The 72,089-nt window shown below is 46.0% G+C and overlaps 1 protein-coding gene across 4 annotated transcripts; it reads left to right on the top strand.

The window, feature by feature from the left end:
• Nucleotides 1-11,604: 11,604 nt before the first annotated feature.
• USP35 (ubiquitin specific peptidase 35) lies at nt 11,605-70,801 on the top strand. 4 transcript variants are annotated; one of them, XM_068266728.1, is made up of 15 exons: nt 11,605-11,668; nt 13,467-13,686; nt 21,959-22,352; nt 22,806-22,833; nt 25,075-25,127; nt 26,125-26,868; nt 29,098-29,233; nt 32,904-33,033; nt 34,532-34,633; nt 40,343-40,501; nt 42,121-42,314; nt 50,031-50,124; nt 53,462-53,568; nt 60,057-61,287; nt 67,198-70,801. In XM_068266728.1, the coding sequence occupies exons 6-15, from the start codon at nt 26,187-26,189 to the stop codon at nt 67,363-67,365; spliced, it is 3,003 nt and encodes a 1,000-aa protein (XP_068122829.1). In that variant the 5' UTR covers nt 11,605-11,668; nt 13,467-13,686; nt 21,959-22,352; nt 22,806-22,833; nt 25,075-25,127; nt 26,125-26,186; the 3' UTR covers nt 67,366-70,801. The 4 variants fall into 4 exon arrangements, with proteins under 4 accessions (XP_068122829.1, XP_068122830.1, XP_068122828.1 ...); XM_068266729.1 differs by lacking the exon at nt 21,959-22,352; XM_068266727.1 differs by lacking the exon at nt 22,806-22,833.
• The last annotated feature ends 1,288 nt before the right edge of the window (nt 70,802-72,089 follow it).

Raw genomic sequence — 72,089 nt, 5'->3', positions numbered from 1 at the left:
CAATGCAAAGTCTATGCGGACGTTCACATGCGTACGGCTTGGTGTACAGAGGCGCCAGAGTAGAATAAAAATGTTTAAAAACCGTCTAAAAGAGGGGGATGTTCAGGTGGACTTACCTCCCTCAAAAATATAGAACTCAATTGAGTCACAATATATCAATACAAAAAAACGTTTTATTTAACTCCACTTAGTGCAACGCGTTTCGCAGGTGTGGTCCTGCTTCATCAGGCAAACAGGAGTATAACTCAATGGGTCTAGATGCAGAAGTGAGCGCCTCTGTCAGAGGCGCTCACTTCTGCATCTAGACCCATTGAGTTATACTCCATTGAGTTATACTCCTGCGAAACGCGTTGCACTAAGTGGAGTTAAATAAAACGTTTTTTTGTATTGATATATTGTGACTCAATTGAGTTCTATATTTTTGAGGGAGGTAAGTCCACCTGAACATCCCCCTCTTTTAGACGGTTTTTAAACATTTTTATTCTACTCTGGCGCCTCTGTACACCAAGCCTTGCTGAAATCTTGATTCCACCCTCGGTGGAGGGGTGCTACCCCGTTTCCTATCTACAGAGAGCGACATCTTAATAACCTGAGTGGGGTCAGGTTCTAATACTCCCCACCTGCATTTGAAGTGGTTGCCTATGGGTAACCCATGTTTGTGAGTATATCTTAATATTTTGCTTTAAACCACAACCAACTTAACAATACTACACCATATTGGGCTCTCGATTTCTCTTTGTTCTTCCATTCACATGCGTACGTTACGTACAGTACGGAGCCGGACCGGATCCGGACTCTGGACACTTTTCCAACATGCGCTATTTTTTGGTCCGGCTCATCCGGCCCACGCACCCGGACCGGAGCCTGACTGCAACATCCGGATATAGAAAACCAATGGGAAACGGAAGCACAGAACACACTGGAGACAACACCGGACGTTCTACCCCACTTCCTATGCGTATCATAGTGGCCTATTCGGATGGGAACACATGGGCCCAGCATATCTGGAGTGGAGCAGCAGTGACACACGTGCTAGAGCTGTTTGGCAGTATGTCGGGAGGTGGAGGTGAGGCCTACAGCGGAGGACCTGATTGTACAGGTGCACCAGGTGCACCTTCTGCAGACCCCAACAAATTGTAAGGTATTTTGTTGTTGTTTTCCCCCCCCCCCCCCCCCCACTGATCCGGATGGCAGCCTGAAGCAGTCCTGATGCAAACGGACCGGATCCGGATCGGATCCAGATCGGAACCGTACGATCAAATCCTGGTCCGTTTGCATGCCAAAACGCAAGTGTGAACGGGGCCTTATGCACCACTGGACAATAAATATATACAATGATACAAGAATGACAGGCATAACAAGGTTATACAACACTAGTAAAAAGGCCCGTCTGTTAAAAAATGGACACTAGGCCACATTTGCTACCCCCCGCAAACATGTCCCACTCGACACCCCACCACTGTCCGAAGTATATGGGCAGAGGGAGATGTTGCTTGATTGGCAGTTGGAAAAAGCTGTTATTTCCCACAATGCAATGAGGTGCACAGACAGCAAACTGTCAGGCAGGGGTCACACTTGTCGGCTTTCGTGCGCGTTTTCTGCACAGAAAAACTGTTTTCAACTGAGAACTCATGTTAATCAATGAGCTAGGTCACACTTGAATGTAGATTTCGCGCGCAGAAAAAAAACCTGACATCTTGCGCAATTTGTCAGTTTTCTCTATAAATTACATTAGCTGTTGTAAGGTAGAGGTCACACTTGTCTTTCAGTTTTCTGAAAAGTGTATAAACTGAAAGACAAGTATGACCCCTGCCTCTAGTCTGGAAGCATGAACACACGCACGCACACACACACACACACACACGGACAGGATGCAGAGACACATGGGTTTTATTATGTAGGATAGAACAAAATTGTACAGGGCAAACGGTACAAGATACATGGACTGGATAGGTAGGCCCATGTAAAGTACAGGCTGTCATAGGATAGGAGCACATGATCATGTAGACCAGTGCTGTCCAACTGGCGGCCCGCGGGCTGCATCTGGCCCGCCAGGCCTCCTGCTGCGGCCCCCCCTGCCGCCTGCTCCATGCTGTGGCAGCGCAACTTTTTTTTTTCTTTTAAACCCTTTCCCCCATGCTGCGGCCTATAAATATTTAAAGCCTCCCCCCTCTTTGTCCCCCGTGCTGCCGCCTCTAACACCCCTCAGATCGGCGGCGGCAGAAGATAGGAACCAGTCACACCAGCGCATGGCAGCCGCACGGGGGACTTTAAGTGCTGGACGTGACCGATGATGTCACGTCCTCCATTCAAATTCACCGCGCGGCTGCTATGTGCAGGTCTGACTGGCTCCGAGCTCCTGCCCGCCGCTGCCGATCTGAGGTGAATTAGAGGCGGTAGCACGGGGGACAAAGAGGGGGGAGATTGTACATATTTATATGCCGCAGCATGGTGGAAAGGGTTTTAAAAACAGGCGGCAGCACGGGGGCAACGAGGGGGGGCGGGGGTGTGTAAATATTTTAGCTCTGCGGCCAATCTGAATGCATTTTGTGGGCAAATCTGCGGCCAATCTGAGTGCATTTTGTGGGCACAGCAGTTGTACCAATCTGAGTGCATTTTGTGGGCACAGCAGTTGTGCCAATCAGTGCATTTTGTGGGCACATCTGAGTGCATTTTGTGGGCACAACTGCGGCCAATCAGTGCATTTTGTGGGCACAACTGCGGCAATCAGTGCATTTTGTGGGCAAATCTGCGGCCACTCTGACTGCATTTTGTGGGCACAGCTGCAGCAAATCTGAGTGCATTTTGTGGGCACAACTGCGGCCAATCTGAGTGCATTTTGTGGGCAAATCTGCAGCCACTCTGACTGCATTTTGTGGGCACAACTGCGGCCAATCGGAGTGCATTTTGTGGGCACATCTGCGGCCAATCTGAATGCATTTTGTGGGCACATCTGCGGCCAATCTGAATGTATTTTGTGGGTAAATCTGCAGCCAATCTGAGTGTATTTTGTGGGTAACTCTGCAGCCAATCCGAGTGTATTTTGTGGGTACATCTGCAGCCAATCTGAGTGTATTTTGTGGGTAAATCTGCAGCCAATCTGAATGTATTTCGTGGGTAAATCTGCAGCCAATCTGAATATATTTTGTGGGTAAATCTGCAGCCAATCTGAATGTATTTTGTGGGTAAATTTGCAGCCAATCTGAATGTATTTTGCGGGTGAATCTGCAGCCAATCTGAATGTATTTTGTGGGTGAATCTGCAGCCAATCTGAATGTATTGTGTGGGTAAATCTGCAGCCAATCTGAATGTATTTTGTGGGTAAATCTGCAGCCAAACTGAATATATTTTGTGAGTAAATCTGCAGCCAATCTGAATGTATTTTGTGGGTAAATCTGCAGGCAATCTTTGTGTATTTTGTGGGTAAATCTGCAGCCAATCTGAATGTCTTTTGTGGGTAAATCTACAGCCAATCTTTGTGTATTTTGTGGGTAAATCTGCAGCCAATCTGAATGTATTTTGTGGGTAAATCTGCAGCCAATCTAAATGTATTTTGTGGGTAAATCTGCAGCCAATCTTTGTGCATTTTGTGGGTAAATCTGCAGCCAATCTTTGTGCATTTTGTGGGTAAATCTGCAGCCAATCTTTGTGTATTTTGTGGGTAAATCTGCAGCCAATCTTTGTGTATTTTGTGGGTAAATCTGCAGCCAATCTAAATGTATTTTGTGGGTAAATCTGCAGCCAATCTTTGTGCATTTTGTGGGTAAATCTGCAGCCAATCTTTGTGCATTTTGTGGGTAAATCTGCAGCCAATCTTTGTGTATTTTGTGGGTAAATCTGCAGCCAATCTTTGTGCATTTTGTGGGTAAATCTGCAGCCAATCTTTGTGCATTTTGTGGGTAAATCTGCAGCCAATCTGAGTGCATTTTGTGGAGAATCTGCTATCACTCCATTGGCATTTTGTGGTGAAATCCGGGGGAGGGGGGGGGGGGGCTAGGCACATTAGGCAACGTGTTTGGCGGTGTGTTCGGGACGCAAGCCAACCCGATCGCACACCATCTGTGTTGCCGTGCGTTTCACTGTTGATCCCATTTATTAGTGAATGGGATCAGTGATGTGCTTTGCCAAAAATGCATGTTGCAGTGCAATAGCGCATCCCACTGCTGCACAGTGCACACAGTCTAAATGCCAGAAATGCTCTCTATGCTCTTCTGATGTCACACCATAGGCGTTGCCGACATGCGCACAGCAGCGCATATAGTGTGAACGAGACCTCATTTACTATTTTATTTATTTATTGTATTTATAAAGCGCCAACATATTACGCAGCACTGCCGCTGACTATACTATAGCATCCTTGTGGGGTCCTTCTATTTTTGTACATGCATATCAGTTTCTTGATCTGTTATACAGGATACCTATATTTATTTGTTTAAATTTATGGTATATGATTGATAGTTGGGTGGTGCTGACCTGAATCCTTATCGAATTGGAATGACGTCATTGATGACAAGCAGGCATTGGGCGGAGCCGGGGTGGGACAGTGTTACCAGCTCTGCTCAGTGGTGTAGCTAAGGAGCTGTGGGCCCCGATGCAAGTTTTACAATGGGGCCCCCCAAGTACTCTATACATAGCAATTGATACGGTGCACCAAAACCTGCCAATGACAACCACAGTGTCAGAGGTGCCAGAAGGGGATGGGGAACAGTTTAAGTATTACCACTGTTCAAAGTATCTATAGAAGTGATTATTATGAGCACAGGACCAATAGAGGGCTTATATTGTAGTTGAGGGAGGGCCCTTTGGAGCCCCTCTGGCCCAAGGGCCCCGATGCGGTCACAACCTCTGCACCCCCTATTGCTACGCCCCTGGCTCTGCCTCTTCCTTAGGAAAACGTCTTCGACTTAACTGACCACTAATTACCGGAGACTGTACAGGACAAACTGGTGACAAAAGAGGAAACATATAGATCGGTATGTTTAAATGAAAGTGACATACGGTACCTATATAGTTGTGGTTTTTTTATTATTTAAAATTATTGCTTCAGGTTTCTTTTAAAGGTGTGACTTTTTTTCCCCCAAAAACGTTGGAAGGTATGTTATTAATGATTAGGGGGCAATTGGAAATGAACTTGGCATGTTTATAATAAAGTTCTAAAGCTACTGCTGAGAATCTCCACTAGGTGGAGCTAGCTCGGCACAGTAAAATCCACAGTGTGATCTCAGCCAGCCGTTATGTGCCATTTCCGGGAGACAGGACAATAAAAATTGATGTTCCTAAATGATGGAACGCGTGGTGATGAACTGACTGTCCCTTTCCCCTCAGTGGTGGAGAATGACCTTCACTAATGACTAAATTGTGGTTTGCTGCTGGTATAAGGAGCGTTCAGTGCTTTATCTCCATTGATAGACTATATATTGATCTGTATACAGGGACTGCGTTTCTTCTTTCAAATTATGCAGTATGCGCATATAAAATATTTTTTTTCTAAACAAAATGGTAAATTAATCGTGTCTGTGGGATTTTTTTTTTTTATTTTTTTTTTACTTTTTACATGTTAACATTCAGAAAATAATTTATTATATATTTTAATCCAAACCTCTGGCACAATTTTTTGGCACTGACCTTGTTTTATTAACCTTTAATGTAACCTTGATTAGCTAGTTTGAAACAAAATGTAAATTCAGTCTGCAGGCAAAAAAAAAGAGTGTATGTGTTTTTAAAAACATGAAAATAGTATGCTATATAAAGTGAAAATAATACCGTATGTGTGGAAAAGTTGTCACTAGATAGAATTATTACTAAAGTAATGCTGGGTACACACGATGCGATTTCCTGCTTGGTTGACTGATTATTTCTGACATGTCCGATCGGCTCTCGATCGATAGAGTGGTCGATTTTCTAATGCTAAGTGTGCAAAATCGACCGCTCTATCAATCGAGAGCCGATTGGGCATGACAGAAATAATCGATCAATCCCGTAGATCGAGCTGGAAATCGCAAAAGCTATCATTCATAAAGCATTCATGCATGCGGTAATGCTGAAAACAGCTGACTTTACCGAGCACTTAGCAAAATGTCAATTCATAAAAGCTGTTACCGCATGGAAAGCTCAAATTACTGAGCAGTGAGGGAAATTACCGCCTTATGCTGTGATTATCTCAACACATGTCACTAAATGTTAATTCATACAGATTAGAGCAGGCGGTATCAGGATGGAGAATACCGCTTGCTTTGAAAATGTGATAAGCGTGCGGATAACAGCAAAGTTAATGGGGACAGATCTCCCAGGCAGCAGCGGTGATAGCAGTACAAAAAAGGCTTTCCAGAATACCCCATGCTGTGTTTTTTAACCTCTTGGGTAACAATTTTCATATGTTTTTTACATCAGAAAGCCTGCATGGGTAACATTTCCTGAAGTTCTTCTACGCTGCAGCAATTAAATAGATTGTTTAGAAAGACTAATAGACAGATTCAGCACAGATTCTGGGCAAACAGAGGCAGTTTAAAAAAATTGCACATCTAAAGGGAAGTTGGGGATGCCTCTTTTATTGTAACGCTGTCTCTGCAGGAGAAAATGTAACAACTCGTGCAGCTTCTCATGTTACCGCCAGCCTTAGTTCGGGAAAATACCGAACGTCTATCGCAGCTGTAAACATTTTTATGAATTAGCACACAGAAGTGTAAAATACTGAATGCGGTATTTTCCCGTCCAGATTTTTTTACCGAACTCACTTTTACGAATGATAGCCTATGTGTGTACCCAGCATAAGAAATAAAGTTCCCTGGGGGGTACTTAAGGAAGCCTTTGCATCCTAATGAGGCTTTCCCCTTCTTCCTCAGGCATCTGAATCAAGTGCTGGGACCCCCGAAGATCTTCTTGTTGGCCTGCGCACGAGTGCAGTAGCGACACTCTGCTTGGGCTTCGCGGGAAAAAAGCCGAGCCCGATCCGATTTGTTCTGCTGCGCAGCGCTAGCCGTCTACACAGTAGAGCGGACCCAATATTTCTTCCGGAGCCAGAGTGGAGAGCCTCTACTGCGGATGTGCACTTCAGCTCCTGTAAATATTATTGTGCGAGACTGCTAATCTGCAGCACTTTACAGTGCATAGTCACTGATTGTCTTCTGAGGAACTCATGGTGAAATCTTGGGGTGGTCAAATTATTATTCAGAGTTTTCTGCCATGCTGCCCCTACCCATTGCCACACCCAATCGAGACAGCTCCGACCCTGGAGGCATTAAAAACTGAAAAGCCACCGGTTTAGTCTGGCATTTATGATCACATAACTTTTTCCCATGTAACACATCACAAACCATAACTATGTACTGATCTGAGACAAGCTTAAGTCCTACGGGAGAAAAGCTCTTTACACCTGTTTCTGTTGGTATAAATACTGCCCAAGAAAACATTTATTCCAGAAATGACTTCATAAAACTCCTGTGATTCCAGGACTTTTCTCCAGCAGATGTCAAGGTTGGCCAATACCTCTCAGCACAAGAGTCAGCGAATACAAATGCTGCTAATGGGGCTGCTAATTAGGTTAATATGCAGTGAATTAATAATAAACTAATAGGAAAGTAACAGTGGGTCTGCAGTGAATTAGATCTTCCACAGACTGTCCTGTTAAACAGTTTTGCAGGAGCAGCAATGATTTTAACCACAATGAAGGCCCCTTTCCACTGAAAACTGCAAACGCTAATCAAAAAATCCCTCTTTGGACCCTACAGCCCTCTCTAATTACTGTCCAGTCTCACTTCTTCCCTTTGCTTCCAAACTGCTGGAATGCCACATCTGTTCAGAACTGTCTGACGTTCTCTCTGCTAACTCCATGTTGGACCCCTTCCAGTCTGGCTTCCGTCCTCAGCATTCCAAAGTAGGTAATAGGCAGTCCACTCCACAGGTTTGGCCTGCACAGATAGCCATGAGGCTATGCTGCAGATTTGCATCTCTGTTTTTTATTTTTCTTGATGTTTCACTTTATGTAGTGACACTGGTCGCACCTTGCACTTTTATATTTGCCCCTGATGAAGGCCCTCCTTTAAAGGGTGAAACATGATGGGTTATGGTGCGGTGATGTGTGTGTGTAGCATGTGGTTGTTATATCAGTCTGCAAAAAAGAGGTAGACCATAATACTGTAGTAATGAGATTTTTGCGGAGACAGGCATTTTAATCAAATCTATTAAAATTAGGTTTTAATATGTTTTAGATTGGTAAAATCATGTTCGCCCTCAGCATTCCACAGAAACAGTCCTCACTAAGTTTGCTATTGACCTCCTAGTTGCAAAATCCAAAGGCAGATTTTCTGTACTAATAGTTCCCTATCTTTCCTCTGCCTTTGGCACTGTTGATCATCCTCTGCTTCAACAGAGCCTCTTGTCACTGGGGAGCAAGGGCCTAGCACATTCCTGGTTCCGCTCTTTCCTGTCCAGATGTTCTTTCATTGTTTCCTATTCCAAAACCAACACCTCTCCACACCCACTGTCTGTTGGGGTACCACACGGCTCTGTCTTTGGACCTCTTCTGTTATCCATTTACACTCATGGCCTGGGACAATTAATAAGCTTGTTTGGTTTTCAATAGCACCTCTATACTCATTACACCCAAATCTATTTTTCAGCCCCCGACCATTCCACAATATTCTCTCAAGTCCCTTACTGTCTATCTGCCTGTCTGTCTGCGGTGTCTACATTCATGACATCCCAATTTCCTTAAACTTAACAGGATTCTTCCACCTCCTATAGTCACTCGCCATCAATGTAGAAAAAAAAAACAATAACCTTAAAGAGACTCCGTAACAAAAATTGCATCCTGTTTTTTATCATCCTACAAGTTCCAAAAGCTATTCTAATGTGTTCTGGCTTACTGCAGCACTTTGTACTATCACAGTCTCTGTAATAAATCAACTTATCTCTCTCTTGTCAGACTTGTCAGCCTGTGTCTGGAAGGCTGCCAAGTTCTTCAGTGTTGTGGTTCTGTGATGCATCTTCCCCCTCCAGGCCCCTCTCTGCACACTGCCTGTGTGTTATTTAGATTAGTGCAGCTTCTCTCTTCTCTCTTATCTTTTACAAGCTGGATACATCCTCCTCTGAGCTGGCTGGGCTTTCACATACTGATTAATTACATATGGGCAGAGCTGTCTGCACTCTGCAGTAAGAAACAGCCTGACACTTCAGTGGAAGATAGCTGCAGGGGGAAAGAAACACACAAATGATCTCTTGAGATTCAAAAGGAAGGCTGTATACAGCCTGCTTGTGTATGGATGTATTTTCTATGTGTGGACATACTGTACATCAACCTACTTCCTGTTTTGGTGGCCATTTTGTTTGTTTATAAACAAACTTTTTAAAACTGTTTTTAACCACTTTTAATGCGGCGAGGAGCGGCGAAATTGTGACAGAGGGTAATAGGAGATGTCCCCTAACGCACTGGTATGTTTACTTTTGAGCGATTTTAACAATACAGATTCTCTTTAAAGAGGAACTCCAGTGAACATTTTACTGTTGGCAGGTGATGTAGCAGCTGCATGGTTTTTGGCAATGCAACAAGGTTCACAGACAGGAAACTGCCAAAAGTACAAACTTTTCTTGTGGGAGGGGTTACTTATGGGAGGGGTTTCACCACAATATCAGTCATACAGCACCCCCTGATGGTCTGTTTGTGAAAAGGAATATATTTCTCATGTAAAAGGGGGTATCAGCTACTGATTGGGATAAAGTTCAATTTTTGGTCGGAGTTTCTCTTTAAGTTGCTGTCTGCGGGTTATTCTGGACGCTGAGCCTTCATTTAGACCACATATTAATGCATGAACTACTTCCTATTACCTCCATCTCAAAAAACATTTCTAGAATTCATCCCTTCCTTTCACAGGAGGCTACCAAAATGCATGTAAATGCTCTAATCATATCCCATCTTGATTATTGTAACACCCTACGCTGTGCTCTACAAAAAAACACACTGGCACATCTCCAGTCACTACTGAGTTCTGCTGCCCATCTTATTCACCTCTACCCCCGCTCCTCTGATGCTGCCCCTCTTTGCCAATCTCTCCATTGGTTACAAATTACCCAAAGGGCCCAGTTTAGACTCCTCGTGCTATCATACAAAGCTCTACATAAGTTGTCACATCCATACATTTACTCATTAATCTACAGATACTATCCCACCCGGAACCTTCACTCCTCCCAGGAGACTATTGTCCTCTAGCTTGGTCACCTCCTCTCACTCCATCCAGGACTTTTCACAAGCCTCACCTCTACTTTGGAACTCTTTCTCAAAGCCTGTCCACAATGCTCCAAGCCTGGAAACCTTCAAATGTACTCTCATAGCACACCTGTTCAGACAAGTCTATAATTTGCTGTAGGTCACAGTGGAGGCTCGATGCCTCATCCGCTAACCCTTGTGTCTTCTTCCCTAGTGTCTGCAACCCACTATCCTCTAAATTGTAAGCTCTGGAGGGCAGGGACTGCTGTAATTTATCATGTCACAAACACATGCATTAACTGTGCATGTATTAGAATTCTGGATGTCCTCATTATACAGTGTCCTGTACTTCTCTTGTATCTATGTTCCCTGATATTGTTTTGTATTATGTACAAGCGCTACAGAAGAAAAATAGAATAATCATTTTTCCAAATGTTAATGGGTTTCCAATTGGGTGATATATAGTATATCAAATGATTTATTAAGTGTTGCCCTGTAAGATGCTTTTCCTATTAAGATGCTGACAATGTTAGGTTAATTTTATACAAATGTATGCATCTTGGAAATGGACAAAACCAATTTTTTGTTTCTTCAATTCAGATTGCAGCCAATTTCCAAAACTGGGCCATGAGCCCAAATTGCTCTTCTCTGCAAGCCTGGCCATCTGCCTGCACAGAGTACGAACCCTTGTTACTCATTTTCTACTTCTGAACTAGTGATTGGGGTAGTCATTGACATTTCCACCTCATGCTTATATAGTGAGGAATACTAGGAAATGGCTGTGTTTTATACCCGTGAACTCCACCAAACATTTGATACCAATGTGCCTCCATGCTGTTATGACTTTTTCCATGTCAATTCTCAGCAAGCTATACGTTTCTAAACCCTCTTTGAGACAGATGACTGAGCTGTGCTTTTTCACAGTAGTTCAGCTTCCCACCTGCTGCCCCCGAGCTCCATTTGAGTGCAGTTAAAATGCAGATTAATGGTAGCGCTTGTACCACCATGTGTGGTCACCTCTTGACACATTGTACCGTTACCCAGCGGCAAAGAAACTGCGACATGCTGCGTCTGAGCACGGCTGCGGCCGTGCACACATGTAACTTCACGGGAGTTTCACCTGTTCAGCCCCTGTAACGAGTGCTAACAAGTGCCCAGTCAGGGCAGGAGAGCAGCTGACAGACAGCGAATTCACTGCCCGTCTGATAGAGGCCTAAAGCAGACTGTTTAGCCAAAGTTTCATGACTCTTCTAATCTGTTGTGTGTGCTTTGTATTTGTTTTATTTTTTAGTACAGAGAGACCAGGTATGTTCCTCTAACTAGCTGAATTGAACAGGAATAATAGTTGCCTGTTTTCCACAACTGCATAAACTGAGTGACTTTTTTTTCTCTTCGACACTGCCAGTCTTTGTGAAATCTGTTCCGATCAGCATGGAGCCGTCAAGCATTTGAATTCATATACATAAGGTAGGCAATCTGAATTCATATATGCTTCTCATTCTAAAAATATGTAAAGCTCAACTTAAAGGGGCACTATGGCGAAACATTTTAAAATTTAAAATATGTGCAAACATATACAAATAAGAAGTACATTTTTTACACAGTAAAATAAGCCATAAATTACTTTTCTCCTATGTTGCTGTCACTTACAGCAGGTAGTAGAAATCTGACAGAAGCGACAGGTTTTGGACTAGTTCATCTCTTCATAGGGTATTCTCAGGGATTTATTTATTTTCAAAAGCACTTAGTGAATGGCAGTTGCTCTGTCCAACTGCCAAAAAAACTGTGCAGCGAGCAGGGAAGCTGGCCAGCATCATTGTTTAAATCCTTTTTAGGGAATATCTTTAAAAAAAATAAAAGCCTTGCTTAGAATCCCCTATGAAGAGATGGACTAGTCCAAAACCTGTCAGATAATTCAATTTTAGTTTCAGCAGTCCACAGCACCTTATTCCAAAATGAAGCTGGCTTGTCCAAAGGTGTTTTAGCATACCTCAAGCGGCTCTGTTTGTGCTGTTGGAGAAAAGGCTTTTTCTGCATACAGCATCTCCTTGTGTAAAGTGCACCGAATGTTGAACAATGCACAAGTGACTCCATCTGCAGCAAGATGATGTTGTAGGTAGGTTTGATGCTGGTCTGTGGGTGGACTCTGACTGTTCTCACCATTTGTCGCTTCTGTCTAACCGAGATTTCTCTTGGTCTGCCACTTTGAGCCTTAACGTGAACTGAGCCCGTGGTCTTCCATTTTCTCAATATGTTCCTAACTGTGGAAACAGCCAGCTGAAATCTCTGAGACAGCTTTATGTATCCTTCCCCTTAATCATGATGGTGAACAATCTTTGTCTTCAGGTCATTTGAGAGTTGTTTTAAGACCCCCATGTTGCTACTCTTCAGAGAAAATTAAAAGAGGAGGGAAACTTACAATTGACCCCCTTAAATACTCTTACTCACAGTTGGATTCACCTGTGTATGTAGGTCAGGGGTCACTGAGCTTACCAAGCCAATCTGAGTTCCAATAATTAGTTCTAAAGGTTTTGGAATCAATAAAATGACTTATAATTTTATTTAAACAATTATTGCGCACTTTCTGTAAATGCAATAAACTTTTTTTTTCACTTCTCAAATATCACTGTGTGTGTCTCCTATATGATATATTTAACTGACATTTTTTATCGTAACAACCAACGATTTATGCAGGAAAATCAAGACGATTAACAATGTTGCCCATGGGAGTTCGCACGTTGGGCAAAATGGGGCATGCGCCCCCACCTGGCCAGCTGCGGCCCCCCCAGCCACACAAACCCGCAGGAGGAGGAAGCTACACAAAAGGAGGGGCAGCATGGACAGCGGCGGGGAGGGAGGCCAGACCCCCCACCTTCCTCACCTGGGTCCCCTCCTTCTGGCACTTCCCCCCTCCAAATTAGCAGTGGCAAACAGAAGCGGGCATCAGCGGGCAGAGAGGATTTACTTACCTTCTTTCTGCATTCCGGGCGATGGCGCGCATCGTCATCATCACGTGACACTGGTCACTGCCTTCTCCACCACTCTGTGCTTCCTGATTAGCGGAAGCTCAATGAGCGGCGGAGAAGTCTCGCTACGTGCCGCATGCCTCCCACCCCCCACATTTTTGCCCCCCCCCCGGAAAATTTTCTGTGGACGCCCATGATGTTGCCGAAACTTTTGCATCCCACTGTATATTGTTTTACTATTGTTTTCTGTTGTTTTTTTTATTTCCAGTGGATTTCATCTCTTGACTTTCATCCACCAGGTACACCCACAAAGCGGACACGAGGTTATGGGATATGTTCTTGTGGCCGCACACCCATCTGGGTACAAGTGCAACCATATTGCACAGGCACGGACCGTACTCTTGCATGCGCAGTATAACTGTGTTCAAACATGGACAGGAGCATGGCTGCAAAGAAGAAGAGGGTCCCAGCCAGCAGCGTTTGGGTTGGGGGACCATCCAGAGGCTTCCATCATCTTAGGTAAGTTTCTAACTTTTCTGTTTTTTACCCTCAAAGGTTTGCTTAAAGTGAACCTCTGGACTAAAAATCTACTCAGCAGCATTGAAAGGGCATGGTGTTTCTTAAACAGTTTCACAGCATCAGAACTTTGTTTTTCTTACCAAAGCATCATTTTTAGCTGCATTTTTAGCTAAGCTCCACCCATCAAAGAAAACCGCCAGGCGTTTTTTCCCTGATGCTGTGCAAAAAATGATGGGATTTCCTATGTTGTTGTTCACGTTGCCTAAAAACTGGGAGGGGTGATCAGCACACAGGACAGTTGGAACGGTGTCTTATGCTACCTGTCACCTCCTTTCACCCAAAAAGATGGCTGCCTTCATGAAATCAAACATTTGCCTGTTCTTTTAAAACAGTGTGGGTAAGACATTATATTACCTATCTATTTTAATTAACATAACTAATGTAACTTAATGACAGTATGGCCCGGTGCACACCAAAAACCGCTAGCAGATCCGCAAAATGCTAGCAAACTTTTTCTGTAGCGTTTCAGCTAGCATTTTGCGGTTTTGTGAAGCGTTTTTGGTGTAGTAGATTTCATGTATTGTTACAGTAAAGCTGTTACTGAACAGCTTCTGTAACAAACGCCTGCAAAACCGCTCTGAACTGCCGTTTTTCAGAGCGGTTTGCGGTTTTCCTATACTTAAAGAGAGTCTGAAGAGAAAATAGATCTCGCTTCAGACCTCATATATAGCAGGGGCATGTGTGCCCCTGCTAAAACGCCGCTATCCCGCGGCTTAACGGGGGATCCTGTCCCCTCAAATCCCCTCCGTAATGCGGGGAAGCGTTTCCGCATTGGGGCAGGGCTAACCGCCGCAGCCCTGCCCCACGCGCGTCTGTCAGACGCGTATCTCCGCCTCTCCCCCGCCCCTCTCAGTCTTCCTTCACTGAGAGGGGCGGGGGAAAGGCGGCGATGCGCGTCTGATAGACGCGCTGGGAGGCAGGGCTGCAGCCGTTAGCCCTGCCTCCAGGAAGACAAATGTAGCGACCAAGTCTGCGACCAACTTTTGCGGGGGGTGTGTTAGGGGTGAAGGGACCCCCGTTAAGCCGCGGGATAGCGGCGTTTTAGCAGGGGCACACATGCCCCTGCTATATACGAGAGCTGAAGCGAGATTTAGTCTCGCTTCAGTGTCTCTTTAACATTGAGTCAGAAACGCCTCCGCAATCCAAAATCTGCAGCAGCCCGGGAGTATGCGTTTCTGCAAAACGCCTCCCGCTCTGGTGTGCACCAGCCCATTAAAATACATTACCCTAGCGTATCCGCAGCCGCAAGCGGATCGCAAAACGCAGCCGAACCGCTCTGGTGTGCACTAGGCCTAAGTTTGTTTAGGTTGGAGTTCCTCTTTAACCACTTAACCCCACAGGCTATTTTACACTTTCTAGCAAGAGCCATTTTCCCGTCAGTGCTCCTCCCATTCATTTGGCCATAACTTAACCGCTAGTTTTCGCCACAGATTAGGCTTTTTGGGGGAGATATTTGTTTTACTTTATTTTCTATGCATTTTATAGGGAAATACAAGGACAAAAATGAAAAAACACTATTTCTCTAATTACATACCCTATAGTTTTTAAATAAACAATACTACTATAGATAAAACACATACATTTTATTTGCCCAGCTATCACAACATTTAAATTATGTTCCTAGTATAATGTATGGCAACAATATATTATTTGGTGTTTTTTGTACCCTATCAACAATTAGAAGCCTTATTTGCAAAAATAACTAAATAACCCCATTACATACACATGAAAAAAAGCTCAGGCCCTATGGTAAATATTTATGTATTTTTTTAACTATTACTTTTTTATGTTTATGTTTGGTTGGGGAGAGGGGAATTCATAAGGTATTAATAATTGTCAAATATCTTTTTTTAACTTTCATTTTAATTTTGGCCACTAGATGGTGCTACAAACTCCATCCAGGCAGTGTTCAATCTTTCTGTTTTACTTTCATTATTCATTCCAGGCACTTCGATTGGCTCAGGGAACACATGTTCCCCTTCACCAATCACAACCATGTAAATCCCAATATGAATGAGTGGCGGGAGCGTACGTGGGCACACGCACCTGCTGCTGATTGACAGGACTAACCAGTGCATCATGTTATCGGCAACAGTAATGAATCTGGACACATAAAATCGTCCAGTTTGAGTTAAGGAGTTAAAGAATTGTTCATTTTTCAATCATGGTAGGAATTCACTTTACTAGAACATTCGTTTGCATCTCAAGTTCAGGCTTAGTTTTTATATGAATCTTAACATGAATAACTCCCTTTCTGAAAATCTGTAACTACCTAGCAAGTGGTTCAGTTTAAACAGTAAGTGGTTGAGGCCAACGGGTGTGAGCAGACAGCTGTAGGTCTCTGAGGAAGATATGAATCAATGCAGCAGCATTTTCCTTTTTAATATTACAACATCCGCAATGCTCCTAGATGTTTGTATTCATCATTAATTTAAAATGATGTTCTGTTAAATGCATATTCAAAAAATGTCTGAATTGGGGGGTTTTAAATGAATGCTTAAAAAAACACAAAAACTTGAAATTATTTTTTGAAAATTGAAAAGGAAAATGTATTCTGAAGAAATAGACCCATAAGTCTTCCTAAGTGACCTACAGCTCTTTGTCACTAAGTGACAACATTTCTTTGTTACAGCCAATACAAATCCTGCTATAAATATGCAGAGTGTTTACTTCCTGCTTTCATGGAAGCAGACACAGGGTTAACATCCTCAGTTTACAAATTAGCTGCTCTGTCGAGGCTGCTGAGATTCCAGTGCTGACACAGCTGATAGATAAAATTACAGTTGTGATTAGTCACAGATGAGGGGGAATTAGACAAGCAAAACTCTCTAAATACGTACATGGTGGCTACCAGAAAGGGGTGAAAGGTGTGTGCTTCTAACCAGTCTTCCCCTGACTTATATACTGGCTTCCTCAAGTCTATTGACTAAGTTAAACGGACTCTCGTCTGATTAAAATGGCAAAGCGTTTGCATGCTGCATTCGCCTACCAGAATATGCAGGATCTAAGGACCCGTTTCCACTACAGCGGAAACCGGGCTGAATTCGGAGAGTTTCCCCACAGGCAAACCGCGCGGGGAAACTCTGCCATAGGAAAGTATGGCGACACCGGCCGAATCGCTTACCTTAGCGATTTGGCCGACATTGCCATCAGTTTCCGTGCGGGAGGCTGCGAATCCCATGCATGACACGGCTTCTGGGATTTGTCAGAAAGTGCCACCGCACATGGCCGCGAGACGCAGTGGAAACGGGCCCTAAAGCTACCTCCCTGCTATTCCCAAAGGAGTTGGCCCACGCAAAATACTTGCATCTCAACTGGGGCGCTGCGTGTAGGCCTCCTTGTACCCCCAAGAAATGGGGGCAGCGCAAACACCCCCACAAAGCAACCGTTGCCCGGGAGCGCCGCAACTGCCTCTAAGGGGGGGGGGGGAGGGCAAGAACACATGGATGGTGCTCTCCCCAGACTAGCGGCGCCCCTGTTGAGATGCAAGTATTTTGTGCAGGCCAACTCCTGCAGGAATGGAAGGGAGGTAGCCTTTGGTCCTGCATAATCTGGTAGGCGAATGCAGCATGCAAACGCTTTGCCATTTTCATTAGACGAGAGTCAGTTTAAATTAGTCAGTAGACTTGAGGCAGCCAGTATATAAGTCAGGTGAAGACTGGATAGAAGCACAAACCTTTCACTCTTCTCTGGTGTGCAACATACATGGTGGCTTTTCTATTTCCATTCTGTTCTGTGCAGCAGTTCATGTCCACTTTAAAGGACACTTGAAGTGAGAGGGATATGGAGGTTAACATATTTATTTGCTTTGAAACAATGTAAATTGCCTGGCTGTTCTGCTGATCCTCCTACTTTAAATGACAACTGTAGCGAGAGGGCTATGGAGGCCGCCATATGTATTTCCTTTTAAGCATTACCAGTTGCCAGGCAGTCCTGCTGATCCTCTGCCTGAAATACATTTGGCCATAGACCCCGAACAAGCATGCAGCAGATCAGGTGTTTCTGTCATGATTGTCAGATCTGCAAGATTAGCTGCATGTTTGTTGTTTCTGGTGTGATTCAAACACTAATGCATCCAAATAGATCAGCAGAGCTGCCAGGCAACTGGTATTGTTTAAATGGAAATAAACATGGCGGCCTCCATATCCCAATCGCTTCAGTTGTCCTTTAAAGAGAAACCGTAACCAAGAATTTAACTTCATCCCAATCAGTAGCTGATACACCCCTTTCCCATGAGAAATCTTTTCCTTTTCACAAACGGATCATCAGGGACATCTGTATGGCTAATATTGTGATGAAACCCCTCCCATAGTGTGATGTCAGGACCATGGTGCTGACAGTTTCCTGTCTGTGAACCTCATTGCATTGTGAAAAATAGACGTAGAAAAGGAAGGTCCGCACCAATGTCTCCACTTCCAATGACTTTATTCAGGACGTATCCAGTTACAGGTGATAGCACTTGACTGACATGTTTCGGACTCCAGGTCCTTAATCATAGTCATTTCATGGCTCAGTGAGTGCAGGTTAAAAAGAGAGAGGTAGTAGGAGGCGGGGCATGGCCCAACCCATCCTGGGGAGGGAACAAATCACTCGTCACATCCCACCAAAAACTACCAACTCACTAGAAATATAAAAATATATAAAACCAAACACTTACACAATTAAAATACAAGAAGCCAGCAAACAAAAAAAAAAAATCAATCAATTAAGAAATTTGTGCAGCTTAAATGGATGAGGAGTAACACACCAGCCATTAACAGAAAACGACATGCACTAATGGGATCAAACAGATGGTTTGCTATAAATGTTGAGCACATTAATTACAATATGAGATATTGTCCAGATTAATTGGAATATACCTCCCCTTAAAGGGGAACTTCAGCCTAAACAAACATACTGTTATTAAGTTACATTAGTTATGTTAATTAGAATAGATAATATAATCTTTTACCCACCCTGTTTTAAAAGAACAGGCAAATGTTTGTGATTCATGGGGGCTGCCATCTTTGTCATGGGGGCAGCCATCTTTTTGGTTGAAAGGAGGTGACAAGGAGCATGAGACACAGTTCCAACTGTCCTGTGTCCTGGTCACCTCTCCCAGCTGCACACACTAGGCTTCAAATGTCAAATTCAAAATGTAAAAAAAAAAAAAAAAAAATTGCATCAAAACAGCAGAACGAGAACAACAACATCAGAAATCCCATCATGCTTTGCACAGCATAAGGGGAAAACTGCCCGGGCAGTTTTCTTCTGTGCAGCTAAAAATTAGGCTTGTATAAGAGAAACAAAGTTCTGATGCTGTGAAACTGTTAAAGAAACACCAGGCCTTTTCAGTTCTGCTGAGTCGATTTTTAGTCTGGAGGTTCACTTTAACTAGAGTGACCAGACGTCCCGGATTGCCCGGGACGCGTCCCGGATTCGGGGTCCGCTGTCCCAGGCACCATGAGGTCCCGGGAAACGTTCCGCTTTCAGCAGCGGGACGTCCCGGCCTCGGGACTCTGGCCACTCTCTCCGCATGAACTGGCAGCGGCGTCTATAGACGCCGTGCCAGTTCATTGCCTGCAGCCCCGCTCCAGCCTCCTCTTCCGGTGTCTGCTCCGACACCGGCAGGCGAGCAGGGCTACAGCAAGATGGCTGCCGAAGCCCTGTACTTGAGACTATGTGTCTCCAGTACAGGGTTTCGGGCGCCATCTTGCCGTAGCCCTGTCAGCGCGGGAGACCAGAGCAGGAGGAACAAGACGGTCCCGGGACGGAGCAGCGCGCCAGAGGAGACTTCTGCCAGGTGAGTAAATGCTTTCTTTTCCAGGTGAACTTTGCCCGCATTACGTTTCTTGCCTGGTGAAATGTTTGCCCGCATTGCGTTTCTTGCCTGGTGAAATGTTTGCCCGCATTGCGTTTCTTGCCTGGTGAAATGTTTGCCCGCATTACGTTTCTTGCCTGGTGAAATGTTTGCCCGCATTGCGTTTCTTGCCTGGTGAAATGTTTGCCCGCATTACGTTTCTTGCCTGGTGAAATGTTTGCCCGCATTGCGTTTCTTGCCTGGTGAAATGTTTGCCCGCATTGCGTTTCTTGCCTGGTGAAATGTTTGCCCGCATTGCGTTTCTTGCCTGGTGAAATGTTTGCCCGCATTACGTTTCTTGCCTGGTGAAATGTTTGCCCGCATTACGTTTCTTGCCTGGTGAAATGTTTGCCCGCATTGCGTTTCCTTTCTGGTGAAATGTTTGCCCGCATTGCGTTTCTTACCTGGTGAAATGTTTGCCCGCAGTGCGTTTCTTGCCTGGTGAAATGTTTACCCGCAGTGCGTTTCTTGCCTGGTGAAATGTTTGCCCGCAGTGCGTTTCTTGCCTGGTGAAATGTTTGCCCGCATTGCGTTTCTTGCCTGGTAAAATGTTTGCCCGCATTACGTTTCTTGCCTGGTGAAATGTTTGCCCGCATTACGTTTCTTGCCTGGTGAAATGTTTGCCCGCATTGCGTTTCCTTTCTGGTGAAATGTTTGCCCGCATTGCGTTTCTTACCTGGTGAAATGTTTACCCGCAGTGCGTTTTCTTGCCTGGTGAAATGTTTGCCCGCAGTGCGTTTCTTGCCTGGTGAAATGTTTGCCCGCAGTGCGTTTCTTGCCTGGTGAAATGTTTGCCCGCAGTGCGTTTCTTGCCTGGTGAAATGTTTGCCCGCAGTGCGTTTCCTTTCTGGTGAAATGTTTGCCCTCATTGCGTTTCTTACCTGGTGAAATGTTTGCCCGCAGTGCGTTTCTTGCCTGGTGAAATGTTTGCCCGCATTGCGTTTCTTTTCTAGTGAAATGTTTGCCCGCATTGCGTTTATTTTGTACTGACATGTTGCCCGCATTGCGTTTATTTTGTACTGACATGTTTGCCCACATTGCATTTATTTTATACTGACATGTTTGCCCGCATTGCATTTATTTTATACTGACATGTTGCCCGCATTGCGGTTATTTTGTGCTGACATGTTGCCTATTGCGTTTATTTTCTGGTGTCCGGGGGAACTGTTACTTCATTTATTATTTAATGGTCATAGATGGCTATGTTTGCTGCTTTGTGGTTACGGTATGCTATTAGCATCACACAGTTTCTGCACACCCATGATGCAAAGTCTCGTTTGTCCACATCATGGCGTAAACACTGCTTTCTTATGCCTCGCTGTTACATCATTACGTTAGCTCCGCCCATACAATGTCATGGCCACGCCCATTTTTCGCCGCGGCGCGCAGCCCCCCCCGCCCCCGGTCTTCGGCGCTGCGCGCTCCTCAGTCCCCCCCCCACTTTTCGCCGCGCCCCCCCCCTCCACGCCCCCCTCCCCGTCCCAGGTTGAACCCACAAAAATCTGGTCACTTTACCTTAACTCGTGACCAAAGCCAAATCCCACCTGGCATTTAAACCCTTGGGTGACCTGGTGCCAAGGCGGAAGATCCAGAGTGCTTCCCTCTTGCGAATCAGGGCTTGAGAATCACCTCCCCATTTGGGCAAAAAAACCCTCTCTATTCCGTGGAAGGAGAAACCCGACATGTCCCCACCATGTACCTGCCGATAATGTTTGGCAACATTGGAGATATTCTGAGTGGACCAGCCTGCTCCCAAAAAGTGTTCAGACACCCTGGCTCTGAGTGGTCTGGTGGTTGTGAAAAATAGTTGTTTATAGCTGGGTCCAATTGCCAAAAAAAGCAAGCAGCTTCTCCTTCCACTGACATCACCTGCCAGCAGTAAAAAATGTCACCATGTGATAAATGTCAGAATGTAAATCAGGGAGAGGAAAGATTTTACAATGGGCAAAAGCTAACTAAATCATTTATACATAATTATTGTAAAAATGAAGCACTTTTTTTTATTACATTCTTTTTTTACCGGAGTTCCTCTTTAAGGATGCATACATGCCTCTAGACTTATGTTTCCTGTTGGGGATTGGGGAAATAAATATGGCATCCACCATATCCCTCTCACCATATCGCTCTCACTGTCCTTTAATTATAAGACATTCTGATAATTTGTCCCACAATCTGCAATGTTATCAATGTTATCATTAGTGAAGTGTAAACATGCCTTTCAGTGATGTAATATCAGTCTTTGCATGTTTTCTGTTGCTTTTTTTTGCTGTGTTTAATGTTTTAGAGCAAAAATGTATTTTGAGTTTGATAGCACTTTTAATGGCAGCAGTATACAGAGCTGAACTGAAGGGATTGTTTTTTTCTCGTGATCAGAAGTGGGATTTCGCAGCTTGTCGCTCGCCTGCTTGTCTCAGTGTCCTTGCTTGGGGGGTGTGTGGCGAGAGCGCTGGCTGTGCGGTCTGGCGGTGGGCGTGGATTGCACTCCAGGGAGAGCCTTTCAGACAGCGGAGGAGATATTGAACTTTGGGCACAGAATTCTTCTCAGCATCCTGCAGTGAGGAGACGCAGTGTCCCTCCTAGCATCTCACGCTCTGCCTGGGACCAGGAGACACAGGAGAACGTACCCCGCCTGCGGATCATTCATGACTGACTGTCACAGCACGTCCAGCCTGCTCTCCGAGCTTCTGGAAAACACTGCATTATTCTCTCCCAAATCCCTCCGATGGTGACTTCTGCGTGATCTCTGTCCAGCGTAACCGAGGCGCAGGTGAGTGGTAGAAAAGGCGTCCCATATAAATCATACATTTCATCTGGGGCTATTTAGTTTTATATAACTGTAGAACTATTTTTATACAGTTAAAGGGGGACTCCAGAATTATGAAATAATTGCTATGAGAAAGCAGCATGGTTTGTTGTTTAACTTTGTAAATAACATGTATCACCCATGTTGCTTTGTTAAGCCTCCATCAGCATTTGAAATTTAGGATGAAATGAAATGAGAATTATTTCCAGTGTTGGCTGGGAAGGAAGGGGTGTGTCCACTGCATTACACAGCGTACAGAATGCTATTCTGGTGTGTGTGTGTGGGGAGGGGCGGGGGGGGGGGGGGGGGCTTTGATGTAAAGTTAAAGTTGTATTTACTTCAGATGATCAACTCAAGGGAAATAAAGGGATGTTTTTCTTTTCTTTACTTTTTTTCTTTTTTATTTTCTCTGCACAGGATTGGATATTTGAAGCATCCAAAAAAGGTTAATTATTCAATCTGATATGCTACACTAACAATGCAGGCAGTGCCCTACTTAGAAAATGACTCCAGTTACAATTTTTCATACATACAAACAAAATTGTCTCCAATTACAATATATGTATTTTTTTTTATTATTTTATATTTTTGATGTTACCTGTTTCAGTATTGTGTGAACTGTTGTAAGTAGTTTAAAACAAATTAAAAGAACGTTGAAAACAACCAACAAACAGTTTATACTAAATGTCCAGACCCAGAGTTGTTCGAAAATAAATCGTTTATGCATGTTTTACCATGTATAACACAGGACTCAACTTACCAACAAATTCAACTTACTAACAAAGTCCTGGAAAGTAATTTGTTTATCAGTAGGGGCCCACCTGTAAGATTAGCTTAAGGGGAGTCCTTTGTTAGATTTTCTGAATTTGGCACTGGATTGTAAGTGAAAGAACTGTCTCTACTATATATCTGTGAAAGTTCCTGTGTGCTTAACAGGCTGCAGGAGTATTGTGGCATTGATGGTTTAGTCCTCCAATAGTTCTCTTCCTTCCTGGCTGGCAGAACCCAAAGGGTAGCCTTGGGGCAGAGCCGGGACAAGGTCTTCCAGCACCCAAGGCTGAGACACCAAAATGCACCCCTCCACCCCTCCCACTCACCCCAGCACACCGATTGCTATTAGAGTAAGAGGCGCCCCAGGGCCCCAACACCTTAATCTCTAGTTATCTGGCTTGCAGTCACTGCCACGTATGCCATTTTCTTATTTCTCTCTGCTTCAAACGCAATAGGGGAATGATAGCTGAGTGAGTTGTGCCCCCCTCCTACCCTGCGCCCTGAGGCTGGAGCCTCTCTCACCTCTGCCTTGGCCCGGCCCTGCCTTGGGGTCTTTCCGGTCCAAGCCTGTTCCACTAAAATATAGTGTGCCCCAGGGCTCGGAACTATCCCCTTTGTTGTTTACCATATACATGCTGCTACTTGGGAAAATCATCCAAAAACATGGTCTGACATACCACTGCTATGCTGATGACACCCAGGTATAATTGTCATTCCAACCTGACATGACAGACCCCATTCCAAACATAAACACATGCTTAGCTGAGCTTCAGGAGTGGATGACAAACAACCAGCTTAAACTAAATGCAGGCAAAATTGAGGTTCTTGTTATCGGAGGTCAGCGCCTAACAGCAAAGCAGCTCCAGACACAGTCAACTCCAGTGAGGAGAATACACAGACCTGACCAGCTCCAACCCTGTGTGCAGCTCGGGTTTATTGATGGAATTGTATGTGTAGTACCGATAAGGAATAGAGCATTAGTAGCAAAGAAAAAAGTCTCATATTTTTATTTTCAGTTATATAGATATTTTTTAATAATGTTGCATCATTCTGTCACAGTTACAGTTTTAAAAGTATACTGTCTTTTCAACTATAAAACAAAGCAGAAATAATTACTCTTTTAACTTTTCTGCAGTAAAACCTTATCTCAAGCCGCTGTCTCTCACTATTTCTTTGCTGATTACAGTTTACCAGAGACGAAGCACCCTCATGTATTTTGCCATATAGATCAGTGGGAACATTAGAGAAAACACATACCATGCTCTCTGTTTCATTCTGCACTGCACAGCTTGTTTCTTACCAGACCAGATAAAATCCCCGACTGAGCATTCAGTCTGGCTTTGCTATAATGACTCAGCTATAATGATTCCTGAGCAGAACCACAAGGGGGCAGGCTTGGGCTTGAAAAGACATCAGAGAAGACAGACTTAGCTATAATGATTCCTGAGCAAAGCCAGACTGAATGCTCAGTCTGGGATTTTATCAGTGCTGGTAACAAGCAGGCTGAGCAGTGCAGAATGAAACAGAGAGCAAGGTAGGTGTTTTCTCTAATGTTCCCACTGATATATATGGTAAAATACATGAGGGTGCTTCGTCTCTGGTTCACTTTAAGTGCTTCAGAAAACAGGACTGTATTCCACCAAATAGCTCAGAGAAGCTTTTTTGCATAGCAACTGAAGCTTTTTAACCCTTCAGATAACAACTGAAGCTTTTTAACCCTTCCTGTACTGGAAAACAATAGGAGGCCTTTTTTTCTTTGCTACTAATGTTCTTTTTTTTTTAGCTGTACTGCACATATAATTCATAATTTCATGAGTTTATTTTTGCTTCAGGTTTGGTTTAACACAGGTAAATCTTCTACGTTTCTTCCATCAAACTGGGACTGGATTTTTTTATTTTCGTTCTCTTCTATTAGGTGGAAAGTCTGCAGACCTGGATCATATCAGAACACAGCGAGGCTGCTTAGAGGTTAGTAAATCGGTGCTTGTGATCCTGGAAACATAAGTAACGAGGAAAATGTTTCTTAAAATAAATGTTTAGTTGTAATAGGGGCAGGCGGTGTTGCAGAGGAAATCCAAAACCAATGCAGATCCTCATTTAGAAATGCCCCCTTCAGGATGGGGAATATACAGCGATGAAAGGGGACACCTCTCCTCCCAAATCCTCTATCTCTAGTCCTTGCCTTGTCTATTATTCATAAAGATTACCTTGCAAGAATAGAATGACACAGCAAAACCTGATCTTAGCAGAAAAAGGAGAGATTTATGGCTTGAAATAGAGAGATCCTATTATAGGCTTGATATGGTAACACGTTCTATAAGTAGCTATAAAGAGGCCCTGCCAATGGCAGTTATAATGCAGGACACCCAAGGTGAGTGGGATGTGGAGGCTGCCATATTTATTTCATTCTAAACAATGCCAGTTGCCTGGCAGTCCTGTTGATCTTCTGGCATAGATAATGTCTGAGTCAAAACTCAGGAACAAGCATATTGCTAAACCAGTAAAACCTGATCTGCCGTATAGCATACCAGAATAGCAAGCTGCTTTTACCACATGCAGCTAAACATAATTAAGGCCAATCTATATGGATAAGTGCCTCCACCCCCCCCCCCCCTCCCCTTCTCCATAGCAAATAAATGTATCATTAGCCTGAAGGCTAATGATGTGTCTGTATAGCATTGGTCCCCAAATGATTTGCAGCCTCCGTGGCGAAATCTGCGGGGGGTCCCGGGCGAATCGCTCCCGCAAGCGATTCCGCCGCGCCGCCGTCATCCCCTATGGCAGAGTTTCCCAGTGCGAATGATGTGCAGGGAAACTCTGCAGAATCGCGGCGAAACCGCCCTAGTGGAAACGGGCCCTAAGGGATCATTTCCCGATCCCCAACGGTCAACACTTCTCTCATGTGTGTACCTTACATTTAATGTGTAGTCTGTTAAGTGATAATCTTTCTCCAATTATCTTCCAGTTTTGTTGCTTATGGTATCTGGACAAAGTTGAGATATCGTAATCGGATTCCAAAAAGAAGCCATGGATAAGATTTTAGAAGCCGTTATGCAGTCTTCCTACCCCATGTATGTCAAACAGAGCTTAGCTCGAAGAGTGATTGAAGCCTCCAAGCAGCCTATCGACAGCGAACAATGCTGGTCCATGCTGGAACTCTCCACCAAGCTCTTCTTTTTGGGTGAGTCCTGTTTTGCCCGGGAGACTGCAAGGGAAGTTCTCGAAGTCTTCGGCAGGTACCACCCAGAAGAATTTGAAGAGTTTTTCAACATTAGGTTCATCTTGAATCTTCTCCAGGAAGGATATGGCTCCCTTGGAAGGAGACATGCCTTCATTTTGGACTACATCCACCTGGGGCTTCAGTTTGTCTTGGACAAACCATACACGGCAGAGATTTTTAGGCTGCTGAGAATAGAAGTCCTTCGTATTGTGTGTGAAAGACCAAGCCTTAAAATTTGTGTGAGGATCAGCAAACTACTGACATCTTATTCACAGTGTATTCCAGTGGGACAACACCAAGTTTTGTTCTGCCAACAGCTCATCAGATGCTTTGGTCAGTTTCATTGTTATTCAGAAGGTGAGGAGGGCATTATACAGTTCCTGGACCAGGTGAACAGAGTCAGTGGCCTTCTGCAGAACATATGGAATCTTGATACATCATTAATTCTGCCATCCTTAAAGGAGTTATTTGCTGTTATCTCATCAACAGGTAAGAAATATAAAATTAATTTGGATGATGGCTATGGTCAAAAGGCTAGGGTGCACAAGGCTGGGGTAAAAGGGGGTAATGACTTTTACATTGACCCAATATGGCAACTTTTAATCTAGACCCCATCATAAGTTCAGTACTGTAGGTATATGTGAGTAGATTAGATGGATCTCTTGCCATCAGTACTATACAATTTTTTTGATCATCCTTATGCAAGTTCTATAGTTGTGTGATGTTTAGATGCTTCTTGAAGTTTAGATTTTTTTTTTTGTTCTGCAAAAACTCCCATAAACCTCTATGCCCATATGCTACAATTATCTATGCTGGTGTGAAGTTACCCTAGCAGAACACTAGTCTGTTGGTTGAGAACAGCCCAAAGTTGACCCATTCCACTGGGAGACCTCTGCCAAGACGTTTCTTAGGTGCACTGAAGATGTTAATACCGAGAGAGGGTGAATGAGATGCTTATAATTTAAAATTTTATGTTGATTTTAGCAACTTTATGCAGCTTGGAGTTGGACCATTCACTAGCCCATAATTCTGATTGGTGCAGTTCTAAGCTCCTTGAAATGAGTAACATCTCAATGACTACCTTCAGGCTAATCGATCCCTCACCCTCCTCCTCTGCCATCTAGATCCTATGGTAGATGCCACGTTATCTTCGCGAGTTGGCACAACGGGGCATCTACCAGAGGATCTAGGCAGCGAAGGAGGATGGGACCGATTAGCCTGAAGGGAGCTGGCGGAAGCCCCGTGCATATATAATTTTTTTCTCTATTTGTTCATCTCAGGTACGCTTCAAGTAATTTTTGAAATACTGTCAAAAAGGTCTGAAAAAATGTTTTCCTAGCCAACACTTGATTTGATTAGTAAGCGCATGCGTCTTGCAGATCGCAAGAACACAACTTTTATAATGTACAGTACTTATTCTCATAAGTGAAATGTGCTTCTTGCTGAATGGCAAGCGCTGCGCACCGCATGCTGCATTTCTGCAAATTGTTGTGCTTGTATTGATATCACAACAAATTGCGTGTGAACATTCCGCATTGTGATTTTGCAGTAAGATTTTACTAGATGAACCAATTAGATCAATTTATTTAAAAAATTGTGTCACAAAACACAAGTGCAAACACACTGACAACCCCCCCCCCCCCCCCCCAAAAAAAAAAAGAATTAAAAAGCTGTGCAAAATAGCAAAAAGTAAAATTCCATTTTAAGCTCCCAGACTTATTGGCTGACCTTTTTGATACTATATTGGCCTGATAAAGCGGTTATGGCCGGAGTAAAGCGTTGTGTAATGTATCTTACAATAAAACGTATTCTTAATATACATTATTCATTGAGGTAAGCTTTGTCCTTATCCTTTTTAAATGCAATCGATCCTTAAAGAGAACCAGAGACGAAGCATCCTCATGTATTTTACCTTATAAATCAGTGGGAACATGACAGTAAACACCTAATATTCTCTTTGTTTCATTGTTCTCTGTTTAATCTGACTGTTATCAGCTCTGATAAGAATCCCCGACTGAGCACTCAGCCTGGCTTTGCTATGGAAAGATTATAGTTGAGTCTGTCTTCTCTAGGGGCTTTTCAAGCCCAAGCCTGCCCCCTTGTGGCTCTGCTATAATGATTCAGCTATAATCATTCCTGGCAAAGCCAGACTGAATGCTCAGTCCGGGATTCTTATCACAGCTGATTACAGACACTTTTAGCAGTGAGGATGAAACGGAGAGCAGGGCAGGTGTTTTCTCTAATGTTCATATTGATATATATGGTAAAATACATGAGGGTGCTTCGTCTCTGGTTCACTTTAAACAATCCTTTTTTTTTTTCAGGTGGTGGGGGAGGGGGGGTTAGGCACCTCCTTCCTCCCTTTGTACATTACAATTTTACGAGGTGTATTATCACGACTACATCTGAGACTTTTACTATATCCAGCAATATTTTATTAGTATTATCAGTCAAAGTACTCACGTGCTACTGTTTTGTGTTACTGTACCTTTTTTATGAGGCTTCTGAAGCTAACAATTATGTCTTTAAACACAGCTGCAATGAGGCAGCCAGTTTCAGGCTTTGGGAATGGGGCTTCTGCTTGGATTGCATCATCCCACTATTCAGACTCAGAGGGGGAAGGCACAGACTGAATCTCCCGAAAAAGAATGCAGCCTATAGCAGTGAGGAGCAGTGCTGTAAATGTAGCAATAGACTTGTATTGCTGTCTTTTTACAGATGAGTCTGAGACTCCCTCGAATTCCTTGGCTTGCGTGGTTCAATATGTCCCACTGAAGCTCATGGAGGGCATTGTCCGAAATCTGGCAAATGCTGACAGCATCACCGATGGTCAGATGATGATCGCCATTAACAGGTACGTTTGGCTTTTGGGATCCCTTGATGGCCTTTGGAGGTCTGCTACATCTCCGAACAAGATGGCTGAGCCAATAGACTTTCAGAGTTTTTTTGGGGTACCTTTCTGGGGTGAATCAGCTCTCGTCAAATCCATTGCAATATTTTTGGGTAAGGAAAAAATTTGCTTGCTATGCTAAAGGCCCATACACCTCCATTGCCAAGAATCCAGTCTGTGTACAGCAGCTTCCCACACTCCTTCGGCCGAGAGCATTTTTCTCCCTACTTACCTCGGCCCACTGCTGCGCTGCTCTGTCGGCACCTCGCCCCCCTTCCCCACATAGGAATAGAACATGTCGCTAGCCTACTGGCTAGTGATGGGTCCGTACAGCCTCGGCCCTTTGATGTCACCAAAGGGATTGTGTCTCTATCGTATGTACATACGTACGAGGCTTTAGGCCCTGTTCACACTAGGGATCGCAAAACGCTAGCAAAATCGCCAGCGTCTGGCAGCAGGGATTTTTTTGCAAATTTTTACTGGACATTTTCAAGATTTTGGAGCGTTCGCTGATTTGCCTTTTTTATTAACATTTCAATTGTATTCAATTGTAATCGCTCTAAAAGCGCCAGTGGTCGCCGGCAATTCAGGAATTCGCAGAAAACGCCCGCAAATCGTCCTTGTGTGAATGGGCCCTCACAGAACTGCTCTCAGTCATTGAAACTTGCAGCAAAAAAACCTCTGTGCTGTGTTCACTCAGTCTTATTAGCTGCAATTAGTGTTCAAAGAATCTGGAGAGCTTTAACAACAGTGATCTGTTTCTACAGCATGTAAAGGTGGCCATACACTGGTCGATTTGCCATCAGATTCGACCAACAGATAGATCCCTCTCTGATTGAATCTGATCAGAGAGGGATCGTATGGCTGCCTTTACTGCAAACAGATTGTGAATCGATTTCAGCCTGAAACCGATCGCAATCTGTGGAGCTGCTGACCCCCCCCCCCCCCCCCCCCGCATACATTACCTGCTCCGGCCGGCGCGAGTCCCTTGGTCTTCTCCGCTCCGGCCCCGCTCCGCTCCGGCCCCGCTCCGCTCCGGCCCCGCTCCGCTCCGGCTACTGAACTTCCTGTCCAGGGGAAGTTTAGACAGTAGAGGGCGCTCTACTGTTTAAACTTCCTGCCAGGACAGGAAGTTCTGTGTAGTTCTGGAGCCCGAAGCGGAGAAGAAGACCAGGGTACTTGCGCCGGCTGGAGCAGGTATTGCATTACCGCTGTATTGCTTCGGTCGTTGCATTCGAACGCCGCTAACGACGCACTCCCGACCCTCCGGCGACCGAGAAAAATCTTCCGCGCAGACGGGTCGACGGGAACGATCGATTTCGGACAGAAATTGATTGTTCTGTCAGCGGTGTGCCAGGCGATTTCACAGCCGTTTCGATCACTGTGATCGAAACGGCTTTATATTAGCAGGAAAATCGTTATGTGTATGGGCCCCTTAATGCTGGGAATACATGATGAGATTTTTCAGCAGATTTACTGTCCGATCGATTTTCCAATTGTTTTTCTTATCAATTTCCATACACTTCTATGAAAAATTGATCAGAAAAATGATCAAAAATAAGATCGGATTTGTTGGAAATTATCTATTGCACCATCTATCTGCCAAAATATCTCATAGTATTCCCCAGCATAATGCCTGGTACACACCATGCAATTTCCTGTCAGATCGGCAGGGCAGATCAATAATTTTAGTCATGTGCAATCTACTGCCGATTGAGAACGTGATTGCAGTACTGAAGCTTTGTACACATGCTAGATGAAACTCGATTGAAGAGACCAATAACAACCGCCTCTGCCAAAACTCTAGCATGTGTACAGTGGCCCTGCATGCTTGCTGAATCCTCAGCCAGCGATCAGACTGGCGGATCAATGTGGCTGATCGCTACACGACGTCACTCCAGTGCCACTCCATCAGCCCTCAGCTTCCCCCACACAGTAACAGAACATATTGCTAGCCTGCAAGCTAGCTATGCATCTGTACAGCCTCTGCCCTGAATTGTCGAATTCCCACCATATGTGTGTGCAGGGCTTAAATGGAACCCGATGTGAGACCTTCCTTTTAGGCAATACCAGTTGCTTGACAGTCGTTCTGATCTTTCTAGTCAGTAGGTTCTAAATCACACACGTGAAACAAGCATACAGCTTATCTTGTCAGATTTGTCATAAACATCTAATCTACATGTTTGTTCAGGGTCTATGGCTTAAGCCAGGGGTAGGGAACCTATTGCTCGGGAGCCAGATGTGGCTCTTTTGATGGCTACATCTGGCTTACATACAAATCAGTAGGGGTTGAGTCACTAAGCTACACTGATCAAGCAGCACAGCTTAGTGTGGCAGCGCAAGTAACATTTTCAAAGCAGGCACGCTACTGCTGTAGCATGCACTACTAACTTACTGGCGCTACCCCAAACTAACGGCTGCTCCAATTGTCCCACTCTGGGTCCTTTCAGGTCCAGTGACTTTGTAGGACGAGATACTCACATTTTGATTGGTTCAATAGGCTGCCTGTCACTTGACAGGCAGCCTACTGGAACAAAGTGCGGGGATCTAGTCCTACAAAGTGAATCAACCCCCACATCCGCTATCTAATTGTACAAGCTGTTAGTCGGTATTTCTCCTGTCTGGCTCTCGGGGAAATTGCTGATGCTGCTGAAACCCAAGAGAAGCTGAAGAAGTGTCTAACACTTCCACTGTCCGGCGGTTCAACTCTATACACATCAGCATGGCAACAGGAACATGAGCCCTACTGTCCCAGTTTGAAACATATTGTATGGCTCTCATGGAATTATATTTTAAAATATGTGGCATTTATGGCTCTCTCAGCCAAAAAGGTTCCTGATCCCTGGCTTAGGCTGCTTTCACAGTGAGACGTTACAGGCGCACGTTAGTGCAGCCTGTAACGCTCCCCAACGCACAGCAATGTAACTGCAATGGGCTGTTCACAGTGCCCACGTTGCGTTACATTGTAACGCTGCACGTCAATCTGAAGTGCAGCATGCTACGGTGTTAGAGCGGCTTTGCCGCGTTCGCCTGCTTGCACAGGCGCAGTGATTAGCCACATGGCTAATTAATATCCACTGCACTGTGCTGGTGGGACCACGTGATGCGGAGTGTTCCACTCACGTAGTCTCCACCAGCGCATGCGTACTATAGTACGCATCACGTACACATCAAAGAGCCGCTTAACGTGGCTCTTTGCTAACGTCCTCTGCCACCACCACCATGCATTGCGTTAGGTGCACGTTATGCGACCTTAACGTAGCACCTAACGCAACGTCTTAGTGTAAAAGAAGCCTTAAAGTATAAGAGGCAGAAGGTCCGCAGGATAGCCAAGCAAACTGCATTATTTAAAAGGAAATAAACATGTCAGCCTCCATATCCCTCTCACCTCGGGTTCCCTTTAGCTGATAATCTTCTCAGCAAAGTGAAACACAGTCTATTAACCTTTTCTGTAACTTTCTGAAACGTTTTGGAATAGCCATGCTTTATTCACACATAAAAGCAATGTAGGCACACAGAAATAATGTTTTTTGTCTGTTTTTGCAACATTCAAAGCTAAACTGGATGGATTCCATGTTATGAACAGAAGTGCAATTTCCCTACACCTCAAATACTTGTTTCCCTGCCTTTACAGGATGATCGACTGGGTATCATGGCCTTTGGGCAAGAATATCGACAAGTGGATCATTGCCCTTTTAAAAGGGCTGGCAGCTGTGAAAAAGTTTAGTATACTGACTGAAGTCTCATTAGCTAAAATTCAGAAGGTGAGTTTGGCCTCAGTGCACCATTACACATTACAGAATGGCCAGGAGTGCAATATGGACAGAGAAGAAAACTGGTTTTCCAGTAGGGATGCTAATAAGCTAATGATTCCGAGTTGATGCTAATTTTATGTTGGTTTTGCGCACCAATATGCAGTTGGATTTGGACCAATGACATGGAAGAGCAGCTGCTGTATTTGATTGGTCTATTTAAATGCAGACACACCTCCCACATTTGTCCACAGGGAAGATCTTTCTGGGAATGATGGTTGCACAGGAGTGCTGTTAGGCGGACTGTTCTGTTGTATGGAGAGAGAAGAGGAGGAATATGAGTGAGAGGTGCTTGTTGTGGGAACTACACTAGTAGGACAATAGATGGGTCTGTCCTTAGTGGCCTGACTTAATGGGTGCCTAATGACATTGTCAGTGACATCGGGGGGCACTCATAACTGACTACATCAGAATGTGATGTAATGACACCTTCAATATAGTTACATAGTTAGTTTGATTGACATCTGTTCATCAAGTCCAACCAGTAAACAAACAAAAAAATAAAGTAAACATCAAGTTAATTTCTGTCCTGCATCCTCTCATATCCAAGATGATCCAGAGGAAGGCAATAAAAAAAGACCCTTACAAATTAACCTTTAACAGGCAAAAAAAAATCAGGTAGCAGTCAGATAAAATCCCTGGATCAACTTTGCTGGGAATTACAACTGGCTGTAATTATTTAATGTAAGGAAAGCATCCAAGACTCCTTTAAATGCAATTAAAGAATTTGTCAATACTACTTCCTGAAGTTCCTGTTATAAAATATTCCACTTTTTAACCACTTTTACTGTACAGAACTATTTCCTAAATAGATGGCTAATCAGGCTTCCATCACTCTTTTAAAGGAGGGGGGATTCAATTACCTTCTGTTCATAGTGTTCTTATCTTATCTGACCTAGGAAGCTTTCTGTTATTTGTACGTTGAGATAAGCTTGTTACTATAGGTAAAAAAAACTTAGGTTAGTTAGGTAAAGGCACCCAGACCAGGTAAAAAGAGTAAACAAATGGAATATATAAGAACCTATTTCAGAAAAAAAAGGCATTATATATATTTTTGGGCACTGTTTTTTGGGCATTTTTTTTTTTGGGGGGGGGGGGGGAGTTGGGAGTTACAATCCCCTTAGAGTCAGTTTATTTACTTTATTTCCCATTAGAGTAAGGTTACTTACACAAAAATCAGTAATGGTTACATGTAAAAATGTAATTTTACCTTTACAAAAATAAAATTTACAATATTGTCCCTGCCCCTTTTTCTCACTTCCTTGGCTTCTGTTACATAGGGTTACAATGATACATGTGAGGAAAATAAACAATCAGTAAAAGGTATCTTGTGGGAAGCTGAAACAATAACATATGCTAACACAGTTGTAACTGAAGAATGATTTTATAACTATAATAAATGTGTATTGAAAGCCACTTTATGATGTGTGGTGTGTCTGTCTGTTTTTAGGTCTTCTACAAGCTCTTGTATCCTGTGGTCCGTGAAGGGGCGCTCTCTGTCCTGCGATACATGTTATTGAGTTACCAGCATTCCCCCGAGGCATTTCATCTGGTAAGAACATGCAAGTGCCCTCATTAAAGTGTACCTCCAACCACAGAAATAGGACAGTTCTGCTATCTATGAGGCCAGACTAAAGTCCTAAGCGATTCTCATTAAAGCATACCTAAACTATCAGATAAGGGAAAATATACATAAAATTTTCTATCTCTGGTATTTTATCCCAAAAGATTATCCAAGATTTTCCCTTGCACATCAGACTTATGTTAGAGAGGTTGTGGTCAGAAGGGCTCTATTGAGCATATTTTTTGGTATTGCCCTTCGCTAACTCCTTTATCGTTGGATGTTCAAAATATGATTCAATCCTCGAGTAGGGTTACAGTCCCTCTAGATCCACTCTACATGGTTCTGGGTAAACCTGTTCCAGATACTTCTAGACACACTATACGCCTCATTACCCATCTTTTAGCTGCTACTCGTTTAGCGATCGCCTCTTCTTGGAAGAATATTAATCCTACTCTCTCCAAGGTTAGGCTCAAAGTGGAATGGACCAAAACTATATAGCTACATACCGTAGTTATTATGGTTGAAAAAAGACATACGTCCATCGAGTTCAACCAGAGAACAAGTACAACACCAGCCTGCTCCCTCACATATCCATGTTGATCCAGAGGAAGGCGAAAAAACCCTTACAAGGCATTGTCCAATTAGCCCCAAAAGGGAAAAATTCCTTCCCGACTCCAGATGGCAATCAGATAAAATCCCTGGACCAACATCATTAGGCATTACCTAGTAATTGTAGCCATGGATGTCTTTCAACGCAAGGAGCAAATGACTGCTTCTCTACGGGATACAGAACAGCAGTTCCACAGAGTATGGAGTCAGTGGAATTTCTACTCTCTCTCCCGATTACTTGCCCCTATAAACTTTTTGAACCATATCCAGTCTCCCCCTTCTGCTACAATATTTTTCCAGGCCCACCTCCCATGTTGAGTGGTCTATAGGTTCTATATTATTAGACTTCCATATTTCTGTCCGACTATTGGCGCTGGCCTTCGAATACCCTTCTTCTTATGCTTATATTTGAGGTTGACCCTCAGGGTCAATCATATGTGTTAACCTAGCTCATTCTCCATTCTTTTCCACTGAGATGACTGTCTTCTCTCTATAAGATACTGTTTTGTCTTTAAATTGTTACTCATCCTCTTCTCATGCCTCTATAGGCTTTTTTCTCCTTTTAGGCAGCATTCATACTTCTGGAACACGATACATGCTTTTGATACTTTCCATCGAGCATTCTGCTACTGTTAACGACATTTTTTTTTTTTTACTTCAATGACTTACCTATTTCCATCATGTCTTTATTTACCTACAACTGTTGGTTTATTATGTCTCTCTTCTTACTATATAGAGTTGTGTTGAACATTGCTTGTTCCTGCCTTCTTTTAAAACCAATAAAAAAAAGTATAACCAAAAAAAAGCATACCTAAACTAACCTATGACATGCCCGAACACCTCCGTACTAGCCAAGATATGCTCCCCGGAACTTGAACTCCTTATTGTAAACTGCAGGCCGGCCTACTCCCCCAGAGAGTTCTCTTCCTATGTTCTCGTTGGCGTGTATATCCCACCTGATGCTGACGTCAGATCTGCCCTGAATGTCCTCAGCGACACTATCACGCAGTGGGAGACAGCCCTCCCAGACTCTCTGTTCATCATCTTGGGCGATTTTAACAAAGCCAACCTCCGCCAAGAGCTCCCACGCTTCCACCAACACATCACCTGCCCCACTAGGAACGCCAACACTCTAGACCACTGCTACACGGTCATGAGGGACGCATACAAGGCCGTCCCATGGGCAGCACTAGGCTCATCCGATCACTGCCTCATCCACCTAATACCCACCTACAGGAGGCGCCTGGAAACTGCAAAACCGGTCCTAAAATCCAGCAAAGTATGGTCAGATGATGCTAAACTACAACTCCAAGCTTGCTTTGACTGTACAGACTGGAAGGCCCTGGAAGTGCCTGATTTAGACGAGTGGGCGGACAACATATCCTCGTACATCAGCTTCTGTGAGGACCACTGTATACCAACGAAGACTCGCAAGCACTTCCCGAACGACAAACCGTGGTTTTCTAGCAAATTACGGCACCTGAGGAGGAGCAAGGAAATGGCGTACAAGTCTGGGAACCAGGACGACTACAGGAGGGCAAAAAACATCCTAAACAGAGAACTGAGAGCCGCGAAAAAGAACTATGCAGCAAAACTAGAACAGGACCTCTCCTCGAGAGACTCACGAGCCGTCTGGAAGGGGCTTAAAGCCGCTACGAACTATAAGCCCCCCCATCAACACACAACTCCCAGCACCGAGCTTGCTGAGAGCCTCAGTGAATTCTATTGCAGATTCGAGAACCAGGCGGCACCCACTGGGCCTCCTACCACCTCCTCCGAATTAGACGTCCTGCTCCCAAACCCACCTCCCCTGGCTGTGAATGAGGACGACATCCTCAAGCACCTGTCGAAAATGAATGCGAGGAAAGCCTCAGGCCCAGATGGAGTGTCACCAGCCTGTATGAAAACTTGTGCACGGCAGCTAGCCCCTATTCTCTCCTCCATCTTCAACAAATCCATCCAGGAAGGCAAAGTTCCAGCGTGCTTCAAGAGGTCCACCATTATCCCTGTCCCCAAAAAGCAGGGTGTCTCTGACCTCAACAACTTCCGGCCGGTGGCTCTTACATCCGTCATCATGAAAACCTTTGAAAGCATGGTTCTGCCCCTCCTAAAACGTTCCACTGAGGCACAGCTGGACCCATTCCAGTTTGCATACAGAGCGAACAGGTCCACCGATGATGCCATAAACATCTGCCTGGAGCTCGTTAACGAACACCTTGACAAACCAAACTCCTACGCCAGGATCCTCCTACTCGACTTCAGCTCGGCGTTTAATACTATCAGCCCCCAAATACTCCAGGATAACTTGGTTGGCCTCGGTGTCCACCCCACCCTACGCCATTGGATCACAGACTTCTTGAGCAACAGATCCCAGGCCGTCAAGCTGGACACTATCATCTCGCAGCCAAGGACCACCAATACAGGTGCCCCTCAAGGATGTGTTCTGTCCCCATTCTTATTCTCCCTATACACCAACAATTGCAGGTCCACGGGGGCCTCTGTCAAAGTCATCAAGTTTGCTGATGATACAACAATAGTGGGCCTCATCTCCGGAAATGATGAGCAAGAATACCGCAAGCAGGTTGACAGAATCTGCCTCTGGTGCAGGGAAAATGGCCTAGTCCTCAATACTGCAAAAACAGTAGAGATGATTGTGGACTTTAGAAAACGTGCTGCCACCCCTCCTCCAATCTGCATCGATGGTACGGAAGTGGAAAGGGTGCCCTGCACACGCCTTCTAGGCACTACAATCTCCAAGGACCAAACTTGGAAAGCCAACACGTCCTCCACTCAGAGGAAAGCCCAGCAGAGGCTATTCTTCCTTCGGCAACTGAAGAAGTTCGGGATGGCCCGGGAGATTCTGACGAACTTCTACACAGCCACAATTGAATCTGTCCTCTGTTCCTCCATCCTTGTCTGGTACGCTGGCGCCTCCGCCAGCGACAGGCACAAATTACAGAGGGTCATAAGATCAGCTGAAAAAATCATCGGGAAATCACTCCCCCCACTAGACCAACTCTACAACTCCAGACTTTGCTCCAGAGCTCTGAGGATCGTCAATGACCCGTCCCACCCAGGCTTCCGCTTCTTCCAGCGGCTCCCCTTGGGCCGGAGATTCCGGTCCATCTACACCAAGACTGAAAGACACAGGAATAGCTTCTTTCCCTCAGCTGTAAACTCTTTGAACTCTACGAACTTCTTACCTGCTCCATTCAAGTAGCATTCGGTAGCACACGACATGACTGCACTGCCGCACATCTTACATGACTGCACTGACGCACATCTTACACCTTACTTCTTGAGCTCTAACTTGTGTCAACATGTAGGGTTAATCGCTGTATCTGTATTGTTTACTGTATTGTTTTCTTTTTGTACTGTATTATATTGTATGTTTTATCCCACACATAGCCCTGTACATGCCAAAACCAATTCCGGGTTCGACCTAGTCGTGCTTGGCGAAATAAATGATTCTGATTCTGATTCTGATGAGATAAACATGGGTACATGTAGTACTAAGCCTATCTAGAATTTGCCTGTGTGCACATTTTTTTTTCATTGCAAGAGTTACTAAACCAGTGCATATTATTATGCAAATTAGGTAGACTGCAGTTAAATGAAGCCCCAGCTCTCCTGAAAAGTAATTAGAAGCCAAAACACACTTATCTGGCTGAGCAAATGATCCTGATAACAAGCGTGTACTGAAAATATCAAAAGCTTTTTTGTTGGGATCTGAGTGAACCATGCTCATAATGAGATACCAGGGACGTTCTGTATACCATCACTACTACAACAACAACCTGTTAAGTAGAAAAAAAGTTAGATTCCAACTCAGCAGAGAGAAGCCTCTGGATAGTCCAGAGGTTTCCCATTCTCTCCACAACTCCTCCGTCACTGGCCAGAACTCTCTTTCTCTTTGCGTCTGCATGGCCATGCATGCATGAGCACCTCCAAACTGTGCATGCGCAAGTATGGTCCGCACAGTTGTACAAAGCTGCTCGTGCATGGAGGAAGAGCCATGTATGAGTGGTTTCAGGCTATTACACAAGCGAGGACCATACTCTGCATGCGCAGTGGGGCTGCACTCATACACAGACGAAGCATGGCCACGAGAGCATATCCGACGAGCCCTTGTCGGATATGCTTAGAAGGTCCTAGCGCTGAATCGGTGAGCTTGAGGAGGACATCCTCCTACTGAAATAAGTATGTTACTTTTTCTTCCTTACCGATTCACTTATCTCTTAATTAGTTTCAGTTCAGGTTATTATTATTATTTAGTATTTATATAGCGCTGACATCTTCTGCAGCGCTGTACGGAGTATATTGTCTTGCCACTAAACTGTCCCTCAGTGGGGCTCACAATCTAATCCCTACCAGAGTCCTATATCTATGTACCGTATGTATCGTGTGGTGTATGCATCGTAGTCTACAGCCAATTTAGGGGGAAGCCAATTAACTTATCTGTATGTTTTTGGGATGTGGGAGAAAACCGGAATGCCCAGAGGAAACCCACACAGACACGGGGAGAACATACACACTCCTTATAGATGTTGACGTGGCTCGGATATCGAACCGGGAACCCAGCGCTGCAAGGCAAGAGCTCTAACCACTACGCCACTGTACTGCCCTGTATAGCAGATTTACTTTAATCCTTATCCATCCATATTTGCTGCTAATCAGGAAGTGCTATCTTACTACTAGGAGGTGTAAAGCTAGCCATACACTTATAGATTGCTACCCAGTGTGGCAAAACGATCAGACCTCTCTATAGGGTATTGATTCAGGAAGGAATCAATTCCTCCCACGCACTGCACATTGATCTTCAATATATTCAATCTATTGAAAACCGATTGAACTCCTGCACTGCACTGTCCGATGAAGTGCAATGCTATGGGCTGTCGCTCTTCCACTGCCCCACCCCCAATCAACATAGATCTGTTCAGTCGATACTTTAGATCAATTTTTGGTCTAAAGTGACTGAAAGTGTATCGATGTAACATTTCACTGCCTGGGAGTCGAGAGTGCTGTTCTGTATAGCAGTATTTTTTTCGTGTATTGAAGTGTAATCTATGTTTCCATTGGCTTCTGCAGATCATCCCACACGTTCCTCATGTGGTCTCCTTCCTGTCTAACGAGAGCACCAATTCAGCCCATAGCTGCCTGGAGCAACTCGCTGAGCTCATTCACTGCATGGTCTTCCGTTTCTCTGGATATCCGGACCTGTATGAGACAATCATGGAAGCAATAAAGGTGGGACTATTGTCTGAATTAGAGGACAACTGTAACGAAAGGGATATAGAGGCTGCCATATTTATTTCCTTTTAAAGGGACTCCGAGCACCTCTCATGGACATGCTGACTCCGACCAGTACTGCAAAGTACTTAAAGATGCATACCTCTCTGTAGCTTGTGCTCTCCTCTTTCGTTTGGTGCGCCTGAATCGCCATTCTACACCAAATAGTTTTCGTTCGATTTCAATTTAAAAATGGCGGCTGCCATCTTGGCTATGTTCACTAAACAACATCAGAAGCGCTGAATATCGGCGCTTCTGAGTTTATCTGCTTGGAAAACTGAGAGGAATCAGGTAATAAGACGTGCTCTTTGGGGATCAAATCTTGGTTAGATCCTGGTGTTTTGGGAACAATACCTTGGCCTCAATTCACTAAGATCATGCTGGAGATAATAAGGCAAGAGAAAACTTACCTCCACACAGTAAGAGAGTTATCTTATCTCTTCATTCCTTACGTTACCTCTTATGTAGTTAATTTACCTCCTCTGTAGTTAATTTACCTCCTCTGTAGTTAAGTTACCTCCTCTGTAGTTCTTTTCACATGCAGTTAATGAACAGCCTGTCTTTAACTCTGGAGTTATTTTAAGGATTAAAGAGTTAACTTAAAGACAGAAGAGTTAACTTTAGGTTTGCCTGAGGTAAAATGGTTCCTGAATACTACATGCCTTATCACCATGGTAACAACTCTAGAAGAGTTATTAAAGACAGGAGATAAGCTTAGTGAATTGAGGCCCTTGTCTCACAAGCATGATTTTGTTAATTAAGGAAGTCTATGGAGATCTTCCTGATTGGTTCCACTTTGAGAGGCACATAGCTCTTAACCAATCATAGAGGGCAACTGTAACAGGGGAGTGGGTAATGACACGCCCCCACACATGTGACCCAGGAAGAGTATTTAAAGGTCTCCAGTTTAGCCAGTCTTTTCTGACTGCTGTCATGAGCGGACACGCTCTTTGATTCTCTGTTTTTTTGTTTATTTTAATGTAATTACACCCTAGCACTCTGCACTTCACTTTTGTTCCCTTGAAAAAGCTTCCGCAAGGAAGTGAAACATGAAAAACTTTAGTGTACTTTGTCATCAGGTTTTGTGATTAGTAATCTTGGCTATGTTATAACTTCCGGGTCACCCCTGTCTTCTCTGTTAGAGAAATGCATCACTGAATGAAGCAGGAAGAGGAAGTGACACGCATGGCCATTGCAAGAGGCTCCTCCAGAGGGGTCATAGCACGACTTTGTTGGAAGTTGTCTGGCTTAAAGGCATGCCCATGAGAGATGCTCGGAGTCCCTTTAAGCATTTTCAGTTACCTGGCTATGCTGCTGATCCTCTGCCTCTAATACTTTTAGCCATAGACCCCGAACAAACATGCAGCAGTTCAGGTGTTTCTGACATTATTTTCAGATCTGACTTAATTAGCTGCATGCTTGTTTCTGATGTGTGATTCAGGCACTACTGCAGCCAAATAAACCAGCAGGGCTGCCAGGCAACTGGTATTGTTTAAAAGGAAATTAGTATGGCAGCCTCCACATCCCTCTTGTTTTTCTTGTTTTCCTGTAACTCTTTGTTTTTCTCTCTGGGACAGACCCTCCCAGTGCCCAACGAGGACAGGATTAAACAGCTGCTGGGTCAGAACGCCTGGACCTCCCAGAAGAATGAACTGGCCCCGTATTATCCCAGACTGGTGTCCAAATCTGATACCGGGAAGATCGGCCTGATCAACCTGGGGAACACGTGTTACATGAACAGCATCCTGCAGGCCTTATTCATGGCATCTGAGTAAGTGACTCCTCTGTATGAAGACCCCATGTGACCCCAGCACTCTGAGACCCCCACGTTGTACTGCTAAACATCTATCACCATTCACAACAAGGGCCCCATAGATATATCAGAGTAGCTAAGCTGGAATGAAATAGACGACACCAAGATCTACCTCCATCCATACCAAGGACTTCTCCGCAACCATCATGGATAAGGTATCCTCCTGCCTCTCAACCATCTCATCCTGGATGTCCGTCCCTATCTGACCCCAAGCACTGCCACTCGTCTTCCATGCTCTCATCATCACCTGCCTAGACTACTGCAACACCCTCCTGTCAGTCCTCCCTCAGAACCGCATTGCCCCGCTACAATCCATCATGCAGCAGCCAGACTAATTACACCTCCCACTGCTCTGTCTCCAAGACTTCCCTATGCAAACCTCTCCACTGGCTCCCCATCCGAGTCAGAATCAACTGCAATGCTAGGTGCACACGTTACGTTTTTCCGTTCGATAGATGCATTTGATTGATAATTTCCGTCATGTCCGATATTACTTTTGATCGTTTTACTGCTCGATTCCTCATAGAAGTGAATGGAAGTTGATAAGAAAAGATAAGAGAATCTAGCGGGAAATCAAGCGGAAAAACAAAACGAAAATTGATTGAACCGGGAATCGACCGAAAAAATGCATCGTGCATACCCAGCATAAGATCCTATGTTTGACCTACAAATCTATACTCAAGTCCTGCCCAACCTACATCTCTTACCTGGTCACAGGTCAGCAAATACTCATCTGGCCGCCCACTTTGCTCCTCCAATAACTTCCTCCTAACCACCCCACGCATCTCGCACTCTTATGCGCCACTACATTACTTCACTAGAGCTGCCCCAATCCTGTTAAACTTTTTCCCACTGCCCATCAGGATTCCCCCTCCTTCAACACCTTCAAACAAGTCCTCAAACCCAGTGCAGTTTCTACGCTAAAATGCACCCAGGGCGAGGGTGTAAAATTGCGCCTCCCCCCCCCCCCCCCGCCCGAAGCAAGGTATGTGTGCACGCAGTATAGGTTAGCCAGGTCTAGTTGCACTCAGTATAGATTCCCCCAGTATAGGTAGCCCAGAATAGGTACCCCAGTATAGGTAGCCAGCTATAGGTTCCCCCCTGTATAGGTAGCCAGGCATAGGTGAGCCAGTTGCCTCCGGTATAGGTTAGCCAGGTAGGTGCCTCCAGCATAGGTAGCCAATAGTTGCCCCCAGTATAGGTTAGATAGGCAGGCACCCTCGGTATAAGTTAGATAGGTAGGTGCCCCCAGTACAGGTTAGCTAGGTGGGTGCCTCTAATATAGGTAGCCAGAATAGTTGCCCCCAGCATAGGTTAGATAGGTAGATGCCCCCAGTATAGGTTAGTTAGGTAGGTGCCTCCAATATAGGTAGAAAGTATAGTTGTCACCTGTATAGGCTAGCTAGGAAGGTAGGTGCCCCCAATACAGGTTAGATAAGTTAATGTTCCCACTATAGGTTAGATAGGTAGCTGCCCCCCAGTACAGGTTAGATTAGGTAGCTGTCCCCTCAGTATAGGTTAGATTAGGTAGCTGCCCCCCAGGTTAGATAGGTAGCTGCCCCCCAGTATAGGTTAGATAGGTAGCTGCCCCCCAGTATAGGTTAGATAGGTAGCTGCCCCCCAGTAAAGGTTAGATTAGGTAGCTGCCCCCCAGTATAGGTTAGATTAGGTAGCTACCCCCCAGTAAAGGTTAGATTAGGTAGCTGCCCCCCAGTATAGGTTAGATAGGTAGCTGCCCCCCAGTATAGGTTAGATAGGTAGCTGCCCCCCAGTAAAGGTTAGATTAGGTAGCTGTCCCCCAGTATAGGTTAGATTAGGTAGCTGCCCCCCAGTATAGGTTAGATTAGGTAGCTGCCCTCCAGTATAGGTTAGATAGGTAGCTGCCCCCCAGTATAGGTTAGATTAGATAGCTGCCCCCCAGTATAGTTTAGATTAGGTAGCTGCCCCCCAGTATAGGTTAGATTAGGTAGCTGCCCCCCAGTATAGGTTAGATTAGGTAGCTGCCCCCCAGTATAGTTTATATAGGTAGCTACCCCCCAGTATAGGTTAGATAGGTAGCTGCCCCAGTATAGATTAGATTAGGTAGCTGCCCCCCAGTATAGGTTAGATTAGGTAGCTGCCCCCCAATATAGGTTAGATTAGGTAGGTGGCCCCCAGTATAGGTTAGATTAGGTAGCTGCCCCCCAGTATAGGTTAGAAAGGTAGGTGCCCCCCAGTATAGGTTAGATAGGTAGGTGCCCCCCCCCCAGGATAGGTTAGATAGGTAGGTACCCCCAGGATAGGTTAGATAGGTAGCTGCCCCCTCAGTATAGGTTAGATTAGGTAGCTGCCCCCTCAGTATAGGTTAGATTAGGTAGCTGCCCCCCAGTATAGGTTAGATTAGGTAGCTGCCCCCAGTATAGGTTATATAGGTAGGTGCCCCCCAGGATAGGTTAGATAGGTAGGTGGTGCCCCCCAGGATAGGTTAGATAGGTAGATGCCCCAGTTACAGGATAGGTAGGTGCCCCCCATGATGGAGGGGGGAGCCGCGGGGAGGGCAGCCCGACCTCTCCCTCCCTCTTTCCGGCCGCCCTCCGTGCTCCACCCTCAGACTGCAAAGCAATGTGCAGGGAAGCGCTATACAAAACGACTCACCTCCCTGATTCCAATCGCTGCTCTCTCGCCGCCATTCTCCTCTCTCCATAGACGCTGATACACACGCTGCTTCCTGTTTAACAGTTTGTATAGCGCTTCCCTGCACATTGCTGTCTGCACACCGAGGGGGAAGCACGGAGGGGAGAGGAAGGGAGGGAGAGGTCGGGCCACCTTCCCCGCGGCTGCGGCTCCCCCCTCCATCACAGCGCCCCCCCTCCCAACAGCGCTCAGGGCGCCCGCACGGGCCGCACGGCCCTAGAAACGGCCATGCTCAAACCTCACTTCTTCAAGATGCCGTACCCCACCTTGCCGATGCCCTAACTCTCTCTTACAACACAACACAAACAGAGCAATAGGTATCAAACACATGGGATTCGAAAGCAGAGAATCCTAAACAAGAAAAAGATAATCCCCAACTGCATGATCAAATATGAGACTAAACAAGTTATGCAAAAAATGAAAAACCTTTATTTGTACACTCACACTGACAATAAAAACAATTAAAACATTGAAAAATTCCCTTTTGTTGAATGTAATCAACCCACTGCTGCAGAGATTATTGGTATATATAGATATGTATTGTATTAGGTATACCGGGGAAGGCCAAATAGGGAATTAATAAAAAATTATATGCAAAAGAAGGAGGGGGGGGTATTGTATGTGAGGGAGGAGCGGGTGGGAAGCGGTAAGATTTGGATTTTGTTGCCGGTGCAAGAAGTATAAATCCGATCAAAAAAAAGGGGGGGGGGAGGGGGGACAAAAAAATATAAAACTGAGTGAAATGAAAATTGAAAAAAATAAAAAAAAAACCCTAAAAAAGGGGAAAAGACAAGTGTGTTCAAAATTCAATTGTGTACCAACAAAAAATGGGCAAAAAATATGTGACTGTGTGAACACAATCAAGAAAAAAGTGTTAGTGAAAAATTGTGAGGTAGTGGCAGGTACACAAATGAAAAAAATGGTGGTTGGGCTGTAAGCGTAATGTGTAATGAGTTACATAGCGAACCAGCAAAAATTATACCCAAAAAATATGTGGCTTTGTAAGCAATATGAAATAGGTGGATAATGTAAGGTGATAGCAGGTACAGGATATTGTGCAATATTCCTCAGATAAGTGCAGTATTATACAGATAAATACCAATGTACAATAAATATAATAAGTGCAATAATAGAAAAGTAAAAGTATTTGGGTGGGTGGGTTGATTACATTCAACAAAAGGGAATTTGAAAATGTTTTAATTGTTTTTAATTGTCAGCGTGTGTGTGTGTACAAATAAAGTTTTTTTTATTTTTTGCATAACTTGTTTAGGCTCATATTTGATCATGCAGTTGGGGATTCTCATTTCTTGTCTATGATGCCATAACTCTATCTGCCAAGAACCTCTTGATGTAGCCCCTCCCCAATTGTGACACCAACCCCTACCTTTAGATTGTAAGCCTTTGGCAGGGCCCTCCCCGCTTGTGTATGATACTTGATGGTGCCCATCGCCCACAGATACTACTCCAGTGCATGATCTGGCATTGTGTGTCTTACTGCTTATTACCAGTACCTGTATTGTGTTGTCTGCTATTTATTGTCCAGCACTGCGCAATATATTGGTGCTCTATACATCCAATAAATAATAATAATGTCAGCCTAAAGCATGCCCCCATTTACTCACCCGGGCCAGAAGGAAGGAGAGTCATTGCTCTCTCAGCCACGCCTTCCAACTGACTGACAACCTACTTTGGCTTCAGAATACCTGGAGGAAGAAGGAAGGAGGTTGGCAGGCAGCTGGAGGTGGCTGAGGAGGAAATGAGAAGCTTAGATGTCGGTGCAACAGATATTTTCCTTTTTTAACAAAATATTTATGCATAATTCATAAAGAATAAATAAGAATGTACTATTAAATGCTTGTATTTAAAAAAAAATCTATATCTCAATTTGGGCCATAAATTAACTTTCTTAAAAAGAACCAGAGATGAAGCACCCTCTTGTATTTTACCTTATAAATCAGTGGGAACATGACAGTAAACACCTAATCTGCTCTTTGTTTCATTGCTCTCTGTTTAATCTGACTGTTATCACCTCTGATAAGAATCCCTGACTGAGCACTCAGTCTGGCTTTGCTACGGAAAGATTATAGCTGAGTCTGTCTTCTCTGGTGTCTTTTCAAGCCCAAGCCTGCCCCCTTGTGGCTCTGCTATAATGACTCGGCTATAATTATTCCCTGCAAAGCTAGACTGAATGCTCAGTCCGGGATTCTTATCACAGCTGATAACAGACACTTTTAGCAGTGAGGATGAAACAGAGAGCATAGTAAGTGTTTTCTCTAATGTTCTTACTGATATATATATGGTACAATACACAAGGGTGCTTGGTTCCCTTTAACCACTTGCTGACCGCGCACTCATACCGCGCGTCGGCAAAGTGGCAGCTGCAGGACCAGCGACGCAGACCGGCTGCAGGCTAATTAATCAGGAAGCAGCCGCTCGCGCGAGCGGCTGCTTCCTGTCAATTCACGGCGGGGGGCTCCGTGAATAGCCTGCGGGCCGCCGATCGCGGCTCGCAGGCTAAATGTAAACACAAGCGGAAATAATCCGCTTTGTTTACATTGTACGGCGCTGCTGCGCAGCAGCGCCGTAAGGCAGATCGGCGATCCCCGGCCAATCATCGGCCGGGGATCGCCACAATGTGAGAGTGCACAGCCTGTCACTGGCTGCACAGGACGGATAGCGTCCTGTGCAGCCCAGATCACCAGGGTGAACAGGGAGGAGAGGGAGGGGGGAATCTCGCCGCGGAGGGGGGCTTTGAGGTGCCCCCCCCCGCAACACCCATCAGGCAGGAGCGATCAGACCCCCCCAGCACATCATTCCCCTAGTGGGGAAAAAAGGGGGGCGATCTGGTCGCTCTGCCTGCACCCTGATCTGTGCTGGGGGCTGTAGAGCCCACCCTGCACAGATCAGCTAAAACAGCGCTGGTCCTTAAGCGGGGTAAAGGGTGGGTCCTCAAGTGGTTAAAGTGTTTTTACTTGTCATGCAGTTGGTGTGTGGCTGTTGTTACTCTGCTGTTGCAGCTTTGCAGTCCCGCTGCTGGAGGGATGGGGTGCTGCAGGACACAGGACCATGCCTCCTAACCCGGGACAGTTCCGGCGAAACCGGGCGGTTGGAAGGCATGTGACTGAGAGGTTGAAATTATAAACCTTATCTCTGTTTAACAATCAGTACAAAGATACTTTGCTGAGTACTTCCTTACCCTGGCCAAGGCTGCAAATCTACAGAAAACGTCCTTGTAAAATGGCTGAAAGACAGCAGTTTGCAGATAGCTATATTCCAAGCCGAGATCCCAGTGGGAGGATGTTTACTGTAGATATATCGATTTACCTCTCTGTTTAGTTGACATCCCTTAATGTGTTTGTTCTGAAATAGCAGCAAGGGCTGGCTTTTTCTAAATCACTTTCATTTGCTTTTTCAAGGCACAGAACAGCAGCCTTTAGCATTTTCCAAATTAGACTTTTATTTTTTAGCAGTCCGCAATAGATTCTGTATAAAAAAAGTCTTGTAGCATAATTATAGTTCAAGGCTTCCGCCATGTTTTAGCAGGACAGAAGTCAGATAAAGGAAACAGCCCCGATTAAAGGGGAACTGAAGTGAGAAGAATATGGAGGCTGCCATATTTATTTCCTTTTAAGCAATACCAGTTGCCTGGCAGCCCTGCTAATCTAGTATGTGGCTGCTGAAGTGTCTGAATCACACCAGAAACAAGCATGCAGCTAATCTTGTCAGATCTGACAATAACATCAGAAACACCTGATTTGCTTCATGCTTGTTCAGGGTCTGTGGCTAAAAGTATTAGAGGCAGAGGATCAACGAGACAGCCAGGCAATGTACATTGTTAAAAAGGAAATAAATATGTTAGCCTCCATAGCCCTCTTGCTTCAGTTGCCCTTTAAGGTACCCATATATCTAGCGGCTTGGTGGCCGATAGACCATCCATTTCGATAATTATTATTGAATCAGATGAAAATTGATGCCGCAAAGTGCATGCCCAATCGACGATGCTGCGAATTTCGAGGCAAGCATGTTGATTGGACATGCTGCAAGGCCGTTGTGGTCGATCAGGTGCATGGCAGTAACGGCAAGTGATATTGGGACAATCGACAAACAACCTCCCACCCCCCTGAACTATACTTTACCTGGAACCATCAAAGAAAAGAAGAACCTATATAACCATGGCACCACTCAAATAATTTAGTAAATATACAAAAAGTCTTTATTGATACAAAAAATGTCCACAAAAAGTGACAAAGTAAAATAGAAGTAGCTCATTACCAAGTTTCATTGAAATCGGTCAAGTTGTTTTTGAGTGATGGTGGCGCGCGCGCGCACACACACACACACACACACACACACACACACACACACACACACACACACACACACACACACAGCCACACACACACACACACACACACACACACCCACAGCCACACACACACACACACAGACACACACACACACACACACAGCCACACACACACACACACATACAGCCACACACACACACACATACAGCCACACACACACACACACACACAGCCACACACACACACACACACACACACACACCCACACACACACAGCCACACACAGCCACACACACACACACACACACCACACACACCACACACACACACAGCCACACACACACACAGCCATACACACACACACACACACACACACACACACACACACACACACAGCCACACACACACACACACACACACACACACACACACACACACACACAGCCACACACACACACAGCCACACACACACACACACACACACAGCCACACACACACACACAGCCACACACACACCACACACACACACACACAGCCACACACACACACACACACACACACACACACACACACAGCCACACACACACCACACACACACACAGACACACACACACACAGCCACACACACACATACACACAGCCATACACATGGGGGCAGATAGACTTCCATAGATGTTCTGACTTGTGTTGTCAGTTTCAGGCACTCGGTCCTGTGTCTGCGGGAGAACCATTCCCAGCCTCTGATGATGAAGCTACAGTACCTCTTTGCCTTTCTTGAACACAGTCAGGTGAGTATGACTGTCGGGGTCTCTGACATCTAACAACTTGTCCACAGGGGCGTAGCAATAGGGGTTGCAGAGGTAGCGACCGCATCGGGGCCCTTGGGCCAGAAGGGCCCTCCCTCAACTACAGTATTAGCTCTCTATTAGTCCTGTGCTCATAATCACTTCTATAGATACCTTAATTAGTGGTAATCATTAACAAACTGTTCCCCATCCCCTTTCTTGCACCTCTGACACTGTAGTTGCCATTGGCAGGTTTTTGTGCGCCGTATCAATTGTTATGTATAGAGTGCTTGGGGGCCCCAATGTAAAACTTGCATCGGGGCCCACAGCTCCTTAGCTACGCCACTGCTTGTCCAGCAAGCAGAGAGATACTAAATGATATAAGAGATACAGATAATACTATAATGTGGGTCTTTTTTTTTTTAAATTATCTGTACAAATCATGTTGTCATTTCAATATGCAGCCAGTCAGCCAGACTGTTATTTTAGGTACATATGAATGCATACTGCCCCACAATGCCAGATTTCCCTGTGGATATCCCACCATACACAATCCCACTGTGTAGAGCAAAGGAAAGAAGTATTTGATCCCCTGCTGACTTCGCTTGTTTGCCCTTTGACCATGAAGGGAGCTGAAGGTTTGAGTTTGCCATACATCTGCCTGGAAACTTTTCTAACTTGGAGAGGATCTGCAAAGAAGGGAGGGCCAAAATCCCCTGTGAGCAGACCTGGTGGCCAACTACAAGAAATGTCTGACCTCTGCGATTACCAACAAGGGTTTTGCCACCACCTGCTAAGTCGTATTTCACTAATTACAATGGACATCAAGCTCTGACTTTGGGACACTGGGTTTTTGAGGGTTCTTTTGTTGTTATTCTGTCTCTCACAGTTACAGTAAGTCTACCGTTACAATCAGACTTATCAGGTTATTTCTTGGTCAGAGGGCAAATGAGCAAAATCAGCTGGGGGTCAAATATTTCTTTCATTCACTGTACTATGGCAGACTTCAGTCCTGTTTAGCAAACCTGAAGTACAAACTGGCCAACCCCACTTCCGCTTTCAGTCCTACTCTTCGCAATCTAATTTTTCAGAAGGGCTAATTCTTCCATCATTGGGGGCGGTTTGCATTTACTCACAGTCCCGTCTATAGGCCCCGAAAAGAAATGTGAGTGTTGGCTGGCTGCACCTAGGTATGTAGACAGTCAGTGCCCAGCACAATTTTTAGCACAACAGGCATCAAAATAGCACATTAAAATGCATGCCAACAATATGTCTCATTATTAAAAAAAACCCTTCCATTTTACCTTTTAATTTTACACTTAAAGTTTAGCACAGGTTTTATTATCATACCTCAGCAGGCCTGCCCATCCACCGAGATTTTAGGCAGCTGATGACTTAAAGCGGAACTGTAAATTCGTTAAAAGCAAACAGTTTCACTTACCTGGGGCTTCCCGAAGCCCCCAGCAGCCGTCCTGTGCCCTCGCCGGTCCTGCCCGAGCTTCCGTACTCCCGCGGGAGCTACTTTCATTACCGCCGACTTGCAACTGCGCTTGCCTGCCCCGGGCAATGCGACGCTTTCTTCGCGTTCCCGCCCGCTATAGCTGCTGTAGCGGGTGGGAACGCGAAGGAAGCGTTGCATTGCCCGGGGCGTGCATGCGCAGTTGCCGTCAACTTGTAAGTTGGCGGTAATGAAAGTAGCTTGCGCAGGAGGACGGAGGCTCGGGCAGGACCGGCGAGGGAACAGGACGGCTGGTGGGGGCTTCGGGAAGCCCCAGGTAAGTGAAACTGTTTGCTTTTAACGAATTTACAGTTCCGCTTTAAGTAATAGTTTCATTGCACTCATTAGCAAAAAGTAAACAATACATTTTCATCAACAGGGTGGGTAATTATTTATTTATTGTATTTATAAAGCGCCAACATATTAGGCAGCGCTGGACAATAAATAGGGATACATACAATATTTAGGGGTGACATACAGCAAAATGACAATACCTGAATACAAGAAAGACCAGATCACACAGAACAGTGTGAGTACCAGGTAATGCTTAGTCAGTCACTGGAGGGGAGCATGGAGATTAGGCAAGTTAGGTTCACTCAGATGCCTAGCCTAGATGCTCCTTTGGGTTCACAGTAATGGAGGTGCATGATCAGGTTGGACAAAAAAGGAGGAGGACCCTGCCCAAAGGCTTACAATCTAAAGGGAGAGGTAGGGACATGAGAGTTAGGAGACCAGAGTTCAGCTGTGGGTTTAGAGCACTTGTGAGGGGTAGTAGGCCAGAGTCAAAAGGTGAGTTTCGAGGGCTTTCTTGAAGATGTTGAAGGAGGGGGCTGCCCTAATGGGTGGAGGTAGGGAGTTCCATAGTGTTGGAGCAGCTCTTGAGAAGTCCTGGAGGCGTGCATGGGACTGGGTGATGCGGGGGGCAGTTAGGCGAAGTTCATTGGAAGAGCGGAGTGAGCGGCTAGGTGTGTACCTCTGAGTAAGATCGGAAATGTAGGTTGGACAGGTTTTGTGGACAGATTTGTAGGTCAGACACAGTATCTTGAATCTAATTCTGGACTGGATAGGAAGCCAGTGGAGGGATTCAAGGAGGGGATCCGCCATGGTGGAGCGATGGGAGCAGTGGATAATTCTGGCTGCCGCATTCATGATGGACTGCAGTGGGGCTGTTCGGGTCATAGGGAGACCAGACAGCAGGGCATTGCAGTAGTCAAGGCGGGAAATTATGAGGGCATGGATGAGGAGTTTGGTGGTGGCAGAGGTCAGGAAAGGGCGAATCTTACAGATGTTACGAAGGTGGAAGTTGCAGGACTTTGTGAGGTTTTGGATGTGGGGAGTGAAGGAGAGTGCGGAGTCCAGGGTGACACCCAGACAGCGGGCTTGAGAGGTAGGGTGAATGGTAGTGTGGTTAACAGTGACATGCACATCTGGGAGGTTTATGGATGTCCGGGGTGGGAAGATCATAAATTCCGTTTTGTCTAGGTTTAGTTTCAGGAACCTAGCGTACATCGAGGAGTAATTAAGACGACTTCTTCAAAGAGCTTAGCCAGAGGGAATGTGTGAAGATAGCATCTGTGACTTCTGTAAATAAGGAAGGCGAGAAGAGGAAGGGAGAACATGGCAGTTCCTATAGCTATTACAAACCAGGAGAAATTCCAGGGAAAGAAAGGGTGCTTAGTTCCCTTTAAAGGTTGGAAAACTTGGTGGAGGTTGTGATGTGGAGTCAGTTGCCACATCATTCTCTGCAGTCTCCGGTGGAGGATCATTTGGCCTAGCTAGGAGAGTTAGGTTGACTTGGCACCAGCTATTAATGTGTATGTTTTGCACTCCTTTTTTCCCCAGCGCCCGGCCATCTCACCAGACAGTTTCCTGGCATCCTCTTGGCCTCCCTGGTTTACTCACGGGGTGCAGCAAGACTGCTCAGAGTATCTGAAATATCTCCTGGACCGGTAAGAAAATGTCCTTCTAACAGTTTAACCCTCCTGGCGGTATAAAAAAATACGCCAGGAGGCAGCGTGGCAGTTTTTTTTTTAATTTTTTTTTTCTATATCATGTAGCGAGCCCAGGGCTCGCTACATGATAGCCGCTGCTCAGCGGCATCCCCCCGCCCTCTTCGATCGCCTTCGGCGATCTCCGATCAGGAAATCCCGTTCAAAGAACGGGATTTCCTGGAGGGCTTCCCCTGTCGCCATGGCGACGGGCGGGATGACGTCACTGACGTCGGGACGTCATTGGGAGTCCCGGGCCACCCCTCGGCGCTGCCTGGCACTGATTGGCCAGGCAGCGCACGGGGTCTGGGAGGGGGGGGGCCGCGCGCCGCACCGGATAGCAGCGATCGGGCGCGCGGCGGCGATCGGGGTGCTGGCGCAGCTAGCAAAGTGCTAGCTGCGTCCAGCAAAAAAAAAATTAAACAAATCGGCCCAGCAGGGCCTGAGCGGCACCCTCCGGCGGCTTACCCCGAACTACGTTCGGGGTTACTGCCAAGAAGGTTAAGCTCTAGCAACTGCACATCTGTGCTTTTTGCATAATGATATTTAGAGCCTGTTTCCTTGCAGGGCCGATTGTGATGTGGCATTTTGGACATCATGAGTTGGCATATATTTTTAATGTGCTATTGAGATGCCCTGGGTGCTAAAAATGGTGCTTGGTTCACTTAGAATCAGAATCAGAATCGCTTTTATTTCGCCAAGCACGACTGGGTCGTGCCCGGAATTGGGCTTGGCACAACAGATGCAGGGCATATACATAGAACATAAGAGACATCGAACATAGGACATAGAACATAGTAGACAACATTCCATTGCACAAACATAGCCATAAACCACATAACATACCATAAACCACAAGCTTCCCTCACTTCATCACCTAAAACATAACCATAAACCACTGTTTACCCAAAACTGGGTGAATTTCATGCCTAAAGTCAGCATGGAGGAGCAGGGGCAGTCTAAGGGGGGAGAGCATGAGCAGAGTTTATCGCGTTCAGCAAATTTACCGCTGAGGGGAAGAAGCTGTTTTTGTGTCTCGTGGTCTTTGTAGCGATGGACCGATATCTCCGATACCTCCGCCCCATGGGGAGCTGGCTGAAAAACTGGTGGCCAGGGTGGGAGGGATCGTTTGCAATCTTCAGTGCTCTGGAGCGTAGTCTGGCCTTATACAGGGAGTCCAGGGCAGGGAGTTGGTTCCCGATGATCTTTTCCGCTGACCTGATGACCCTCTGTAGTTTGCGTCTGTCGCTATCGGTGGAGCCAGCATACCAGACAAGGATGGAGGAGCAGAGGACAGATTCAATGGTTGCGGTATAGAAGTTCCTCAGGAGTTTTTGGGACATGCCGAACTTCCTCAGTTGGCGGAGGAAGTAGAGCCTCTGCTGGGCTTTTCTCTGGGTGGAGACAGTGTTTGCCTTCCACTTCAGGTTATTTGAGATGGTGGTGCCCAGAAGGCGTACACAAGGCACTCTTTCCACCACCATCCCTTCAGTGTGCAGTGGAGGCGGGGTGGGGGCGTGCTTCCTGAAGTCAATGATAGCCTCAACGGTTTTTGCATTGTTGAGGACCAGCTTGTTCTCCCTGCACCAGTGGCAAATCCTGTCCACCTGCTGGCGGTATTCCTGCTCGTCATTGTTGGAGATCAGGCCGACTATGGTGGTGTCATCAGCAAATTTTATTACCTTGACAGAGTTTGCCGAGGATCTGCAATTGTTCGTGTACAGGGAGAACAGGTATGGTGACAAGACGCAGCCTTGTGGGGCCCCTGTGTTGGTGATCTTTGGCTGCGACGTGATGGAGCCCAGCTTGACAACCTGAGATCTGTTTGTAAGAAAGTCTTTGATCCACAGTTGAAGGGTGGGGTGGACCCCGAGCTCAACCAGATTCTCTTGTATTATATGGGGGCTAATGGTGTTAAACGCCGAGCTGAAGTCGAGGAGGAGGAGGACCCTGGCATATGAATTTGATTTGTCAAGGTGATTGTTGACAAGTTCCAGACAGATGTTAATGGCATCGTCGGTTGACCTATGTGCCCTATAAGCAAATTGATACGGGTCTAGCTGAGCTTCAGTTTTGTGTTTCAGGAGGGGCAGGACTGCTTTCTCAAAGGTTTTCATTATGACCGATGTGAGTGCGACATGCCTGAAGTTGTTAAGGTCTGAGGCACCCTGTTTTTTGGGGACAGGAATGATGGTGGACCTCTTGAAGCATGTTGGTACTTTGCCACTCTGAAGAGACTTGTTGAGGATGGAGGAGAGGATGGGGGTAAGCTGCCGTGCGCAAGCTTTCAGGCAGGCTGGCGACACCCCATCCGGGCCTGAGGCTTTCCTGGCATTTAGTTTAGATAGTTGGTATGCCACATCTGTCTCACTTACAGCCAGGGTGGTCGAGTTTTGGCATGGTGGGGCTGAGACATGGGGTGGGGTGAAGGGGACCTGTAGTTTTGGAAGACCCGCCGGAGCCACCTGCTCCTCGAACCTACAGTAGAAGCCGCTGAGCTTTTCCGCCAGTTCGGCGCTGGGGGCTGCATTTTGGGGGGGGGGCTTGTAGTTGGTGGCTGCTTTGAGCCCCCGCCAAACGGCTTGTGCGTCATTTGAGGAGAGGTCCTGCTCCAGCTTGTCTGCGTAGCCTTTTTTTGCGATTCTCAATTCCTTGTCTAGGATGTTCCTTGCCTTCCTGTATTCCTCATGGTTCCCAGCCTTGTGTGCGTCTTCCTTGCTTCTGTGCAGTTGCCGGAGTTTCTTGGAGAACCAAGGTTTGTTGTTCGGATAGACTTTGTGCGTTTTCTTTGGTATGCAGGAGTCCTCGCAGAAACTGATGTACGAGCTCACGTTGTCAGCCCACTCATCTAGGTTTGGGGTTTCCAGAGCCTTCCAGTCCGTGCAGTCAAAGCAGGCTTGAAGTTGCAGCTTGGCCTCGTTTGACCACACCTTGGTTGTTTTCAGGACTGGTTTAGCAGTTTCTAGGCGCCTCCTGTAGGTAGGTATCAGGTGGATGAGACAGTGATCAGATGAGCCTAGAGCTGCCCATGGGGTGGCTTTGTAAGCGTCTCTCAAGACCGTGTAGCAGTGGTCGAGAGTGTTTGCGTTCCTGGTGGGGCAGGCGATGTGCTGATGAAAGCGTGGGAGCTCATGGCGGAGGTTGGCCCTGTTAAAGTCTCCCAGGATGATGAACAATGCATCTGGGAGGGTTGTCTCCCAGTGCGTGACCGTGTCGCTAAGGACGTGCAGGGCAGCTTTGACATCGGCATCGGGTGGGATGTACACTCCGACAAGGACGTAGGATGAGAACTCTCTGGGAGAGTAGAAAGGCCTGCAGTTAATCAGGAGAAGTTCAAGCTCTGGTGAGCATTTCTTGGCGAGTACAGAGGTGTTGGAGCACCAAGCGGGGCTGATGTAGAAGCAGATGCCGCCCCCTTTCTTTTTCCCAGAGAGGGTGCTATCGCGATCTGCCCAGATGAGGTTGTAGCCTGGGAGGTGAAGAGCATTGTCAGGGATGTTGTCGTGTAGCCACGTTTCTGTAAAACAGAAGATTGGGGTGTTGCTGCCGAGGTCCCTCCTTGCCCCGAGGAGCCGCAGTTCGTCTAGCTTGTTGGGGAGGGAGCGAACGTTTGCCAGGAGGACTGCTGGTATGGCCGACTTCAGGCCTTTCCTCTGCAGCCTCGCGCGTGCACCTGCCCGGCAGCCCCTCCGTCGCTTGCATGTTATTTTCTGAACGTGTCTCCAGACAGAATCGGACAGGAGCCTATCCTCTGGGTGCAGGGCTGTAGTGTATTCCCACCTGAGAAGTTGTGATCTGGTGTAGGTGGTACGTGGGGAGAGGGGAAGTGGCACGGAAGACATGGTCCGGCAGCAGAGCGGGACAGAGCTTGGAGCACTGCCCCCACAGTGGCCCGGATAACAAGTTAACAGTGTGCCGCAGCAGATCACTCCTGATACTGTGCATCACAGTGCCTGGCAGCAGGGCAGTCTATGATACTGTGCATACAGTGCTAAGCAGCAGAACAGTCCGTGATACTGTGCGTAGCGGTGCCTAGCAGCAGAAACAGTCCATACTACTGTACGTAGCAGTGCCTGGCAGCAGAAACAGTCCATAATGCAGTACACAGCAGAAACAGTCCATATACAGTACATAGCAGTGCCTAGCAGCAGAAACATACCATGATAGGGGGCATAACAGTGCCTAGCAGCAGGACCGTGCATAGCATATTCACTACCAGTATGTATGGCCTCGTGAGGGCAGAGTACAGTCTAGAAAACAGTCCATACTACAGTGCATAACAGTGGGGTCCGGTGTCAGAGCGGTGGGGCCCGTAGTACTAGTAGTGCCTAGCCTCAGTACCGACCATAAGCAATGTACCCCAGTGCACTGATAGGGTAACAGCTGTGCCTAGCATCATTGCAGTCCCTACAGTACAGCAGCAGTGCAGTCAATAAACAATGCATCAGTGCAGTCCAAAAACACAATGCTTCCCAGTGCACTCCCAGTGATCCTCTTACCCTATCGTGGCTGGCGATGTGAGCCGAGTCCCCAGGTATGGTCCCCTGTGTAGTGGTGAAGGAGCAGGTGCGTTGTGCAGTCCGTCCGCTGGGCTGTGTTCAAGCTGGCTGCGGATGGGGGGCCTCTTGCCTTGCTTGACTGTGGGGTCCTCAGCAGGGGCTCCAGCCTCTGTCCTGTGTCCTGGCGTTGCTGGCGGAGGAGGGACAGAGCGGCTGTGCAGGCTGCCGGTACGTTGGTTGTGGGTCCCGGTGTTGCTGACGGAGGAGGGACGGAGCGGTTCCCCTGGCTGTGGGTCCCGGGGTTGCTGGCTGCTGCGGACTCCAGGCCGGCTGCGGACTCCAGGCAGGTCAGTTCGTGATGCTGGAGGGGCTCTCAGTGAGATGCAATAGTGGGCCCTGCAATAGTGGAGGAGCACGTGGGGGGCACGTGGGCAGCAGCTGCTCTGGATCCCTGTAGCCGCAGCTGAACCGAGCTACCCCGAGTGGAGTGTGTTGGCCGGTAACCGGGGGGGATGTCCAGGAGGCCGTGGCCGAACAGTGGCTGCTGGTGTCAGACCTGCGGGGGGGGGGGGGGGACGCCGCCGCGGCAGCGGAGAGATCAGGTCCTTGTATGCTGTCTGCGTGGGTGGCCTAGCAGGGCCCTAGTCATCAGCGGGTGGATGGATCCCGGACTACCCCTCTGGGTGTCCGGCAGGCGGCAGCAGGCAGTGAGGCGATGGGTCCTGGTGAAGATACGCCGAGTGGGATGCAGCCCGGGCCGGTGGTAGGAGGGTTCCCCAGTCCTACTGCGGGGAAAGGCTCGTCGTCGGTGGAGAGAGTCCGTTGGCAGAGCTAGGCTAAAGTAAAGAATTGATACTTACCCAGGGCTTTCCCCCTGCCCCATAAACAAGTGGGAGTCCCTCGCCGTCTTCCTGCGGTCTGCCGTTCAGCACCACTAACTTGCTCAGTCGCGTCCAGTCTGGGTCTTCTGCGCATGAGCGAGACCCGGACTGATGTCACTCACTGAGCAAGTTACCGGGGCTGATTGCGAGAGTATGGCGAGGGACTTGCATGTGTTTATGGGGCGGGAGGAAGCCGTGGGTAAGTATTGATTCTTTACTTTAGTTGAGCTCTGATTTCCTTTAAGCCCGTCCCACAACCTCCATAGTGTGTTTATTAAAGCCATGTGCGGCTTTCATCATTATGCCCACATTCTTAAAAATAAGGATCAAATTGAAAAGGGCACGGAACTTGCTGATAATAGTAAATTAAGAGTGGAGGATATAGCCACAACTAGAATATCTGTAAAATTAGCGATGTATACAGCCACTACTAGAATATTGGTAAAATTACTGATATTCCAATCTTTACTGATATTTTACTATAACCTAATCTTACCCTCACACAGAACCCTCCCTCTACCGATGCCAAACCCTAAGACCCCCCTGGTGGTGCCTAACCCTCAGACCCCCTGGTGGTGCCTAACCCTAAGACGACCCCCGCTGGTGGGGTTACATTTGAAGGTGCCCATTGAAAAGGGTGCAGGAAATAGCCGTTAGTAGAATAGCCATTAGTAGAATTCACCGATATTCTATTACTTCAATGATATAATAAAATATTGGTAATATTTTCAGTACAGTGGCAAAGCAATAAGTACTTGCTGTTCAAAGCATTCTGGACTTCTGAGTATGCGAGTCACACCAAGTTTCCACTCCCCCATATGCATCATTCACCTCAGCCTGCATCAGTGGGGAGAGCAAAAGTTTGGGCTAGTATTTGGGTCCCTGAATTCTCAGCCAACTTCACAAACTCATCCTTAGTAAATTTTATTTTGTTCTTGGGACAGTGATGGTAGTAAGGCTTGATAATCTGTAGCTTTACCACCAGTTTAAGTATTTTAGACCACTCGTATGCTTTAAAATGACTGGTACATGTATGTGTGTTTTATACATGTGTTTTTACTTACAAAAGGCTTCATGAAGAGGAGAAAACTGGGAAGAGGATCTCCTTGGCCCAGGCTCATTGCAGTTTACAATCCAAGAAGAACCTCCTGGGTAACAGGACACTGATAGAGCAGATGTTTGGTGGGAGGATCGTTACCAAGATTCGATGTCTAAAGTGCCACAGTGTCTCGGCTAGAGAAGAAGCCTTTACAGACTTATCCTTGGCTTTTCCACCAAGTGACGGCACCGCCAGTAGGTTTCCTCAGGCCTGCAGTTCTTCCTCTCTTCCAGTAGAAGATATAGGACCACACAATGATGAGACAAAACCAAAAATTTGGAATGAGCTAGCCACAGACTCTGTAGACCACCTGAGATGGCAGCAAAAGATTGAGGAAAATCGTGGTAAAGCCATTCCTATCGAAACCTTGGGAGGCCATGAAAAAGATGGAGCTGCCTCTGAAAAAAAAGATGAAAACAACTGTTCTTTCCCAGGCCTTCACAACGTGAGTACCACCACCACCTTCCCAACTGGTTCCAAGAAATGTTCCCTCACCCTTTCTGACTTGATCAACCATTTCTTGTGCCCAGAGATGTTGACAGCAGACAATAAGTATCAATGTGAAACTTGTGTGTCCCTTCAAGATGCCGAGAAGATTGTAGAACTTTCCACTGGTCCCCAATACCTTATCCTCACTTTGCTCAGGTTTTCATTTGACCTCAAGGCCATGAAGAGGAGAAAAATTTTAGACAACGTCTCTATTCCATTGATTCTGAAGTTACCCATTCATCTTCCTTCTTCTCCTCGACCAGGGAGAGCCTCTGCGGAAGGAGGGAGTAGATACATCTCTGCAGAGGTCCGCCAGTCTGCGACTTACGACTTGTGTACGGTCATTGTACACTCTGGACTCTCATCTGAAAGTGGACATTACTATTGTTATTCTAGAGAGTGCATGGACAGAGACAGCCAGAAGCCACCCAGTGCCAGCATGAAGAGGCTTCCTTCGGACAAGTATTTGGACATGGAAATCCAGTGGTACCTTTTCAATGACACCAGAGTCACTTTCTCATCCTTCGAATCAGTCAGCAACGTGACATCCTTCTTCCCCAAAGATACGGCCTATGTACTTTTCTACAGGCAGAGACCACAGGCTTTGCCTGAAGCAACTCCAGGCATAGAATGTGCTGAGAGACAACCTGATGTCTCCCTTAACAAGGAACTAATGGAAGCCATTACCAAAGATAACATCAAGTATTTACAGGTGAGATACAAAAACAATTCTTCTGTAAGATAACACTGATTCTGTTAAAAGAAGGTCCTGCAGAAGCCCATTAGCAGCTCCAGCAAAATGTTTCATTTGAAAGCTGCTGTGCACTCTAAAGGTCCGTACACACGCCGGACTGGAGGCAACGACGGGTCCGTCGTCACTTCCGGCTGGGTGAGCGTTCCAGCAACAGTCCGGCGTGTGTACAGTCTGTCTGCAGACTGATACGGCTGTTTCTGAGCAATCCGCCCGGCGGATCGTTTAGAAACAGCCAGATCAGTCCGCCGACAGACTGTACACACGCCGGACTGTCGCTGGAACGCCCACCCAGCGGGAGGTGACGACTGACCCATCGTTGCCTCCAGTCCGGCGTGTGTACGGACCTTAACCCTCTGTCATCATATCTAGTTTGGCTGCCTAGTGCAGCCAAATAACCGGACGGCAGAAAGCAGCTATAGTTACCTGCAGTGCTGTTCGGATACTATTTTTCACTATCTGGAACTAATTCGGATCCGGATTCCCCTCTATCCGATCTAGGTCGGATATCTGGATTAAAAATGTTCCAATCCGAATCCGGGTCGGATATCCGACCCCAGTATCTGTATAGAACACCGGAAGGGACCTGAAAATGGCTAAAAATCCTGTCGAAGGTCAGAGAGAGAGAGAGAGAGAGAGAGAGAGAGAGAGAGAGAGACCGAGAGAGAGAGAGAGCGAGAGATTTTTGCCATTGAAGATGATTTTGGCTTCTGCTCGGATACCTAAACTATCTATCCGCCCAGATTTCGGATTTTAGATGGGAAATCCAAGTTTGCTCGGATAGTCTATTCAGATTTTAAAAAATATCCGAATTGCTATTCAAAGTTCGGATAGTGAAAAAAGTTTGGATTATCTGGGTAGTTCAGATATCCGGAATCCGGATGAGCACCACTGGTTACCTGTTCCAGACGGCTTCTTCTCTTCCTCCACCGGCGGCTCTGAACTTCCAGCAGGTCTCCTGGGTCCCGATCACAACCGATCACATGATATGACATGTGATCGGGATCCAGGAGACCATGTCAGTGTTACATTGTCATCCGGGGGTGGAAGAGCGGTGATGGAAGAGACTCTTTCCATTTCCTCCCCTTCCTCCTGGAGCCAGATCACAGATCATATCGTGATCGGAACCGAGAAGATATGTTGAGGTTACATCACCACCATCAGGGCCGGATTTAAGACAAGGCCACATAGGCCATGGCCTAGGGCACCACAGGATCAAGGGTGGGTGGGCAGCAGGTTATACTAGGGGGAAGGGAAAGATCGCCTGGCTACCTATACTGGAGGGAAGGGGTAATTAGGCTGTCTACATGGAAGGGGGGAGGGTTATCTGGCTATTTATACTGGAAGGAAGGTGGGAGGAGTCATAAGGATACCTATACTGGATGAAAGAGGTCGGTCATCCGACTATCTAAACTGGTGGGGAGAGGGGGCAAGTGTCATCTGGCTACCTATACTGGAGGGAGGAGGAAGGGTTATCTGGCTACCTATACTGGAGGGGGAGGGTTATCTGGCTAAGGGGGGTGGCTGCTGACAGTGGCCTTGGGCACCAAAGAGTACAAATCCGGCCCTGACCGCCATGGTGGAGGAGAGAGGAAGCCGGGCCAACCATCTGGACAGGTAACTATAAAGGGAGGGAAGCCTCTGGATCCTGTAGAGGTTACCGGTGTCCTCCTTACCCCTCCCGCCGCTATCTGGAACCCTCTGGCAGATCTTGTCCTCCAAGCTTCTCTTCAGGCACGAGAGCCAACACTGTGCACCTGTGCTGGTGAGAATCCAGAAATTTCCCTTTTCATAGGTAAGTAAGCGCTGTTTGACCTGAAGTTGGCCTGGGGTACACTTTAACGCAGGAGTCCCCAACCTTATTCAGCCTGGGAACTGCTAACCGGACTAAACTTTTTTCTGGGGACCGTTGGGGGGGGGGGGGGGGGGGATGGGCGGTAGTCAGGGTGGTAGTCATGGGGCAACACCCCCCACCCCTCCGATTTGCCTCAGTATAGGGAGTATAGCAAAAAGGTGTATGCGTATATAGAAAAAGGTGTGTGTGTGTGTGTGTGTGTGTATATATATATATATATATATATATATATATATATATATATATATATATATATGAGAATGAGTAGCCTTACAGTCATGTACGCATTAAAAATCTTAAAATAACGGTAATATTAAAAGTGATACATTTGTACGTAAATAAATCTGAAAACTAATCTACGCATTATAAGCGTAAAAAACAAAGTTAATACGAAAAGCGATGTATTTCTAATAGACTAAGGTTGAAAACGATATTTAAGCATTATACGTATGAAAACGAATTTTAAAATGATAATATAAGTGGATACGAAAATTTACTTATTACAGTCCTGAAAGCGAAATTTAAAAACGAAAAAATAAGTAAAACCTCCTATAAGCGAAATTTTAAAACAAAAAAAAAAGTCAAAACGAATTTGTAAACGATATTTGTAATAAACCCAAATTTCCTGTCGGGCGCCCAATAGCCGATATTTTGCATTGCAGCCTATGGCAGTTCCCTTTTTGTCCATTAGCCATATGCGCCCTTTTTTACTGCTTCCTCTTCCTCACTGATTGCTCCTGAAAAATGTGCACGTCACTGATTAGCTCTGTTTATGAGCACATACTGTATGTACAGTAATAAAGACACTTACCACCACCTTCTGGTCAATACTCATATTGCAGCCAAACTTTTCAAACTTTTTTTTAGAACTATTTCACACTCTTTCATTATTCGGTTGACATTCTGTTTTGTGGAAAACTCTCACTTTCTCAGGGAGCCAAGTTCAGGCAATATATTTTCATTCAAAATTAGATGTGCATTCTCTGTAGACATCTGCCCCATCCCAGTGCGAGAAGTAACAATTTTTAATCTTTTGTTTTTAAAGTCTTAAAATGAGTCCCAACAAATTAAAAATAATACAGCATATTCTCAAAGGAGTCATGGGCCTAGATTCACTAAAGGGTGCTAAGTGTTAGCACGCCAGCGAAAAGGCACTTTGCATATGCTAACATGCTTTGCACGTGCTAACTAGGGTGCTAAGTAGTTAGCACATTCAAACTACTTAGCACCGTAGTTAGCACATGCAAACTACTTAGCACCATAGTTAGCACGTGCAAACTACTTAGCACCCTTGTTAGCATGGTGCTAAGTAGTTTGCATGTGCTAACTACGGTGCTAAGCAGTTTGCATGTGCTAACTACGGTGCTAAGTAGTTTGCATGTACTAACTATGGTGCTAAGTAGTTTTCATGTACTAACTACGATGCTAAGTAGTTTGCATGTACTAACTACGATGCTAAGTAGTTTGCATGTACTAACTACGGTGCTAAATAGTTTGCATGTGCTAACTACGGTGCTAAGTTTGCATGTGCTAACTATGGTGCTAAGTAGTTTGCATGTGCTAACTACGGTGCTAAGTTTGCATGTGCTAACTACTTAGCACCCTAGTAACACATGCAAAGCTTTTAGGCGTGCTATGTTAGCACCCTTTTGTGAATCAAGCCCATGGTGATTAAACTATATTATAAATATCCCCTTGAGCTAAGAACGCAAATGTAAAAACCCCATTGTGTAACGCAGTTTACCTGCAGCTGTGCCGCCATTTTTTATCTTTAAAGTCTTAAAATGAGTCCCAACAAATTAAAAAGAATACAGCATATTCTCAAAGGAGTCATGGGCCTAGATTCACTAAAGGGTGCTAAGTGTTAGCACGCCAGCGAACAGGCACTTTGCATATGCTAACATGCTTTGCACGTGCTAACTAGGGTGCTAAGTAGTTAGCACATTCAAACTACTTAGCACCGTAGTTAGCACATGCAAACTACTTAGCACCATAGTTAGCATGTGCAAACTACTTAGCACCCTTGTTAGCATGGTGCTAAGTAGTTTGGATGTGCTAACTACGGTGCTAAGTTTGCATGTGCTAACTACGGTGCTAAGTAGTTTGCATGTACTAACTATGGTGCTAAGTAGTTTTCATGTACTAACTACGATGCTAAGTAGTTTGCATGTACTAACTACGGTGCTAAGTAGTTTGCATGTACTAACTACGGTGCTAAGTAGTTTGCATGTACTAACTACGGTGCTAAGTAGTTTGCATGTGCTAACTACTGTGCTAAGTTTGCATGTGCTAACTATGGTGCTAAGTAGTTTGCATGTACTAACTACGGTGCTAAGTAGTTTGCATGTGCTAACTACTTAGCACCCTAGTTACACATGCAAAGCTTTTAGGCGTGCTATGTTAGCACCCTTTTGTGAATCAAGCCCATGGTGATTAAACTATATTATAAATATCCCCTTGAGCTAAGAACGCAAATGTAGAAACCCCATTGTGTAACACAGCTTACCTGCAGCTGTGCCGCCATCAGGGGTTTAACCCTTCACATTCTTTGTTCAGCATCACCCACGTCCTCCCCATTTTTTTCCAAGATGCTGGGGAGAATGAGAAGCAGGGCTCTGGAGGATGTGTATCTTGTGTCAGTGGGGCGACATCAACTGTGGGGGGTGTGGCCAGCATCAGCCTGCGCACTGTAGCTCTGCCCCCTTGCACGAGCACCAGCATAATAACATTGTTATGCAGCACTTGTTGCTCCTGGAAGGGATCAAAGTGGCAGACTTTATCCATCACTTTGATCCACATAGGGGGACACACCGCCACCCCTGATCCGACAGTGGTTCCCCTGCATGGTGCAAAGTGCGGTGGTTTGGGACAAGATATGGCGGGTGAAGCAGTGGCAGTTGGGGCCGGCGATGACTGTCCAGAAAAAGATGGCGGTGTGGCGGATTTTATCGGCAACAACTCCATCTAGCAGCAGCCACGTGTCGGACTTTGGTCCTATGGAGGAAAAGGCCATAAGATTGGAACGGGTTAACAATAACTGCCGCAACTCCCGCTGTCAGGTATGTGTGCAATTGTTGGTGGGGGTTAAGGGACCCGCATTTGTGAGATGCAGGGCATATATTATCTGTGTTATAGCGAGAGCTACTGTGTTTCCCGAAACTAAGACAGTGTCTTATATTAAATTTGGTCCCCAAAAGATGTGCTAGGGCTTATTTTCAGGGGAGGTCTTATATTCCCCCTACCTTCCCCATTGTGCCACCTCTTAATCTGCTGGATACACCTGTCCTCCTTTGTCCCAGGGTCTTCCTGGTGTTCCACTCTGTCTCCATATCCTCATGGTGCCACCCTTTGGCCAGTGTCCTCTTCTATCCCGTCTTCCTGTGTCCCCTATGTCCTCTGCTGTGTCTTCCACTGTCCCCCATGTCCCCTGGTGTTCCCCTTGTCTTCCAATAGAAACACAAGTTGCCATCCATCTCCCCATAGGCTGAAGCTGGGCTGGGGACATAGCGCAGCCTGGCATGGAGCTGGGGGACATCGGAGGACACAGGACAATGCAGCAAAGAGGAGGCTGTACCAGTAGGAAGATAGAGGGGGACACAGGAGAGATCAGAGGAGATGGGACAGGGGAAGACAAGGGGGGCACCTGGGGGACAATGGGAGAAACAGCAAACATAATACAAGTTGGCATACTTTTTCCTCCATAGTAACTTCCGCTAAGGCTTACTTTCAGGGTAGGGCTTATATTTGAAGCTTGCTCCAAATTCCTGCTAGGGCTTATTTTCAGGGGACGTCTTATTTTCGGGGAAACACAGTAGAAGTATGTCCTCTTCACTCTTCTGTTCAGCCGTGTCTTTCAGGGTAACGCCTTGTAGCATCAGAAACATTTCCTACATCTATTATGATATATGAATATTGTAAAAAAAAATTCAAGCAGTTTCATTCATTACGTTATTTTCACTGCAGTTCCTCTTTAAATAGCCGATCTCCATGGCTGGTTTTTGTTTTCTTTTGTTCAGGAGCAAGAGAAGGAAGCCAGGAACACAGCGGCCTATATTTCTCCATTGCTGAAGTCGCCGCTCTGGTGGCAGGACTTTGATAAGGACAGTGATGACGACAGCTCTCCGGGGGGATTAGGCCCAGCCGCTGGAGGGACTTCAGGCTCCTTACATGGACTGGTGTTTTAGGAGATCCATAGATGAGGAAGCACCGGCTGGCACACATTTATAGAGATTGCAAATTAGAGAGCGAATATGAAACACTGCTGGTTTGTTACACTGATAGCCCTGAAGATTGGGGGAAAATTGTTATCTAACTGCCCCGGGAAAGGTCAGGCCTCCACTCCAAGTAGCTGTAGTTTCCAGATGAATATTATTGCACAGGTAGGCAATACAGCATCGTCACTAAGCCAAGACAAGACATACATCCAAAAACAGCACCGGGAACTTGGGGCGAGGGGGAAGCTGAAAAATGGCTCTCCCTGCTCCTAAAAAAGCCCCGGCCAGTGGCGTAGCAATAGGAAATGCAGAGGTTGCGACTGCAACGAGGCCCCTGGGCTAGAGGGGTCCTCCTTCAACCATTTTATTAACTTTTCATTTGCGCTCTGCTGGTAATGAGCACCTCTATGTGTGCATTGCATAGTAATACTCCTTAACAACTGTTTCCTTACTCTAAATACACCTCTTTGATACTGCAGCTGCCCTTTGGTAAGTTTTAAGGCTTCATATCAATAGAGTTCTTGGGCCCCCATGTAAATCTCACACTTGGTCCCCAAGCTCCTTAGTTGCTCTGGTCCTGGAAGGGCTAATTACTAGTCCCCCTCCAGGCCGCCATGGACTCAGGAAGCTGTCAGCTATTACTGGTGGACAAATTGCAGTTTGGGGGGGGAAGGTTGCAATTTGTGCTCCATCTTTTGCCGGCGCCCAATAGCTACATGGCAGGGCCTAAATGGCCTTTTGTGCCCTCTACAAAGACGAGGCCCAGTCCACTCTGTGCGTCAGTAGTCTTGGCTTTCTGGTGGTTCCGCATACTTCTACAATGAATCATCTGATATTTACAGCTACCAAAAATGCTGCTTTCCTCTTTCTTGATCTCCAGTCAAAGCATCACAGCCAGGGTGAGATGTAATATTGGTTGATTTTTTTTTTATCAATATCTGGCCAATTGGGTCTTTTGATCCGGGGTTCAGTGATGTAACTAATGCAGTGTTTTATGTAAAGCACAGTGGAAGATGTGTCAGCGCTATGCCAATATGTAACAATAATGATGCAGTAACAACAGAATGATTGTGAAGACTGTTACGGACACCGGTATTTGACTGGAGTAATCATTAAAGCTAATGTCAATCTGCAAAAAAAATTTAAAAAAACAACCAGATACTTAGCTAGGAAGAAGGAAGGTTGGGTCCTGGATCCAGCGCTGGGTCCCCCGTTTCATCCCCCGCCATGGGAGGGTTCGGAAGTCTTTAGGAGCCATAGTGCTCCTGAAGATGGGCGGCTCTGTACTGCGCATGTCTGAGTGCAGAAGAAAGCGGCTCATGACGGTGCAGTATGGAGCCACCTGTCTTTAGAAGCTCTCGGGCTCCCGAGGACTTCCAAAGCCTCCTTCGTTGCCAGAAGGGGAATTACCACATATTAAAGTGGTCCTGAACTCAGAACTTCCTCTCTGCTCTAAAAGATGTGCAACAGCATAATAACTTTACACAAAATCGAAGCACGCAGGTAAGCGCCGGGAGGAGAGAACCCTCCCCCCACGCTTTTAGATGTCAACAAGCCCTCAGGGATTTCCATGTTAAATTGGACCTGAACTCTGCCACTGCCACTCCTCATCCTTGGTTCCATCATTGCCTATCTGGACTACTGCAACACCCTCCTGTCGGGCCTCCCTCAGAACCATATTGCCTCCTTACAATCCATCATAAATGCAGCAGCCAGATTAATTACTTCTCCCACTACTGTCTCCACAACTTCTCCTACTGCTGTCTCCACAACTTCTCCCACTGCTGTCTCCACAACTCACTTATGCACAACTCACTGGAGCTAGTGGACGGATGTCCACTAGCTCCAGATCCGAGTTAGAATCAGCTGTAGGGCTTGAACCCACTAGAGCGATTTTTTGAGCGTTTAGTGAGCATGATCAATCGCTAACGATTTCCCTAAACGCTCTACTAATGTAAATGGATGTTGCAAATTCCACAGAAGCGATTGCGATTAGCAAAGTCGCAAACGCAGGACATGCAGCATTGTGTTCGCTTTTGCGCTTCAATGTAAAGTATATAATCGCTGGCGTAATCGCTCATCAAAACCAGCACGGATCGATTTTGCTAGCGTTTTGAAGTTACTGCACAGTGTAACAAAATTAAAATGAATTGAAAGGACCAATCAGACTTCAAAACGCTAATCGCTACACAACCGCTGGCCAAATGAGACACTTTTTAAAGTCGCTCCCTAAAACGCTCATGAAATCGCTTACAAACCGCTCATACAAAACCCTAGCGATTGCGATTAGCGATTGCGTTTTGCAGTGGGTTCCAGGCCTTAAGGTGGACCTGAACTCTTGCACAGGACAGAAGGAAAACAAGTGAAATGCACCCTGTATGTATTTAGAGTTTAGCCTGTTTAATTTCCCCTCATTTGTGTCTAATCACAAGTTGTAATTTGATCTCTCTCCTGTGTCACATGACTGTCATGGCAGATAAGCTCATTTGAAAGCTCAGGATGTTAACAATAAGTCTGCTTCCATGAAAGCAGGAAGTAGACACACTGCAGATTTATTGCAGGATTTGTATCAACTGTAACAACAAAATGTTTTCCTTTAAAGGTTATTATGCTGTTGCTTATCTTTTAAAGTAGAGAGGACATTCTCAGTTCAGGCCCGCTTTAACAAGCTTGGCAGCACAGCGCAGGCACAGATGGCTTGGCGGCACAGCGCAGGCGCGAGACATTTGGGCAGTGCCTTAGGCACCCATAGAAATATCAGCGATTTTGGGAAATTTGGGCATCAGAGGGGCCTCTAGCACCCAAATTTCCTACAGTAGCCGATATTACTATGGGTGCCTATTACTATGAGTGGCAAACTTACTCTTCTCCTGGAGCAGAAGCGTCTGACCTCGCCCACCCTGGAACGCACAACAGGTGGGGTAAGAGAGCTCACAAGACTGGGGGAGGTGCTCAAGAACCCTTCCAGAGAACTGATCCACAGGAGTTTTGTAAACAGGCACACAGGCCACATGACCAGCATTTAGGGGTCTAAATAAAGGTAAATGAACATTATTTATTAACGCATATGTTGGGTATTTTATTTATGCAGGTAGTAAATGGAAAGGTCTAGCGAGGATGCTGTGCGTGAAAAGATGACCATTCACAGGAACAGCAATTTGATTGGTTTGTTTCTAAGCTGCATACTTTTGCATAAGATTTACATCAACTTGGAATTACTAGCATCTTGTTAGCCATGCCTATTAGTCACTTATGTCTCTTTATTAACCGCAGTGTCTGACAACCACCTTTCTTTTACGCTGACTTATTGTTGAGACATAAATGGCCGCACTGAAGACACCGAACTGACAAGCACTAAGCTTACAAATGCTTCTCAACATTAAAAGAAATCTGATTGCATCAATAATCATCTGTCTTTCTTCTGTGCTGGGGGTGGGGAGGGTACCGCGCCCAGTGCTTCTGCCCGACAGTCTGGGGTTAGCACTAGTTCATATAGCCAGGTGAGCTGCTTTTCTGAGCAGTACCTACACAGTGATACCCTGGGCTGGATTTGTACATCTTACAAGGCCCAATGTCAGCCCCGCCCACTGTCTCTCGTGGTCTTCAGCACCCCCATCCTATGCTTCCTTGTCCTGTGCTTACCCCATCCTGTGCTGTGCTTGACTGCTCTGCCCTGTGGAAGCAGGGCGGCCACGGACTAGATCTTTGACGGCTGTGGTTTACATGTTTGGCAGTTTAACTGTGTGAGTGTGCCAGCCCTCTTCCCGCCCCTTGCTTCTTGGTGGCCTAGGCCGTGGCCTTTCCTCAAATCCGGCCACGGTGGTACCTACCTAAATTACCAATCTGTTGGAAATCAACCACCAGCAACTGCCCACTGTCAGTGGCTTCATCCTGCAATGGAATGGCAGTATTCATGTCAGCTGCTGACTGCACTTTGGCTGACGCGCACTGCCCTCGGTAAGCAGTGGGTGGACACTGCATGTGGCCTTTTCTAAGTGGACAGGGATGTTTCTAGGCACAGGCGTTCCAGGCCTAGGCCTGCTCTGTATTAATTAAATTCTGATACAGACAGTACAGTGTACTCCAGCTTTTGCAGGTTAGGGACAGGCACGGGAGAGGTAGAAGGTATAGACAGGCACGGGAGAGGGAGAAGGTTAGGGACAGGCACAGGGAGGGGAAAGTTAGGGACAGGCACAGGGAGGGGAAAGTTAGGGACAGGCACAGGAGAGGTAGAAGGTTAGGGACAGGCACAGGAGAAGGGAAGGTTTTAGGGACAGGCACAGGAGAGTTAGAAGGTTAGGGATAGGCACAGGAGAGGTAGAATGTTAGGGACAGGCACAAGAGAGGTAGAAGGTTAGGGACAGGCACAGGAGAAGGGAAGGTTAGGGACAGACACAGGAGAGGGAGAAGGTTAGGGACAGACACAGGAGGGGGAGAAGGTTAGGGACAAGCAAAGGAGAGGGAGATGGCTAGGAACAGGCACAGGAGAAGGTTAGGGACAGGCACTGGAGAAGGGAAAGTTAGGGACAGACACAGGAGAGGGAGAAGGTTAGGGACAGACACAGGAGAGGGAGAAGGTTAGGGACAGACACAGGAGAGGGAGAAGGTTAGGGACAGACACAGGAGAGGGAGAAGGTTAGGGACAGGCACAGGAGAGGTAGAAGGTTAGGGACAGAAACAGAAGAGGGGAAGGT

This window comes from Hyperolius riggenbachi, chromosome 2, assembly GCF_040937935.1.
Source record: "Hyperolius riggenbachi isolate aHypRig1 chromosome 2, aHypRig1.pri, whole genome shotgun sequence".
NCBI classification, from domain to species: Eukaryota; Metazoa; Chordata; class Amphibia; order Anura; family Hyperoliidae; genus Hyperolius; species Hyperolius riggenbachi.
Note: the sequence above shows the minus strand (reverse complement) of the source record. Positions and strands in the feature narration are given on the sequence as shown.

Bases quoted from the DNA above. Each gene is read 5' to 3' on its own strand.
- USP35 (XM_068266730.1), top strand. From the start codon at position 26,187: ATGGATAAGATTTTAGAAGCCGTTATGCAGTCTTCCTACCCCATGTAT. The intron at 40,502-42,120 runs GTGGGACTATTG...TCTCTGGGACAG, and splicing joins CAATCATGGAAGCAATAAAG to ACCCTCCCAGTGCCCAACGA. The intron at 61,288-67,197 runs GTGAGATACAAA...TCTTTTGTTCAG, and splicing joins ATAACATCAAGTATTTACAG to GAGCAAGAGAAGGAAGCCAG.